Below are 60,024 nucleotides of genomic sequence, written 5' to 3'. Positions count from 1 at the left end.
GCCAAAGTCCAATCTTGCACTCTGGGGCGTGGAGTTAATTACACCCCACGGGGGTGGAGGAGGGGGGGCGGGAATTGCTCTGGCATGGGGGGAGGGGCGGGAATTGCTCCCGCGTTCCCCTCCAGTAACTGAGAAGTGGAACTGGAAGGGGCTGATTCAGAGAGGTGGGGCCAGATCCCCCCCCAGGTGCAAATCAGTATCGTTCCCCTGGATGCAGTGATGGTTTACACCAGCAGAGAATCCGGCCCTGAGGGTCTGCTGTCATTGAAATCCACGGGAATTTCCCCATCAACGGCACTGAGGCTGGAACGGGGCCGTGCGTGCGTGCGTGCGTGTAATGGGTGTGAACCCACTTAGCATGATTTAGGGCCGACTCCACTGGCGTGACATCAGCGGGGGGATCAGGCCCTGAGAGCACACAAATAGATACAGAACAGCTTGTAGCTCACCTGGCGGAAACCTGACCGGCCCTGCTCGAACGCTTCCTGGTGATCGTCACGTGTTCCTTCAAAAGGGCGCCGCACGTGCCTCGCTCCACGCCTGTTCCGCGGGTCTCTGGCACCCTTTCCTCGCCCTGTGCGCCCGTGCAGGGCTGGCCACCAGCAGGCTGTGTGTGTGTGTGTGTGTGTGTGTGCGTGTGTGTGTGTGTGTGATCGTTACCGTCATTTGGGTCCTGGGAAAGCAGCCAACCCTGCCCTCATTAACGACAATGCCACAGTGAATTGTGTTGCTCGTGCGGTTTCACGCCACACACAAACGCTCTGGCTGCGGCAAGCGACCCGTTTGGAGGCGTCACAATACTGCCAGGGCCCGCCGGGGCGAGGAGGTAATTAGTGGGGATTTGAAAGGAAGGTCGGGCGGGCGAGCGAGCGAGCGGCAATTTACCCAGACGATTCCACCCACCAAGCGCGGCCCCAGCTCGGCTCACCTCAGTGTTCTCCGGGCACAGCGGAGGCAAGGTGCTGACCTGCTGGTATCTCTCCATGGGCTGAGAACCCCCGCAGAGGAAGGCACAAGGTGGGGGAAGCAGACGGGGGCTGTTACTGCGCTGGCTGATTTTGTGAGCCATCCCCAGGAGCTGCGCAAACAAATCCGATGTAGATTCCTTGTTTTACTGTATACGTGAGATGAAGGTAGAGAGAGATTTTTCCTTTCCTGTTCTGATAACGGTACAGCGCTGTTTAGTGTGGCATTAGTGGACTCCATCTTGTTAGTTTCTTGAGGTGAACTCTCTCCTGAAACTTGTACTATTGAACCTAAAAATATCTTGATGAATTCTCTGTGTTGAGAGTGAGGATTGTATGTGCAAGGGCACAAAAAGACACCAGCCTAAACTGATCTCGCAACAGAAAGGGGAGGAAAGACAGGGACTGCCATCCTAACCCTGAAGGCCGAAGAATACCTATCAACGACCCTGAAGTGCAAATAAACGACCCTAAAGTACAGAAGGATCCACCCTGGGAACAAACCAAGTACAGAAATAAGAGAATAGTGGAGCTTGCAATTGGCTGGTGGTTAACAACCATACTGAACCTGGAGGCAGCATGACACTGCCGGGCCCATAGACTTACATGAGAGCCAGCAAGTATAAAAGGTGGGGTGGAAACTTTGGGTCTCATTCTGCAATTGTCATCTTGGAGCATCGGATTCACGACCGACAGTGGCCCGGCTCCCTCCTCGTGCCCAGCCTAGTTGGCCACTAGGCTGGCTCGAGCAACTCATAAAAGAAGTGGTAATTATGTCACATCGGCTTGCAGAACTTTGTGACTGTGTGTGTGAATGTGACGGCTTTTTGATATTCTTACATGTACAATAAACACGGCGTATTGCCTTGTCCCCCTGAATAAGATCCTGCTAGTCTTTTCTTTTATGAGTATAATAGTTTGAACCTGAACTTGTGCCAGGGAACAAAACCCACCCATAGCATCCGGCTTTCCGGGCAAATTCTCACCCAGCGAGAGTCAGCGCAGCTCTGCTGGCTCCAGTGGAACGACCCCAATTGATGCCAGCTCGGGATCCGGTCCTAAATGAGAAGTTAGGGAAACGTCTATGTTTTAAATCCTCTAAACAAAAAATAATTGAAATGATTGAAATTAACCCGAGTTTCCTATCTTCCAGAGGCAGCTGACACAGTTCCTGTACCCATCCTTAGGTTGATGGCTTGTTGGCGCAGGTTCTGTCTTTCTGTGCCGGAGTCCTGGTCTGTGACTGCTCGGTGCCTCTGTGACACAGATGAGAAACGCGCTCTATTTTGGACATAACAGGAGGGAATCAGCTAAAGAGAGGCACTGCTTAAAGCTATTGTTATGAGGTGTGTTATTGTAGGACCTAGAAGGCTCGGCTGAGATCGGGGCCCCGTCGTGCCATGCGCTGCCCAGACAGCACGAGAGGCAACCCTTGCCCCAGTGAGCTCACAGTCTAAACAGACACTGCAACAGTTATTCTGCCCATTTTACAGATGGGGAAACTGAGGCACAGGGAGGGGGAAGCGACTTGCCCAAGGTCACACAGGCGGCCTATGGCAGAGATGGGCATTGAACCCAGGTGTCCTGCAGCCCAACCAATGCCTTGCAGCCCTCGCTCCATCTCTTCTTCAAGATCACATGGCTTGGATCCCCTGCAATGGCAGGAAAAGCCTCCCCAAAGAGGAAACCAACCAGACTGGCCTGATTTACTGCTGCCAATCGAGTTCCAATGGCCCAGCCTGGGCCCACGGTGGCTGCGCTGGGGGAAGATGCAAAGACAAAGGGTTGCATGGCAGGGTCTCAAGAGCGGGATGCTGGCTCAGGGGAACAGGGGGGGGCCCAGCTGTGCTCAGCAAACCCTGCCTTGCTTTCTCAAGCGCCACACACCAGCCCAGCAGCTGGCACTAGCGGAGCGGCGGCATTTCCTGCCATTCACGGCGGCCTCCTGGGGAAACACGGGACCAAGCCGCTCGCTTTGTTTGCCCGTCTTCCTTGCGGCACAACGGCGGTCCGAGCCCTGGGCAGCAGCGATTTCCCTCCCCATCACCGCAGACGCTAGCCCAACCTGCAGCGATGGGGCTGAATGTCTCGCAACACGCAGGCCAGCACTAGACTATCTGGAGGGAGCCCATTCCTCTGAGCCCATGGGCCCGTCCTCCCAGCCGTTAGACTGGCACCCCCAATAGATCAGCAGCGTATGTGTTAGCCACACCTAGCTGGCAGCATGGCCCACATCATACAAACACCGGGCCACTGTAAGAGCTGGCCTGGCCTCTGCTGGCTCCACTATCTGGTCCACTCAAGCGCAGCTTCAAAGCAGGGTCACCAACCTTGCATTTTAGTTTTTAACTGACATGAAGATCTGACGTTGATTTTTTTATACTGACACGGCAAACTTTTTACTGACATCACTAAAAATACCGTAAACGATACAATAATGCCACAAAAGCGTGCACTCACTCGCGATGTTCTGCACACAGGACTTACCCAATTGTTTTAGCTGCAGCTAATTGATCCGTCGGGTTCTTTGGGCATGTGCAATAATAGAAAACAGGAAAGCGATAAAGTCATGGTCAGTGTCGTTTCGTGAGTCTGACCAAGGACAATCAGTGTCAAAATACGACGTGTTTGATTTCTACCCACTGTCACGGACGTTTTCATTTCTTGCCGGGTTTACGGACAGTGCTAAAATTGTACATTTTTTACTGACTGTCTGTAAATGTAAGGACGGCTGGCACCCGACAGTGCCCTGCGATGGGACAACTCAGCAGCTGGCAGGCGCAGCAAGGAAACATGTCACACTCAAAACATGATCCCAGTCCGGGCCAGGGAGGCGCCTTCGCGGAGCAACCCCTCACCAGGGCAAAGGGGCAGAACAAGTTCCAGAGCCAGTGCCACCTGCTGGGTTGGATCGTGGCGACGTGGAAAGAGCCCTGCGATTTGTAAATACCCCTGGCTGTAACATGGGGCGTCCCCCTTCAGTGCCAGGGGAATTTCACAGGGCTGCATGAGTTGGCGGCTGGTGACTGGCCCTTTCCTTTCTGTACGATACTCGTTGCATTTCAGCAACACGCCTGCCTGACATTGGTTCTTTGGCCACTTCAACATATTTCAGACCGAGGCAAAGCGCGGTGGAGCTACTGATGCTGCAATCTAGCAACACAAGGCACCGTTCGCCTGCTAGAACCATATCCACATCAGGCAACTACATCAGTACAAAACCTGAGTGATGTATGTGCATCAGCCCTCGCTCAGCTCATCGACAGCTCCCAAAGAGCTTTACCGAGGCTCACCACCCCCATTTCAGAGCTGGGGAAACTGAGGCACAGAGCAGCAGACGCAACATGCCTGCCGGCGCACGACAAACCAGACAATCCTAGGTTTCCGGCGTCTCAGGGCCTGTCTGCACTGCAAGGGATGGTGTGACTGCAGCACGGGGCAGGCGGAACCCTGCTCGCTTTAATCGGGCTAAGAACCAATAGCCACGGAGACGCTCAGCGCAGGCTTCGGCTCTTGTTCCCTGGGCTAGCGCAAGGACAGCCGACCTGTGCTGCAGGCGCCCCCTCCACTTGCAATGGAGACACTCCAGCAATCGACCCACTGGGCCACAATACAGCCTAGTTAAATGACGGCAGGACAGCAGCAGAGAAATGTAGCCCCGATGTCCCAGCAGCCCCTTCCCTCAACCTCCTTCCCCCACTCCTCACACCGCTCCCCATAGCTCATCCCAATCAGCTTAGCCCCCAGCCGGACAGAAGCCCCAGACATACTGAGCCCTGCGGGGGAAAAGCCACTCAGAACTAGCCAACCCACTCCCCTCGCGTGGTGATACCGGCATGGCCTGTCCCTTCCCAACCCCCCATGTGTACGGGGGGGGGGGGGGGGGCTCTGGGATCCCCTAGAAAGAGCTGATGCGCTTCATGGGAGGGGACGGGGCCTGATGATGCAGCTGGGATCCAGAATTCAAGGGATCACACAGACAGTCTGGGCTTCACTGAAGAGGGGAGCATGGGGGTGGGAAACGGCCTACAGGACCCAGCCCCTCTACGGGGAGCCAGCTCCGATCCAGCCCCATGCGGGCCGTATTCGTGAAGCATTCCCCTCCTCAGGGAGGTGAGACTGGTGGGAGTCAGGGCCGTGGGGATTAATTTCCAACCTGAGCCATTACATTCGGATCCTCCCCCTGCTTATTTTCCTCTTTTCCCCTCCTGTCTTGACCCAGGCTCTGCAGGAAGGCAACCCGCGATAAACACCATGGCCCCCTCTGTCTTTAAAGCCTATGAAACCCACTGTGTGGATGTTAACAGCTGTCACATCCCACCCCAGAGGTGGCTGCATTTCAGCGTGGGCTGAAGCAATGGAGCATCCAGCAATGGCTGTAAGGCCCTTTCAGTGGAAAGCCTCCCTTGAATTCCTAGATCATTACTTTTGGGCTCTTTACATCTGGGCTGTAGACTCTGGGGCAGGGGACATGTCTCACTGCAGCAAATCGACCCAGTCTCAGCCCTTCCCAGCTCTGCCCGGGGGAGCTGTGGATTTGCTGGGCAAAGCTGAGCAGCTAGTGTAGACCCAGTCAGTGTAGACTTTTCCCTCCTCTCCCACCAAAGCAGGTTGGGGCTGGAAATGGCCCCGGGCTCCAGGAGGCAGCTGCCGCCTGGCAATTGACTGGAGCGACTCCAAGGGACCGGCTGAGCCAGTCTATTGGCAGCTCTGAGTCCCTGCACTGAAAGGCACCCAGTACACACCAGGCCGCGAGCCTGGCGCAGCAGGGAACCGGCACCAGGAACTGTCCACAGATTTAGCCCAGAAGGGATCCTTCCAATTAGCGGACCGGCCAGACTGGATCAGCGCCGACCTGCTTTCCTGATCCTGCTCAATGCCGGATGCACGAGAAACAGGTGCAAGCCCCCGGCAATGGAGCGGCAGCAGCTCGGCCTGGACACGGCAGAGCCGGGGTGGAGCGCAGACTGGCCTCTCAGCTTGCCCGGTCCCATGCCAGTCTCCTTCCTCCAGCCAGGGGCAGCGCAGGAGGATTTAAGCTTTCCTCCAACTTGCATCTTCCAACCTCATTCTTGGGCGGCTCCAGGCTCGACGTCCTTCAACCTCAGCTCTGGCTAGATCTGGGCACGCCCAGGACGTATACGCAGGGGAATCTCAAGTAGGAGCAGAGAGATGATTTTCCCTCTGTTGTTTGGTCCTGGTGCAGCTGCTGCTGGAGTCCTGGGTCCAGCTCTGGTGCCCACAATTCAAGGGGGCGGCGATACATTGCACGAGGAGGATCAAAGGGTTAGAAAACCTGCCTTCTTGTGACAGACTCCAGGAGCTCAATCGATTTAACTTAACCAAGAGACGGTGAAGGGGTGACTCGGCCCCAGGCTACAAGAACCTCCCCAGGGAACAAATATTTAATACTGGGCTCGTCTCTCCATAAACCTCACTCCCACTGGACTCGGCCCCTCAGTACCTGGCAGGATCTGGGCGCACGCTGAGGACTGCCTCTCACGAGGGTGATTCGGTGCCTAGCACCGTTGAGTTATAGCCAATGCCTCTAGCTGCTAGCCGGGCAAGCCCTGAGCGTTTGGGAAGCCAGAACCAGGCGCTGAGGGCGCAGGCCGGCTCTCAGAGCCCCGGCAGGCAACCTCTTGGGAAGGCCAGGGGGTGACGTCATGTCAAAGGTCCAGGAAGCCGGTTCATGTGTCCGCAGCCCACAGGAAGCAATGAGGCAAAAGCTCGGCTGGCCCAGGAGGGGGGGCCCTGGAAACCGAAAAGAATATCATATAAATCAGCTGGGCCACGCCTGGCACCAGAGCCAGCTGCAGCCGGAGAGCTGGGCTGAGCCAGCAGAGCCGCTTTCCAGCCGGGCCTTAGAGCCACACCGAGACACGCTGCCCCCTCCTGCCCCCGCGTGAAGGGGGTGGGGGAGAGGCGGGAAAGGGCAGAGGTTAAAGCAGGAGGCAGACTTAGGGTCAGGACTCCTGGGCTCTAGCCCGAGTGCTGGGAGGGGAGTCATGTCTAGTGGTCAGAGCAGGGGGCATCATTTAGGCCAGGGTGGAAGGATGGGAGGGCAGCACAAACAGGCAGGGGACCCTGGGTTCTAGCTGTGGCGCTCTAGACCAGTGCCCCCATTCCCACCATATCCGGGCACCTTACGCTCTTTGGTGTATTTAGCCTCACTCCCCTCCCCCACCACAGGAGGTATCACCAGCCCCACTGCACAGGTGTGGAACTGAGGCCCAGCGAGGTGAAGAGACTCACCCCATGTCACCCAGGGAGGTTGCAGGGGAGCCCAGAAGTTGAACCCAGGGGCTCTCACAGCCCATGCTGGCCCCCTAACCCTGAGCCATCCAGCTCCAAGGGGCACTGCCTGGGTGACTTGCCACAAGTCTGGGCCTCAGTTTCCCCTCTAGCTAGATTGTGAGCTCTTTAGGGCCGGGACTCTGTCTCACCGTGTCTGGCCCCACGAGGCCCTGATCTCACCTGGGGGAAAAGGGGCAACGCCCACGCTCTGGTGCAGAGAGAGCCCCATGGCAGCCAGCAGGCCCCCCCCCCCCCACTGATCTCTCCCTGGGGAGGCAGGGCATGTGGTGGCTGGGAGCCTCTGTTCAGACTGGCCGGGGGGGGGGGGGGGGAGGGGCAAGACTGCCTCACAGCCTCAATCAGCAGCAGTCACGGGGAGCCTGGAGGCCAGCGCTGGAAGGACGGATGAGAGATTTCCTGCCTCCTTCCCACTTTGCAAGCCAGCCTGACGGCGGATGCTGGATGCAAACAAGAAGCATGCAGCTCGTGCCCCTCCTTCAAAGACATGGCCTGGCCTGGGTACCTGAGACCTGGAGCAAGGGGGGTAGAAATTGGAGGCTGATTCCTACGTTCCCACTGGGTGAATGTTTCCCAGGTGCATGAAGGATGAGCTGGAGGGGCAGGAAAGCCCTTGGAATGGCTCAGCAGAGGCGCAGCTTGCACTGAATAGAAGCCGTCAGTGTCAGGCTGTAACTGACTGCCTGGGGCTGCAGGGAGCCCGGGCCCATCGCTCTGAAAAAGCAGGGAGCTGCTCTGAGCGTAACCCATGCAGGGCCGGCACCTGAGTGTGCAGAGAGCCTGGGCCAGGTGCCAGGCAGGGAGCTTCAAATGGCAACAGTTTCACGGCTGATCAAAACCTGTAGGGAGGAGCATGTCACCAAGAGCCCCCCCCCCAGTCCCCTGGGAGTAAGCACTCGTCTTGGGGAGGGTGGTAGCAACATGTGGGGCTAAAACTGGGGGAGAATGGGGGGACACAGGAGAGGGGGAGCAGTTGGTTCAGTTTTCCCACAGGGGGCGGAATTCAGCTTTCACATGCGCTCAACAACGCTGCCTTGTGGGCACCTTCCCCTCCGTACCCCTGCCATCAGCCCAAAGCACGCCAGTACCCCGAGGCCACGCAGGGAGCCCTGCACTACCCAGGACACGGCCCCGGCCCAGCCCGCAGCCACTGCTGCACAGGACAAGGAGTGTCTGGCTGGCCACAGCACCCCACGGCAGGGCTCTCCACTGTTCCCACTGCCAGGGCTTGGAAGGTGTTTTCAGGCCTCCATTGCTGCGGGAAGACGGGGGCTGTTGGCCCTTTGCCGCCTCCTTTTCTACTGGGAAGCACGTTACAGAGAAGGGAAACTGGGATGCACCCACCGGCCCTAGATCCCAACCTAAGCCTCTCGGCTCAGCTTTCACAAGCCGCCTAGGTTCTTCGCCGATCCCCAATGGCCAGAGCTGGGCAGCAGCTGAGCTCTTACCTGTAGTCATGATGTGTATTGTCACAGCACCTAGGACCCGGCTCCCAGTGTGCTAGGCGCTGTACATTATTATTGCTATTAGGTGTATTACAGAAGCACCTAGGCGCCCAGTCATGGATCCAGACTCCAGAAGACAAGAGGTGGAGCAAGACAGACAGACAGACAGACAGATGGACAGGAGAGCACAAGGGAACACCATGCTGCATCCCCTAGCTCTTTGCATCCACAGCTCTCAAAGCACTTTCCAAAAGATGAAAAGTCTCATTTTACAGGTGGGGAAACCGAGGAGCAGGGACTTGAAGGTGAAAACAGAATGTGGAGGTCCTGACCGCCAGCCCCCTTTCAGAGCCTCAGCCAGCTCAGTCAAACTGGTGCTAGCAGCTCTGAGAGGGGAAGTCAGGGACTGCTGAAGGCTACGCTGGAAGGAGCAAAAAAGGGAGAGAATCGATTAAAAGAGACAAGGAATTCCAAGTGAAATTCACGAGCATCCCCAAACATCTCACAGGGTAGAAATGTGCAGCGCAGATACCCCAACGGCCTTAACTCTGCCCCTGTAACGCTGCTGCGTCCAACCGTCCCTTCCTAAAGCAGGGAGAATGGATGATGGGCTCGTAACTACATAGCAATGGAGCTAAGTGTAAGGCTGGGTCCTGGGCTAACGCTCATTCCCATGAGACTCAGCTGCAGGAAGAGTCTGCTACAGGGCGGCTGATGGCAGCATCCAGCCCTTCACGCTTTATCTGGGATCTGAGCTGTCAAGGGACAGGCTGGCCCCCCACTGCTCCAAGGGACGCTTCTAGGAGCTGCAGACACCCAACACCTCTCAGGACAGGCCCACGGCCGAAGAGGAAGGTAGCAGTGGGGCAGGCCGGAGCCGCGGGCATACGAGACATGGGTTCTATCCCAGCTGTGAGCAGCTGCAAATCCTGTTCCCGCTTTGTGCCTCAATTTCCCCTCCCACCTCGTCTACTTAGACGAAGCTCGTTGGGGCAGGGATTCTCTCTCACTCGCTGTCCGTGCAGGATAGGCGGCCCCTAGCCTGGTGGGAGGGGTCGTAGCACCTGACACAATGCAGGGCTGCAATCTCGGTCCGGATCTGTGCAGTGCTTGGTGCGATGGGGCCCTTGATCTTGGGTGACCCTTTCAGGTGCTATAGGGAGGGCGGCGGGGCTCCTGGGACATTTGTAGACTCCACTCTTTTCTGTCCCGGCCAGGGGTGCCACAGACGGGTTCCCCCAGCTGCTCAGCTTTCCTACCTGCACGCTGCAGGGCACGGCCGAGAGGACCAGCCACACGCCCTGCACTGATCTGTGGGAACGTGGCAACACTCCCTCCCGCCCTGCTCACGTGGCCGCCTGGCCCGGGCCCCTCCCAGCGCACGAACGGCCAAGCGCTGAGGTCATGTGAACCTGGGGGCTGGCAGCTTTCCCTTGTTCCGCACCCCGGTACATGGAACACGCTTCCTTCCTGCCCCGCAGGCAGGAACAAGGAGGCCCCTGGCACAGGCTTGGGGGGGCATCGCAGCCCTGCGGGCACTGGGACCCACATGCCAGGGTCTCCCTGCCTGCCAGCGTTCAGTTGAAGCCCCCAGCTCATCCAGGTCCCTGGCCACCCACCTGGCAGCACCTCAGCGGCTGGGTAGAGGCTGCTCGAGGGGAAGGTAACAAGCAGGGTCCACTGCCCCGGTGAACATCAAGCTCCAGGCTCCTGCATCCCCACCCCTGCGAGAGGGGCAGGAAAGAAAAAATGGGCGAGTCGTGGCTGGGAGCAGCCAGCCCTCCCCTTGGTAGCTGCTATGGCAAGGGCAAGAAAGCCGCATGGCTCATGGCCCAGGGCACCCCACTGGAGGTCAGCATGCCCAGCTTCTCCTTCTTGGCTGGATGACCGTACCTGCTCCGTGCCTCAGTTTCCCCTCCCGTCCTTTGTCTAGTTACACCGGAAGCTCTTTGGGGAGTGTCTGGGCAGCGCCTGCCCCCAAAGAGCGCATGGACGGGCCGCGGCCCCCGTTGTGCTGGGCAAACTGCAGTCAGAGCAAAACGCCCCGAGCCCCAGCTCGATTTTTAATTAGTCAATTGATTTTCTTTTTGCAGGTCTGTGACCCCCCGTTCACCCCACATGCAGGCGGGGGGGGGGAGGGGCTTGGTCCGTGCCGCCTTAGCACTACCATAAAATCACGTCACATCTACACCGACTCCCAGCGAGCTCTGTGGCCAGAAGCGGGTTCTCTCTTTGGGAGCATCGTAGAGCAGCCGGCCACGGGGCAGCGGCTGAACTGAGCTGAGTGAACTGCATCCCCCTAGCCTGCTCCTGTCGGTCTGGGCACAAGGGTTTAGAAAGCAGTTTCAGGCCGTGAGAGGCTGGGTGCCAGCTCGGGCTGCAGCGCCACAATCGGTATCAACAGGGGCTTGGCGGGAAAGGCAGCGACTCGTAGGGAAGCGAATCCTGTCCTCAGAGCGGGCAGCCCCGTATCCTCCCAGCTTCTCCTGCACAGCAGCCTAACGCTGACTGTTCCCTGAGTCAGCGCCGACTCCGGTGCTAGGGGGGCGCTGGGCTCAGTAGGAGGCACCCTCATCGTGGTCAGTGCTCACCCCAATACACCAGCACAGGGTTAGAGGGCGCTGGGGAGCTCTCAGCAAAAATAATCTCCTTGGTTAAGATTCAATAACCTGCTCCTGTCACCAAGGCTGGAGAAAGATCTCGCCCATCTCTCAGTCATCCAAGGAGTCCTCCGGCAAAACCCAAATCAGCCAATTGGGTGCTTCTAATCCCTCCCCATGGACCCAACTCAACACAGTTTTAACTGGGATCTCTCAGAGGGACCAAAGAGGTGAATTGTCATGGGATCTGGGCACCTCCACACCCAAAGGCCGGTTGGAAAATCCCAGCCTCATTCTACCAGGGCAGCAGAGACTGCCAGGGCTTTGAACGCAGGGAGCCATTCCTTCGCCGTCCCCCTGGCTGGGATGTAGAAGAGATCAACTGATTGCAAGAGCTGAGCGGTGGAACAACAAAACTTTCCTCCCTCTATCGCAGACACACGCATCTGCTTCCTCCTTCCACCCTGGAGAAGGGGGAGAATAAAAAACAACAAACAAACAAACAGCCCAAACTTGTTCAGTGCAGCCCCGGAGGTGGCTTTTCTAAATATGGCACCTCCGAGCTGCAGGATCCAGGCAGAATTACAGCCCTGTGTCCTGTTTATGTTCAAAACAACTCAGCTGCTTACCCCTCCCCACAAAAAAAATCTCTCCCCACCAGCCCCTGCCAAGGCAGGATGACTTGTTCCGCCCGCCTGTCTATTTGTTCTGGTGGCTGGAGGCAAGTGTGGGAAAGATGTGGGCTCAGTTCCTGACGGGAAGTGCCTTTTATTTCTTATTATTTCTATGAAGAATGAGGAAACAAAAAATGGCAAGGGGAGATTGCTGACTGAATGAACTAACCCTCGCCAGCTGAGTCACCGGGGCGAGGACGCCCGGGGGACTGTGTTAATAGGGCCCCGGGGGCGGGGGGCGAAGCCTGGAGGGAGGGATGGGTCTTCACAGCTGACACACGGCCCTGGGCTGAGCAGTGGCAACAAGAGATGAACATTGCATTCAAAACCTAACGTTAACAAACTGGACGGGACAAAGCCGGGAGGCGAGGAAATTATTTTGACGGGCCAATAAGATATCCATCGGTTTTCCAGCTGCACGGGCAGGTGGTGTAAGCGGGCTGGTAAATTCCAACCTGTCGCAGTGCCGAGATCTAACCTGAGCTTGCTGAAAGGCACCCACGTTACCTTCCAGGCGTACGGGTGAAACCAGCGTAGCAATGCCAGCGTGGGCCCCACTGTAATCTGAGCTCTAGCTGGCAGAGCCTGCCTGAACCGGAATCAGAGTGAACCAATCGCACCAGATTGGGATGAGCAGAGACAGCATTTCCTTAATCTGTTTACTTTCCTGTTTACATCCATCCTTGGGCTTGAGATAGAAACTAGGACCCGTTTTCCTGAATCAAAACCGGAACGCTCCCTCTTCCAGCAGCTTCCACCCACATCTCCTCCCACCCCACACCCAGGGATCCACCACTGGGAATGTCCTTCCCCATCTGTTTCCTTTCAAACATCATACAAGTCTCCATCCCAAGCAATGGGAGAGTCCAAACACAGAGGCTGTCAGTCACTTCCGCTCATTTCCTTCCCACTCCAGAAAGGGATAATAATAAAACCAAGGATCTCACTTCAAAATTCACACACACGCTTTCTTGGCTCCAAATCTACGGTGAGTTTATTGTCATTAGAGGCCCTTGTCATTTCTACTTTACAATGATGCTTCGGACAAAGAAACTAGGCTGCTCCAGCCTCACAATCGTACACCTTGCTTAAAGGGCCTACTGGTGTCCCCCCCCATGCACCAAGATGCAGATTGAAGCCACTTGATTTGAACAGGGAGCAGGCAACCCTGGCACGTTCTGGGGAAATGGACGTCAGATGACAAGAGCTGGCTACCTAACCTCTCCCCTCGCGAGGCAGGCTGCAGGGCTTGGGAAACAGAAGAGGATCTGAGGAATTCTCTGCTCACTGGTGTACGTAGGCGACTGCTCCAACAGTGGGCAGAAGGCCTCAGAGACTGAGTCACTAGTCCGAGATCTTGGACAGGCAGGGGTCACATTTAGCCCTGAAATGGGAGGGCCAGAGGGCTAGAGTTGGAGGTGCATTTTGTTGTATAGGTTCACTGCCATTTACCACTCTTGTTTCTATGTTCTCCCACTGCATGTGGCCAGACACCCCTGCCCACCCTGTCTGGCAGGGAGCAAATCATCGGGACCGCTTGTTCCCCTTCCGCTGAGGGACCAGACAGGGCAGTTTGTGCATGATCTACCTCCGGCCACCTTTCCAAAATAAGAGTTTGTAGCAAGTTGGCTCCTGGCCCCAGCTACACCAGTCCTTGGCAAAACTGGTGGGCTGAGACAGCTGCACCCCCGTAGTGACCAAATGGATCAGTTGCCCCACAGACACAGGGAAGCAGTGGCTTTAGACACCGTCTCCTACCCTCATTCACAACTAAGTGGGGAGAGCAAAGCAGGGTCGCGTCAGTGGGAGCCAGCTGTAGACAGGTGACCCTTTATTTGAGTGTGCGTAACCCCGTTTCCAATCGCCAGCAGGAGCAGCACTGTCCTCTCTCCTCGGAGGGAAACACGATATGGGGTGTGTACGCGCTAGAAGCTAATTAGGAACGGACACCCCTCCCCTCTTTTGTTTGTACTGAGATAATTCCATTTCCCACAGAAACACAGAGCCCACCAGGCCACGGTAGAGCTGGTGCATGGGAATCTCCGCCGGCCGGCTCCCCACTCCCCAGCGGGGGTCTGGAAAGGGCTAAGTCTGATGGCAGTTCTGCAGGCCTTGGAGATGGGATGCCATTGCTGGAACCCGCCCAAGACCATGCTGCGCTGACAGCTCTCCCCCCGCCGGAGCCTGCGCCCCCTCCTTAAGAAAGTTTCCAGGCAGCGGGACCGGAGGGGTCAGATGGTCCGTGAGCAGGAGGGGCTGCACCGGAGAGAGTCACTGCTGCTTGGACCGAGGCCATAGGCGGCTTGCCAGGGAGCCCAGGAAAAGTTGCTGCTTCTTGCTCTTGGACAGGTCGGTGAGCCGCTGCTGTTCCTCCTGCACGGACAGAGAAGGACAGAAAGCCCACGTTACTGGGAAGCTATTAGCCACCGTGGACAGCGACGGGGGTGACTCCAGCCGGGGAGGTGAAGTGATCGGCCAAGTTCCCACAAGGAGTTGGTGGCAGCGGTGGGAACAGACTCAAGGTCTGATTGCCACCCCCATGCTTTCCCCAAGTCCATCCTTCCTACCCAGCCTTCAACAGATGACGCATGAGCAATAACCACTGTGCCAGAATTCAACGGGAGGCGCTGGCCTATCAGCCTGGCTGGACGTGTGCTGGGGAGTGCAGCACACACCAGTTACGCACATGTGTGCGCAGCCCAGGTGGGCCTGTCACTCCTATGCTCAGCATCCCAGTGCGCCTGACAGGTGGAATGCAGCTAAGGGGCTTGTGGGAGCCCTGGCTTCTATTCCCGGCTCTGCCACTGCCCGGCCTTGGGCATGTCACTGCCCCCTTGTGCCTCAGTTTCCCTATCTGTACAATATTGATCGCCTTTATAAAGCCTTTGAGATCTACTGATGAAAAACAAGGGCGTTTTAATTATGATTATTACAAATACATTGGTTCCGACACAGCTACATTAAAGCGCTACAACCCCTAGCATGGATGCAGTTAGGCCAGTAGAAAAGTGCTTATTTCAGGAAGTTTCCAAGTCAACACAGTCACGGCGACGCAATACCTGTGTGCAGAGCGGCCCCCTCTGCCTTCCCAACACCTCCCATGGGAAAGGCTCAGCCAGTGCTCTCACCTGCACCACCCCTCGCGTTGCTGATCCCTCCCACCGGGGTCGACGCAGCTGTCTAGGGTTTTCCATAGTGCTCACGGCTGTGGGATCGGTCACCACGAGCAAGCGGGGGGGCAGGCAAACCAAGAAACGCACATTTCTATTCCACGTGATTAGCGAGCAGGAACCTACCCTGCACCCAGCTCCGCCCTCTGACCCTGGCTGTGTCTTGTCTATTTAGACTAAGTTCTTTGTGACCGGGGCTGTTCTCGCTCTGTCTGCGCAGCGCCGGCACAACAGGGCCCTGATCTCATTACCAGATGCTGCTGTCGTGTAAACAACAACATCCCTCCCTCCAAAACTCCGACACGCTCCACGCTGCCCCCCGCCTTCTGGCGCCACAACCGAGATTGGGGCCGCAAGAGGCCCGAGATCAGCGTCCTTACTTGTTCCAGCTGAGACTGCCTGCGTTTAAAGGCTTCCAGGGGATCGTCCTCCAGGGAGTAGTTTTCCAGCACCGTCCTGACATCCTCGACCCCACTCAAGGCAATAGCTGTCGGGCAACAAGATGCAGGTGAGGAGAGGCTGAGTATCAGCCTGCGAACACGGCAAATGAAGCTGGTTCAGGAGGGCTCTCAAAGGCAGGGATGCTGTGCTGCGTGTGTATACGGCCCCGCTCTGAAACACTGCATGCTCCTGGGAGACACAGCGCTACGCAGGAAGCAGGGAAGAGAGGCCCAGAGGGACCTGCTCTCTGCAGGAACGTAGGGAGCAGCTGTTACACACAGTCCCTTGGCTTTCCTCTAACACCCACCCCGATCACTACTTGGGGGAGGGGAGGGCGGCTGGGGCTATCTCTGGGACTTTCTATATTGAAGCCCAGGGTGGTCAGGCAGTCGCTGACCCACCACCTGCACAGGTGGCAGGAGCTGCCCCTGGAACCGTCCCAGTGGCTCACAGAGCGATGATTCAGCCAGTAAGTACTTCGTGGATTTCAACGCAAAGAGACCCCCACCCAGCCAGCAGCTGCCCCTGGCAGAGGGACAGCCCCCGCTTACTCTTCAGGAAGGCGGCGAGGTCAAAGAGCGCCCTGTCTTCGGAGCTGCCGTCCCATTTCTTCAGCGCCATGCCGTTGAAGGGCTGCAGGCGGAATGCCTCCTTCTTACAGTCCACGACCACCACCTTGGCGGGGTCTCTGTTCAGGCAGGAAATATCCTAGATGCAGGGACACGAGACGGAAGCTGAAATTTGCACTCCCCAGCAGCCCAGAGCCCAACACAGCTCGCACCATGTGGGACGGCCTGGGAGATAGATCTCCCCCACCCAACCCTAGGCTGTGCCTCCAACCCCTCCCCCACTGCAACCCCTCTTCTGAGCAGTAACATGCAGGTGTTTTTGGCATCAGACAACAGAGCAGTTTGAAAGTCAGGGGTTCCTCCAGACCAGCAGTCTCAGAGTTTCTGCTGCGGCTGGGATGCGGCAGGGAAAATACTAGCAGACACAGCCCCAGGAGATGGGCATGGCTCACGTGGGAAGTAACGCACGTGGACAAGTCCATCAGGCACAGCGCTGGAGGACCGGGGGGTCCAGCTACGGGTGGGACAGAGCAGCGTCAGGCCCAGGGGAGGGGGAAATCTTAGGTCTTGTCTCATCAGGGACGGTGGAGTTTGCAAGTTGATCCAACAGCATTTCTGGTCACCCTCCTCTCTCTAAGGAGGCGGTTCCTCTGTCTACACAGCCCTTGTTCTGCCGTCCGGGGATAAACAAGGAGGGCAGCCTGCCACTGACTCGGCCCAACTTTCAGGGCTCACAATGGGGCAAAACTGTTCAAGGAAGCCATCAACAACACAACCCATCAAACTGCCCCACACCTGCTCTGCCAGAAGGGTCACGACGCTGCGGGGTGTCTCCCCCAGAATGCGGATCCCTAGCACTGCGGGAAAAGTGCAGTCATTACGGCTTCAGGTCAGAGTCATATTTCACTGTCCCAGGACGACCTGGCTAGCCCTAAAAAGCCAGGGCTGAGGGACAAAGGATGCCATTCTGCTCTGCGGGATGGCTCAGAGCAAATACTACACTACAGGGAGCTCTTTTGCCTGTGTTTGGAGTGGGGGGGAAGAGGCGCTGCCAACACTGCTGGAATGATGCATCCCTGCTTGTTAGATCTACCCCTCCCCCCCTACCGGTCTGCCTGTCACAGTCACATCACATCTCCCTGGGGTACACATTTTTGCTGCTTCTCCAACTGAAGATTTCCCCTCTGCACATTTCAGGCCACTTCTGGGCTACCCTGCAGCCTTCCCATCAGATGAGAAAAGCAGCCTGGGACTCAGAGCCAGGAACTCCTGAGCCCTGTTCCTGACTTCCCACCACTGACTCACTTCTCATAGCTACGTTCACCACAAAAGGATCCCAAAGCATGCTCACTGCACCACTGAAATGCAGCCGCCCCTGGGGGCAGGGTGACAGGCAGCCGTACACAACACACTGCACGTTCCAACTCTAAGGATAGTGAAGCACTGGGGCAGGTTCCCAAGGGAGGTTGCGGGATCCCCGTCATTGGAGGTTGTTAAGAGCGGGTTGGACAAACCTCTGTCAGGGACAGGCTAGGTTTACCTGGTCCGGCCTCAGTGCAGGGGCAGGACGAGGTGACCTCTCAAGGTCCCTTCCAGCCTGACACGTCTACGAACGTAGGTGGGAGACGTTCATCCAAGGATACCAGGGTAAAACCTGCTCTTGAGCAGCTGATGGGATTTTAAGCGTTCGTGCTGAACAGCGGCTGAAAGAGCTCATCTCTAACCCCCCGAGCTCACTCTGTGCTACTCCAACCATTCATAGAGTTTAAGGCCAGAAGGGACTATTGGATCTAGTCTGACCTCCTGTGTAGCCCAGCCCATTACACACCCCTGTATTGATCAAAGCGTCTTCCAGAAAGGTCCTGCCCCTGGGAAGGATGAAAAGCTGAGTCCGCCTTGCTGGGGTTTGAACCTGAGACTCTGGGTGATTGGCAAAAATCCAAGTGCCTGAGCAGCACAGGAAGGACATTTCACCCGACTCTCCAGCCCCTCAGCCACACTCGCCACCTCTCCCTGCAACGGACAAGGCACAACACTCCCATAGCCCAGCTTAGCCACGCCAGGGAGAGACTGACTTTGCCAGGTCAGTGGGACGTGGTGTGTAGTAGAAAGTGAGTCTGAGACATGAGACCTAACGTAACAGGCCAGGTATAAGGACTGAGGCCTAGTAAGGTGGGCCTGACACTGAAGTCTGAACCGAAGTCTAATACGGCTAAGAAGCAAAGTAACGAAGGCACCCAGTCAGGTTTATTGCAGTGCAGCACAATGAGAAGTGACCTCTATCTTACAAGTACACTTAACATATAAACGCTTTGAAGTCTGACTTCGCTTCTTAGCAGTATTAGACTTTGGTTCAAGCCTATTTTACTAGACCTTATACCTGGCCTGTTACGTTAGGTCTCATGTCTCAGACTCTCACTTTCTACTACAGCACGTTTAAGGCCTGTTTCAAGCACCGACGCGGAAATCCCACTGGCATCAATGGCAGCTCCACCAGCCCAAGAGCCGTGGCGTTAAAACCAACAGGTAACGACTGAGCCTGCCCGCATGCGTCTGGTTCTCCTCCCCTTCACCTGTCCCAGGCCAGCGAACACCTGCCTGCATAGAGCAGGATCCATAAGCTTGAAGGGCAAAACGGAAGATAGTCAGACCTGCTTTTCCATCCCATAATGAGAATGAGGGGTGAATGCAGAAAGGCCAGGGAATCCAAGAGCAGCAGCTAACTCTTATCTAGCACTTTTCATCCATAGATCTTAAAGTGCTTCGCCAAGGAGACTGGGATCCTTATCCTCATTTCACAGATGGGGAAACTGAGGCACAAAGCAGGGAAGTGACTTGCCCAAGTTCAGCCAGCAGCCCAGCCAGAGCCAGGCACTGAACCCAGGTCTCAAGTCCCAACCCAGCACACTATCCACTAGGCTGCACTGTCTCCCCAATACTGTGCCTGGATGATCGGGTGCTGCTCAGATAGAGTGTGGAAGAGACTAATGCATTGGAAGGGGCTGGGGTCAGGGTTATGTGATTGCTGCAGGGTTCTGAAGAGCATTCCCCACTAGAGCCCTTAGGGGGAAAGGGATGGATATTCACCGTGTTTTGCAGCATCAGATCTCTGCACTTGGAGCTGGTAACAGCACAGAAGTCACAACGGCACAACTGATTTAAGAGCTGAGTTAACCAAGGGTTTAATTTCTGTAATACCAGCGGTAAACAGGGCTATGGTACTCGCCAAGAGTTCCTGCTACGCAGCCTCCAGATTGGATTTACACTCGTCGCCCTGTCCCCTCCCCAGTGATATTCCAGTTGTAAACAAAAACATCCCGCTGGGAAATCAACCCCGGTTACGGTACCAGCAAGCTCTTTCTAAAGCATGGACGCTTAGACTGAACAGCAGGGCTGTCCCTTGTAAAGCACCCCGCCCCCTCCAAAATCCACAACAATCAAAACACAGAGAGCTGCCCTGAGAGAAAAGGATGCCCTGCCCACCCTGGGACAGCAGATGGGAGGTGAGAGGGAGGGAGGGCGTGAGGGGGAGAGAGACAGAAGGTCCATAGCAAAGCAAAACATCCATGCTCTTTTGTGGAGCGTGGACAGAGGTGCTCGAATTACAGAGCATGAGGGCGAGGGCTGGGGAAAGAGGGCAGCTTTCCGAGGGCAGAGCGCTGCTTAGATGCAAAGTTGATGTGGAACTATTTCATGGATGCGGGGCATGGCATCAAATGGGGACACATGGCCAACACTACGGCAGCCTCCTTGGGTTCTTGATGCTCAGAGGGAGAGAGGTACAGAGCAGCGATGCCTTTCGAGCTGCCTACATCCCCAAATGGGTCTAACCTGCCTGGGAGAGTTTTAATGTCCAGCCAGGCAGCTCGGCCTTTGTGTCTAGAAGTCACAGAGAACCAGGCCTTCTGCCGTATTCAGAGAGCATGAGTGACACACAGGAATTCAAGGTCGGATAGACAAGGCTGTCAGCGATCATCTCTATATTCGCATTCTGCCACTGTGGCAGCGAGGCAGCAGGCAGATGCTGTGCGTATCAGCACTCTCTGGAGGACAGAGCAAAGTGTAGGAGCCAAGACAACCCCCGCCTCGCTAAGACAAACTGAAATTAACATACAGGGCAGCATGTTTCTGGATGGCCGACAGCTGAGGGGGGCCTCTTATTAAACACAACCAGTGCATCAAGTCAATCAAGGGAAAGCTCTCTGAGGTTTGGGAATAATCTAGTACAATCTTTGCCATGCCGAAGCAGCACAGCTCAGAACAGCTGCCTTTATTTTAAAGATGACCCGGAGAAGGGAAGGAATCGCGTTTCCCCCCATTTTTATCCTTTACAACATAGATGAGGCCCAACCTCTGTCCCCATCCCCCACAATTTTGCTCATTTTTAAAGTTGGGAATGTTAAGGCTGATCTTCCCCTGCTTGTGGTGGATGATGAAGAAAGGTGCATGAGAAGCTTTTTCAGCTGGAAAGACGGGGGCTGGGGAGGTGGGGGTTCTGAACCAAGATCAGTTCTCTCTCAAGTGTTTATTAGGCACTAAATCAAACCAAGTTTTAAACATCTGAAATAAAAGTCACTTTCACCTCTGAATCTGGTTTTGTTTCTTTGGTGTCTGTGATGTCATCAATTTGCCAGTTCTCTCTAGGCTCTTGAAGAGCAGACAAAGCTGGAGTTTGTCTACATCAGGACATCCAGGGAAATTAATCCAAATTAACTTTTAATGGGATTAGTTAAACTGCATTACACCCATGTGGACAGAATTAAAGTGACTTTAATTCATTTTATTTCAATTCACTTCCAAATTAAATTAAGACAAACCAATTTAAGGCCACTAATTCTGAATGAGAGTGTCCACACAGGGATGTAATGCAGTTTAACTAAAGGTGTGAATGTGAAGTGGATTCTTTCATCTGATTAATTTTCCTGAGGCTATGGGTTTGTCTACACCGTGCTGCAGTGCAGACCATGGGTGGGTGTGAACTGCAGAGTGCACCGAAGTATCGTGCTCTCGCTGCCCCACGTGGATGCTGTTTGGCACAACCTAAAAGGTACTTAGTTCAGGTTAATGCAGAGGACTACGTTAGCGCAAACTAGGTACCTTTTAGTTCCCACCAGCAGCGTCAGCACAACACCTTGGTGTGCTCTGCAATTCACATCCCCAGAGTCTGCACTGCAGCCAAGTGTAGACAACCCCATGTCAAGAAGTCCTAGTGTGTGAAAACGAATAGAAAACCAAGACCCCTTGAGGCCTTCCTCATGTATCAAAGGGCACAAACTCAGTATGTTCCCCCTGCTACAGGTCACCTTTAAAAGTAAGATTACAGCCAGAAAGAGTTGCTGCCACAGTCTTACTGCAGGCTCCCCACAGACTGCGGCTCTGTTTGCTGATGGTATTAGCTATTGGCCGCTGACACAATCTATAACCAGGGATCTGCCCAGGCAGCTGCCTCCGGTGGTGATAGTCACATTCTCGGATAGAGGCACACTAGAATTTGTGTTGGCAAAATCAGCAGATGCGCCCCAAAGCGATTAAGCAGAGCTGGAGAGTGAGACGGGGTCACGTCTATATGAAGCTGGGGTTACTCAATGAAGGAGACTCCATTTCCCTTCCAACCACTTCCCTCAGCAAATGCCAGAGGCAATGGAAGACCCTTGAGGATGAGGATTTCTCCTTCATCCCAGCTCAGCAGTGTACACCTTTCTCAAGTGACGACTATAAAGAGTTTATTGGTATATGCTTCTACAAGAATGAATCAGCTGGCGCAGAGGCTTAAATGCACACACTGTTGAGGCTCACAACATAAAACCCACTACATAAGCTGGCAACACTCAGCACCGTTGACGAATCCAAGTTTGGAGCATCACGGGGAGGTGGCAGGACAGGACTGAGGGGCATCAGCAGAGCTGAAGGATGAGGTGACATCAGGATACGGAGGCAAAAGCAGCAAGTTAACCAAAACACACATGAAGCTTTCAGACATGGTCAGTTTCCGACTTACTCAAGCACAGATGTGTTATGAGATTATTTTGAGATCTCCCACACTAGGAAGCACTGATACTATTCAAGCCAGAACCCCTGGTAAAGATACCTTGACATGGTGTCCATCCATGTAACGGGTGGCATCTCGGAAAAGCCGATAAGAGGTGAATCCATGAGGGTCCACACTGTCAATGAGGGGGAATGCCGTCTGGAAGAGAAAGAAGAGGAGTGATCCAAGGCCTGGACCAGACAACCCTGCAGGTTCAAATGTATCTGAAGCTCTTCACTCCGAGACACCTTGAAACACATTTGGGGTCAGCAACAGGGCTTATGAGGAGCAGCGTGCAGGTATGCGAAGCTGAAGAAAACCAGACATAGGTTTCATAAGTCAGGGACAACCTAACGCATACAGGTGGCTGGCAAATGGAAATATCTTCCTGTGAAAAATAATGATTTTGGGGGAAAAAAACCCCAACTCATCCCAAATCAGGACAAAAAGTCAAAACTTCTGGTGCATTTTTCCCAGGAAGGAATTTCCAGAAAAAAAGTCCATTTTAGGAGAGCTGAAACAAAATTTTTCAACTTGCTGACTGCCTAGAGGCAGAATGTGAAACTGACAAGAGGCGAGCAGTTGGGGAGACATGATTCTGATTTTTCCAATAGAAAGGAATCTTTTTTTTTTTTTTTTGGTAAAATAGAAATTTACCCAAAGAAAATTTCCATTTTGCAAAATGGGCATTTTCTGTTGGAAAATTAGTCAGATGGAAAATTCCTGACCAGCTATACTTCCAGAATGTACACAAAGAAGTGAAAGTGCTTTCTGGTCATCCCACTACACCCCCCAAATCCATCATGCACCTTGATGTCACAGGCAAAGTTTGGAAGTTGTAACACAAGAAACACACGCACTGGGGAGTGAGCTGGAAAGGGCATCGGTAATGGATGCTGAGAGGAACAAGGCAAAGTTAGTTAAAGGTTAGTAATTACCAAGGTCTCCAACACACCCCATAAAATTTGGCAACCTCCCCACCCAGCCCAATTTATACCAATATCTTGGGCAACATTGAATGGGGCATTTAATCATTCTGGAGGCAGTGGCTGTGCACAGCTGAGTTCACAGGTGTCCCAGTGTACACAGACTGTGTTCAGACAGTTCTCATGAAGCTGGTGCGTTCCACTGGGGCAGCCCCCCCCGTTTACCCAAGGGAAAGCTATGCCAGATCTCAGCATGGGCCAGCCATTCCCTTGATACGCTTTGAGGGCAGCAGGGCTGACCAGACTCATGCTGTTCCCTCAGCAGGCTCCAACAAGGACAGGGTTTTTTGGCCTATGGACTCAAAGCTCATCTTGACCACACACAACCTTCTCATGGACAGTCCCACCCAATTAGCACTGCAATAGCCCCAATCCAACAGGGTGAATGGAGAAGATGGGGTCCATACATATTCAAATGAGCAGTGGCATGTTCCAAAGGCTGCCATGCAAGCTATTTACTGAAGGCAAGAGCCTGGAAAACTCACGGGAAAGACTTTGCCTAGCAAGAGGGACACACTCTGGGTATAAACAATCAACACCCCTGAACTGAGCTGAAACCAACCCCCCGCCTCCCAGCTGGAGGTTCTCGAGCTGCAGAACAGGGTGCAAGCTCAACTGCTGGAGTCTCTAACGAGAGAAGCTCAGCCTGTCCCCATAGGTACGCTGCACACTCTGCCCCTTCCCGCTCTGTCAGAGCCTGCAGGAGAAGCTCTCCGTCTCCCCCACCCCCGATTTTATCCAAGGCATGCCAGCTGCACCTGTCTGAGGAGAAATCACCGATAACGCCCAGCAGGGCCCCACAGTACTCACCATGCCCGTCTCAGATGTAAAGATGACTATTTCATAGTGCGGTGCCAGCTGCTGAAACAGACTGTCAATGCCCGGTCTCTTCTTAAAGCGCCAGCCGGTTACTAGCTGAGGACAAAGGGAGTGAGAGAAAGAAAAGCCATAAAATGACAACTCGCTACGGCAGGACAGTAGCTGATTTTCACAAAGAGGCTGATATCGGAAGCCTGGCTGGCTTTGCAGTCAAGCCACACAGCATGGAGAGAGCTCAGGGGAAATAAGGTGCAGGGACGTCTGGTAAAGTAACCAGCGGTTCTTCATAAGAGACCCCTCATATATCATCATAGCACCTAGGAACCCCAGGCCTGACTTATCCGGTATTTTCGTAGCACCTAGGACCAGGACCCCATTGCGCCCGGCACTGTACAACCCAGACCACAAAGACAATCCCTGCCCCGAAGGGCTGACCGTCTGAGGAGAAGGCAAGAGACAAGACACACAGACAGAGGGGGGTGTACAAGGGAACAATGAGACAACACTGCTCAGCATAACAGCAAGTGATCTCAGCACACCAACGGCCTGTGGAAAGGGAGTTTGAAGGAGGGGTCTGAGGGAAGCTACTTGGGTCGCTTTGCAGCTGTTTGTGGAGAGCTCCTCCCCAGCAGGAAGGGCAGCATGGAAGAGAGGCCAAAGGTGCGTGTTTGAGAATTTAGCAAGTGGGCGGCTGACACCATGGGCTGATGGCAGGCGGGAGTCAACATCTTGATAGCGAACCACAGATGATAGCTAGGGCAGTGTTTCTCAACCTTTTAAGTAGCAAGTACCCCCTAACTTCTGAACATTTTAATAAGTACCCCAACACTCCATTTTCCACTCTGAGAAATAATCTTTTTCCCCTTTACTGCTGGACGACTGTATTTCTCGTAAAGCAGGAGAGTTCTGAGTTCTGCAGTCCTCTGTGGCTATGGCAGATCACAAAACCCCCTGCTGTTTCTCCCCTCCTTCCTCCATATAGGAGCAAAGGTCAACACCAGCCAATCACTATGGCCTGATGGCAGGGTCACATGGTGTTCTCCTCACACAGGCACTAGCAGCCCACCAGAGTGGATAGCAGCGCTCCCCAAGGCCGTCCCCAGGGGGGTGCGGGCCTGGGGCAAATTACACTGTGTGGGCCCCTCAAGATTTTTATACTGGTAAAATCTGGGGCTGTCATAGTTGTCAATTTCTCTGCTCAGCTAGAACAGTGAAATTGACAAGTAAACCTGTGGGTAGAGCCCGGCTTTGCCTAGGGTGCCATTTATGGTCTGACCATTGTGTCAACCTGTAAAGTGGTCCTGGACAGGGAAGGGTCAGGTGCCATACTGGTACTACAAATCTAAATTTCACTTATGATCTATCAGGATCTCAGCTAATGCAATAACCCACTGCCAGACCTCATGTATCTGTCACAAAAGCACTTGAAACAACATACAAAGAATCTGAGGGAAGGAGCACTCCTCTCTCTAAATCTCTCTCCAGAAAGGGGAACAGCAAAGGAGAGAGAGACTGACTTACCGACCACTCGGGATGGAGCAAAACGCCTGTAAGCTCAATGACCAGGGTGTAGGGAGGCTGGTAGTAAGGTTCTTTCAGGGGGTCTGGAAGCAGCTTCAGGCTGGTGGGCTCGATAATCATCTGCAGGGAAGAGACCCAGGAAAACAGATGAAAGGAGTTACAGGTGCACGAGGAAGCCAGACAAGGAGGTGCCTGGAGCAGTGAGGAAGAAGGGCATAACTATCTGGAACACTACATTACCGTGCATGTGACACAGTCGTACATTACATATCTGCATTACGTATGTCGTTCATTTAATTTCTATGGTGAGCCCCACGCTTCTCACCAGCACTCCCATGATCTGTACAAAAAGGCCCCGCCACCGGCACTACCTCCATCGAAAGGCTTTAGCTCCCAAGATGTTATTCTCATGCCACTGAATCCCTGAGTGTTACTGACAGGTGGCAGAGGAAGGGGCAGCTTCAATCCAAAACTAAACATCTGCTCCTCTCTTTCTGCCGCTGCTCTTCCCGATCCTCCCCCTCCGCCCCTCTGACCTTGTAACCTATCGGCTTTGGAGAAATGTGTGCAACTCCTGTTGTTGTACCAGGCTTCTGTTTAATCAGAGTAAACAGCAAGAGCTGAAGAACACTGTTTAACACCTTGTTACAACTTGCCTCAAAAACGAACGTATGGGAGATTTCAGATAAAATAGGGCTCCCCCCTCAACCTTGTACAATCTGTGCTAGCCACAACCCACTTCTGAAACCAAGACAGTGTCTTCTGCATGTGTGAAGCTGCAGCTGCTAAAGGGATGAGGTCTAAAATGGTCCTCTACTATGCATTTGGGCTTGGCAACGGCCTCTCCACCTTCATGGCCAAGACGCTCAAGCAGCTGGGAGTGTTAACAGGAACCTGAGCTTCTGATCAGAGCAAAGCTGTTGGTGTAAACAGATTTTTGCTGCCAAGGTGTAAGGGACAGGCCACAGTTCAGGCCTGAGGGTTTCTACCTGGAATAGTTGATCTCAACATGAAGACATTAAGGGTGGCATCAATTGTTGTACGGGGAAGAATACAGAAGCCTGAACTCTGATCTTGGCAAGATGAAGAGAAAACTTTTTTTTGAAGCTAGACCAATTTAGACTGGAAATAAGGTGTACCTTTTTAACAGGGAGGGTAATTAACCACTGGAACAATTTACCAAGGGTGGTGGCAAATTCTCCAGCACTGGCAATGTTTAAATCCAGATTAGATTTTTTTTTTTTTTTTTTTTTTTTAAAAAGCTCTAGTTGAAAAGGAATAATTGGAGAGAAGTGCTACACAGCTCAGACGAGATGATCACAGGGGCTCTCCTGGCCTTGGAATCTATGAACTTTCAATATGAGACCAGTCAGCCTGAATGTATTTCACTAACGGTTTGGATCTTTCTTAGGGGATGTCTACACAGCAAAAGCTGTGCAGGACTAGCCGTGCCTGGGCTAGCTCCAATCAGCTCGAGTGGGTGACAACAGCCGTGAAGACAGTGCAGCCTGGGTAGTACAAGCCAGACATGGACCCTGGGTACATACTCTGCTCACTAGCCTTTTCTGTTGCACTATCTTCAGCCCTATCGTTACCTGTACCAGCTGGACTAAAACTAGCGTGGGCTTCCCCTTTGGTAGGGAAGTATCAGCCCTTTATTTATTTATTTTTAAACAGGTGGGAAACTGAGGCACAGAGGTGCTGAATGACATGCCCGAGGTCACACCAAAGTCTGTGGCGAAGCAGGGAATGGACCTAGATGCCTGAAGACCTAGGCTAGTGCCCTATCCACTGGACCATCCTTCCTCTCAAGTCAAACTTTGAATGCCACACACAGGCCCAACTTTGGGGGTCGGGTTAAATCCATAACAGCAAGAGAGGAAGTTTTACAAATTACAGGCAGCATGCTGTCAATGTAAGCCCTTTAGAGCTGGGACAGTCTTTCATCATATGTTTGCATAGGGCCTACCACAACAGGGCCCTCTAGGTGCTATCAGAATACAAATGATAACTAACTGCACGAGACATACCAGAACCATCAGGATAGGGGCCCAGGTTCCCTATTCATAAGAGTTACACTTGGCTCAAACCTGTGAAATTTACACTGGAGTTTTTACTGGACTAGAGAGGACAGGATCAGCCCTTTAATGAGCTGTTTGAGGCCTGCTGGAGGGTTTGTGCAGCTACTCACCTGCCTATAGTCTTTGAAGTATTTATATGTCCTTCGGAGCTGCTGAATCACCACTGGATCTGCAAAACAAGAGGAAGAGTCGCATGTAGAAGCAGCATCTAGAGCGGGAAAAATCTTCACGCCAAACACTGCAGCTAGCAGGAAAATGAAACCCTGTGTCCTGAGGGATTCTGGAAGGACCATATGCACATGGGCTTGGCGAGAGGAAAGGTGCTTTGATGCTTGGGGCACCAGAGCTGGGGTCAATTTCCAGCTCCCCACTGATTTCCTGAGGGACCCTGCCCAAGTCACATGACCAGCATGCCTCAGTTTCCTACATGCAAGACATGGTTAGCATTCCTTTCTCTCACAAACATGCTTTACTCATTCATGACCATAGAACGCCAGGCGATGGCAATGGCAACATATAAAGTACCTAGGGCGGCAGATACAAGATAGAATTTATCATTTCATTAGCCCTGCATCCTTTTAGGGGCACAAACTCCTTCAATTACACTTGCACCAAGGAGACTCTGCACAAGAAAACCAAACCAAAAACTGGAGATGCTGTAAGAATTTGCTTCAGCAAAGGGTCTGATTAGTTAAGTACCAGCATCCTCCTGTAGCATCCTATTCATGTAAGTCAGCCTTGCAAAAGTCTATGCATCCTCTTCCCCAGGCCAACCAGCACAAGAGGCAGCATGTTCTATGGGACAGTGCTGCAGATGGGGAGTCAGGCTGTCTGGGTTCTTTTCCCAGCTCTAATACCAACCTGCTCTCTCACCATGGACACGTCCCTTTCCCTCTCTATGCCTCTGTTTTCCAGTCCACCCCTTGTGTAGACTGTACATTCTTTGGGGCAGGGTCTGTCTCTTATTCTGTGCCTGTGCAGTGGCCACCATGGGGGCACCCTGATCGCTGGTCTGTGCGGCACCTGGCAAAAAGCATGTGCCAAGCAGCAATTTTTTTGAGGCATAGGATAATTTTCCATGATCACCAGAAACGGGAGAGGTAATTCAGTGTGGGGAGGTGGGTGACAGCAAGCAGAACTTGAAACTAGTCTGGCAAAATTGCTGTGGCAATTTGTGTGTTAAAATAGACTGGCCCTTTCAAACTTAATTTCCTTTATTTACGTGTCATTGTGTTGCATCAGTGAAAGGTGGGGGCAAAGTGGGGGGAAGGAAGGCAGGTGCACATCAGTATAAGAACACGTTCTCTAGCTGCTAATCAGGGCCAAACTACTCAAGTGTCTCGAGATTTTGGGGGGCCCAAACTTGAGACACTAAAGGTGATTCTCAGAAAACAAGGAGCAGTTCTCCCTTTGAAAATTAGGCCCCTTCCCTTTAAAGGGTGAAGCTGGATAATCAAAAATTTGAGGCACCCAAAATCACAAGCCACTGTTGAAAATCTTGGTCCATAGCTTTAAAAGGGAAGGAGGGCTGCCCTGAAAGAGGCGCTATAGACAGCATTTCTTTTGGGGACACTGCTGCTGTGTCTCGATTAGAAAGCAGACGTCTAGGGGGAAAAAACACTCAGTAGCGCAAGCAACAAAAACATAAAACTGTATATCTTCCACTCAGCAGCCACGCTAGCAGATGATGTGTGGACTGCTGGCTGGCAACCCTAACCATCTCATGCAGCTCTCTCGCACATGCAGAAGCATCCCAACACACACAACGAATGGATTCTTCAATTACTGGCCTCCTGTCTCATCAGATGTTCCCATGAGCAGGGGTCAGGCTGCAGAGAGCGTGTGACAGAGCACAGTCCCCACAGCATCGCTGTTAACTATCCCTCTGAGATTACAGCTTTACCATCTTAGCGGCCAGGGTTATTCAAACAGAAACTGTAAGTTAATCAATCAAAGGCAGAGGCACTGAATGGGACATAATTTGGGGGCAATTGTTATGATAATGCGGGCTGAGCAGCTGGGGCGGATGACGATGGGGTTGTTGAGCGCAGGATTCAGGTGTCAATCGCAGGCCCATACAGGGGAATCTGATCACTGACAAGGCTGTGTTTGACTCTGTCTGTCAGATGCAACACTTAAAGAAAGAAAGACGACAATCCTGGAAAAGTTAAACCGAGGGGAAAAAAAATCGATATTGTTTTAAACCCAAGTTTCATTTGCAACCAAGTTTACTATTTACTGGACTGGGATCAAATATTAAACTTGGATTCTGCGTCCAATTGTCCCCTTCCCTCCACGCAGAATACTAGATCTACAAACACAGCAATTACTATTTTTGACGCAAATGCCACTCTTTTGAAAATTCCAGCAGACAGGGGAGGCAGCTGGGACATAAGAGACCTGGGTTCTATTTCCAACTCTGAAATGGACCAGCTGTGTGATCATGGGCAACACACACCACACTGCTCTATGCCTCAGTTTCCCCTTTGTAACACAGAGGACAATAGTTATACCCTGCTTTGTGACCAACAGATGAAAAGCACCACATAAGAGTGAAGTATTTAATACGACCCCAGGAAAACCGAGAACACATCCTAGCTCTGTGGAGAGGGAGCTCAGCTCTATAGTGGAAAGTTATCTGCAGCATGTTTGCAAGGGTGTAGATACACATCATTTAAAACGCACACACAGGGGGAGTGAAGAAAGGGTCTGCAGTGTCTTGACAGATTATTCTAGGTCACATGGTGGCTGGCACACAGTGGTTAAACAATTATGTTAACCCCAACCCGTACATCTTTAAATCTAAAGGAAAGAGCTTGGAGAATTAGCCAGAGATTTGGAGCGAGGAAAAGGAGGCGGGAGAGTTTTCTATTGTGTCTGACAATGGGCCACTGACTGAAAAATGGCTTTTAATCTAGACAGAGCATATGCCAGGCCTGCTGAACAGAGCAGGTGAAAAGCGCTTCCTATCCCAGGCTAAAACCTCCCAGCTCTCTCTCTCTCAGGGGTCCATGGGCAGACAAAGCCCTTGCCTTGCCTCCTCTGTGTGTTTCTGTACATATTTTATCTGAAGTGTTCCGCTCGCTGGACTTTCTGCCTTTGAAAGTGGTCAGCAAAGTTCCATCTGCCTCTCTGTTTTACAGGCCTTCAGGGAGGGGCAAAAGTAATATACAAAGGTCTAATTTGCTGAGCACACCCCAGTTCAAGTCAGTGGGAGCTCAGCACCTCTGACAAAGTCAGGCCATGAACTGACAGTACTATGAGATGGCAAAGATCTATGGACCTAAATGATGTGAAATGAATGGACAAGATGGATGAGGTAGTATGTTTTATTTTCAACCCTTTTTTGTTTGCAGACCCCTAAAAACTTTCAAATGGAGGTGCAAACTTGGAAATCCTAGTCTGCGGACCCCAGATGTCCACAGACCGAAAACCACTGTTTTATTGGACTCACTTCTGTTGGTGAAAGACACAAGCTTTCAAGTTTACACAGAGCTTTCTGTCCCCCTCACCAACAGAAGTGGGTTCAATAAAAGATATTAACCTTGCCCACCTTGTCTCCCTAATATCCTAGGACCAACACAGCTACAGCAACACTGCCAATGTCAAATGAAGAGCCAGCCTGTATGTTTAAGAGGTGTGCTCTTCAACAGAAACCACCAGAATACATCTACCCACTGGCTTTGCTATGATGCAGGTATTCAGAATATTCAATGTACTGCAGGAAGAAAATCCAGACACACGTCAGCTTTATCAGGGAAGCATGGAAAGTTTTGTTTAATAGGAAACATGGGCTCTCGAGTAGGGAGCTAGGGCCTGGGTGAATTTGGGAGTCAAAGCCTGGCGGAGGGGGAGCTGATGGCTCCTTTGGCATGCCAATCCAGGAAACAGATGAGCGAGCAGCTGTAGAACGAGCTTAAGCTAGCGAAGGCACACTGGACAGGGCGAAGGTATGAGACACCGCACTGCAACAGGATGCCGTCGGAGCCTGACCTTTCCCCCCTGCTCCGCTCTGACCCCCTTGGGGCTCGCTCTCCTGAAATCTGCCCCTGCTCTTCACTCATCAAGTGGAACAGGCTGAGAAGGGGGGCATCTGGAAAGTCTATAGCTCCCATTCCTTGGGGACAGACAAACTACAGCGTCTCATCCCTCTCCCCTTCATTCAATGTCACAGCCGTCTCCCTACTCTGCTCCTCCCCTCCCCCCCACCTATGCCTAGGGAGGGGTAGGGAAGGGAGTATTGTTAACTCTCCCCCCCCAGCACAAGTCCTGCCTGACCTTCTGCCCTTGACAAGAGACTCACACACGCTGTTTATGCACTGGTACAGCTGCTCTGGAGAGGCCGCTCAGACACCAGCCCTTTCACTCATCTGATTAGAATTGTAAAGTAACTTTATTTCGTGATTTTTTTTTTCCCCCTAGGGGGAGCTGAGCATGTTACGCTTATTACCGCTCACTCACTATCCAGCATAAACGCATTAAAGAATTAACATATTTATAATCTGGCTTTCCATTTACTGAGCTCCTCTCCTCCCAGATTTCTCCGCTACCTAAATCCAAAAGTTGGTAAAGACATTTGTGCTTCCAGCTGGCCAAATTTAAATCTTCGGTCAGGCTGGGATTTTACCAGATGGGTCTCCAACAACAGCACAGTGAAGTAATTCCATAGCTTGTATAACCAAGGGGTTGGGGGGGGGCGGGTATGTAAACTGTCCTAAATATGGCTTTGGTTGTTGGGAAGGAGTAGCAAAGCACAGACCCAATGTGGGGGGATATCTGTAAACCTGATCAGAGAGGTAACTTTCCCTCTGACTGGCCAAGGTTTGAACAGAGTTCTGCGATTGTGTTGCCAAAGCGACCAAAACTCGCCCTCCGCTCACCGTGAGTCCTCTTCTGTGGTTCCAAAACTTACACCCCCTTTCAACAGTTTGATAGGTTGGGAGAAAGATAGGGTGAGATTACAGGTGAATGATTGTGGGGCCCATATAGTTTCATCAAGTTTAAGGCCAGAAGGGACCAACAGATCATCTAGTCTGATCTCACATATAGCACAGGACATTAATTTTCACGCAGGTGCTCCTATATTAAGTCAATGACAATTTCCACCAACGAATTTCTGTCCTCAGGAAACTAAATTGTGAACCACAGGGAGAACAGGAGAGCCTGAGGTGCCACCCATTGCTGGAGGCTTCTGCACTGGCAGGGAATTGATGAGGCAAGACAGGCTTAGATGATCCCAGCAGGAGATCCACACCCCATGCTGCAGAAGAATCAATAACCCCAAAGTCCCTGCCAATCTGACCAGGGGGAAATTCCTTCCTGGCCCTGAATCTTGCAAACCATTTGACCTTGATCTTGAGAGCGAGACAGGCAGCTATGAGAGGATTCTCTGCATGAATGCAGAGCACTGGTCCACCCCATCCCATGGCCCATCCCAGCAACAGCCAGTCTGGGATGCTTCAGAGGAAGGCAAAAAATTCCCTCCACATCTAAGGATACAAACTGCACACCGGTGAAAAAATTCCTTGCTGACTCTGGCTGCAGGTAAGCAGCTGAAGCTCTGGGGCACGAGATTTGATTATAGTCACTATCTTAATGCAGAGCTGCAGCTGCTGTGAGCAAGTCAAGGGCAATCCAGTTTTCCCCATGCCCATGAAGGAAAGGGATGAACAAGAGGACACAGATTACCAGGCCAGAATTTCTGACACTGCAACGTCTCCCAGCCCAGCCCTCTTCCAGGGTTTCACAACTTACTCCCATTGCCACAATCTGAATGGTGGAAGAGAAGACTGGGTGAGATTTCAAATGGCTGATTCTGGGGCCCATATAATTATTTGGCTTAGAGATCACTCTTCACAACAGGGAGCACGCTTCCCCTTTGGGTCTGGAAAGCTCCTGGCATACTCTGGGCACTATCGAAAACAAACAGCACCTTGATTGCTTGATTTTGGGGGTGATTCTATTAAATTTGTAGATATTAAAAGAAAAAGATGAATGCTGAACATGTCTCTACTGAGGATTTTTTGTCCCATGACGATGTACCTAATAAGCTTCATAAAAAGCACTGGCTGGTATTTTTGAGAATTTAATTTGTGGGGGTTCAAGTGGTCAAACCATTCATTCTTTGGCAGGTGGGAAATTATAGATCACCTTATAGCTCTGAGATTAGCAGAGAGTTCAGGTGTGAGTTTCACGTGATCTTTGCTAGTGAATTTCAGATTAAAAATGCCAAGAGCTTTACTGATAGATGTCATTATCATTCTGGCCATCTAGGCTCCTGAGCCGCCTTGGATGATCACACAATGTGGAACTGATTGCAGCTGGCCGCAGAGCAGGCCCCTCTGCAATGGAAACCTGAGTGAATATCAAGCTAATCTTCTACCGTCAGGAGCGCTCCTGGCTCCTTCTCAGCTGCGGCTTTTAGTGTTGGTTCATTACCAATTCATCTTGTTTTAATTACAGTATTAACCCTGGGCTAATTAATATGGAAACGGACAGGATTTCAGATACAAATGGAACAGCGATTATACAGCAGGCCACATTCTGCAACCTCAATAGGTCGCTTGGTCAAGACTGCAGCCCTTCCTTTCCTTTCCCAGAACCCCCATGCCATATACCAGGCTGGGAATTGCAGGCAACCCTGGAAAGTGGGAACAAACACCCTTATCTTCCATGGTGAAAAACAAGTGTCGATATCCAGGGGGAAAACTAAAAAGAAAACCATACAGCAGCGGTTCCCAACCTTTTCGAGTGTGCGGACCTTTTCAACCTCTAAATATTTTGTGGACCACCACATGCTACTAGTTTTATTTGAAATTGTACATTTCCTTGGTGAGGATGTTTTTTTTCTTTTCCGCAGACCCCCTGAAGTAGCCTCGCGGACCACCAGGGGTCTGCAGACCACAGGTTGGGAACCGCTGCCATACAGGAATCCAAGTCAAAGCAGGGCTAGTGAATTCAGAGCCTACACTCACCTGATTGTTAGGCCAGGTCTACACTACAGAGCGTATGCCGGCTTAGCCCCCCCAGTGTAAACTCGGCATATGCCAACATAAGGAGTTTGGCAGTGTAGTAACACCACCTCCCGAAATGACATTAGCCAGCCTGACAAGCGCTTTCTGGCATCACAGGGACATCAATCCTGGGGGTTTTGGAGGCATAGCTTTGTCGTTAACAGGGGTGAAGTTTTCCACACTCTTAGCTGACCTAGCTATGTTGGTGTATGTTTTAAGTGTAAACTAGGCCTCCGAGAGAAGATATTGTCCAGTTTCCATAGAATCTCCCTAAGCAAAGGACATAGTCGCGTGAAGGGACAGGATGTGCTCTGCACAGTCACAGTCTAAGCATGTCTCTTACTAAGGCCATTTGTATTAAGTGACCAGTGATTTTGGGGTCCCCAAACTGAGACATCATAAAAGGGTCTGATGTCAGAGGACAGGTGCTCAATACTTGCTGAAAGTCAGGCCCTTTAAAGCAGTGGTCCCCAAACTTTTGGGGTCACGCCACTCCTCTTATCTGGACTGGACTCCCCCCAGGAGCCATGAGGCCTGGGTTGAAAAACGGGGCTGGGAGCCAGGGCCAGGAACGGGGCCGCAAAGTCCAAGGCTGCAGCCGGGGCGGAGATGAGGGCACAGCGGGACTGCGTGACACTTCCTCTCTGTCCCCATGGAGGCTGGCTCAAGCCCTACGGTGGCACCCCTCTCCAAAGTTTCCTCAAGGGGGTACGCCCCACAGTTTGGGGACCTCTGCTTTAAAGGTTCCTGAAACTGGGTGCCATAGAACTGAAGCCCCCAAAAGTGCTAACTGCTTCTGAAAACCTCAATCTACAGTGCAGCAGGAAAGGCATTTTCCACCCAATTCTTGCTTCCCAAACACCTTTTCTTCTGCCTAGCACTATCTGTTACCAGTAGGACAACGGGAGGGTGATGGATTGGAGTTTTTAACTGGAAAGGGCAGAGAAGGAGACACTCACATGATATCTATGTGAAGAGAGGAAATGGTTTATCAAACAGTCATGATGAGATGAAAAAAATCAAATTCAAACAGTCTCTCACAGGCTCAGTGTCAGGATTCTTCCTTGACCTACGTTTGCTCGTGTTCTGTCCTAAGGCCTAAACAACAGAGCAGCCGCACCTTCCCACGGAGAGACTGTTCCAAAGCTTGAGTTCTCAGTCTCAGGAAGCATTTCCCACTATTCAGCTTCAGGGCGGGATTTTCAAACACACCGTAAAAGCGCAAATCAACAGGACATGTGCTCTTAAGTCACTTAGGTGCTTTTGAAATTCCACCCTGAGCTGTCCTTTCTCAGTTTCACACCAGAACTCTTACCCATCTGCTACGATACTTATCTGGCCACCATGACCATAGTATCAGAGCTCATCACACTCCAATGTATTTCTCCTCACATCCCCTGTGAGGCAGGGAAATACTACCATCTCCATTTTACAGGACTGAGGCACAGAAAGGCTAGGTGATTTGCCCAAGGTCACACAGGGCAGAGCAGGGAATTAACCCTGTTCTCCTGAGTCCAAGGCTGGCACCCTAACCACTGGACCATGCTCCCATGAACCACACTCAGTTTCTCTCCTTCCTTGCTTTTGACACCTTTCAAATATTCACAGGCTCCCCCAATTTAGTCATGCCAAGATCCAGCTTTCTCTGGAGCTCAGCTACTGGAGCTTCCTTGATTGTTGCTCTTCTCCAAAATCTCTCCTATCTGAGAGGGTCAGAACAGCAAGGAAGCCACAGTTTGCAGCAGCAGCTGGAAGATGAAAATGCAGCTGATGGTTTCTTACAGGAGTCAAAGGGCTTCTGCCCCATTTCTGACCAATGAGGGCTAGCTGGAAACCCTCCTGCAGTGATATGCAGGTGGCAAGAGCTGCTGTTTCACCCAGGTGAGAGTTTGGAGGCTCAGGAGAGGATGGGAGCATTTCAGACAGACGCTGACTCCTTGTCTGTAAGACTGAACTGAGCATGTTAACACTGGTATGGGCTGCCAAATCTTCCCTCTGGCGTGTGAACATACTCATTTGTGGTCAAACCTCTTGGGACCAGACCCTTCCATTGAAAAACAACCCCATAATCCTTCACAAGGAAATGGTTTCCATAAAAAATCCACGTGCAAATGATAGAAGTAGCTCCTAGGAAACAGTTTTGCCTCCCAACTGACAAAAGCAGCTATCATAAATTGTTTGTGCCCTTTGCTACCCATCACCTCGCTCTGAAGGCTCTAGCTGGAGTTCTCGGTTTCCATCACCACTGCTGGCAGTGTGGGCTAGTGGCTAGAGCAGGGGAGTAGGAAGTAAGACTGCTGCTACACACTGAATCAGTGTCAGGCTTGGGCAAGGCACGTAACCTCTCTGTGGTTTGGTTTATCCATCCATAAAATGGAAACAACTACACATCTTCCAGGGGATTAATGAGGAATCACTGTATACCCTCACGAACAGACCACAATAGAAGATGGCATCATGTTTGCAGGGAGGGGGGGGGGGGGGAAGAGATGGGGAAACTGCAGCTCAGAAGCAGGGTCTTCTTTTGAATGGGAGGCTTTGGGAAGGCAGGTAGAGCAGCCAAGTCTGAGAAATCTCCTTGAGGGCAGCTACTTTGTCCTGCCAAAGGGGCATAAGTGTCTCTGTCCTTGCACCTGCCAGCACTCTCCTCTCCTAGCTCAGTGTTTCTGGCTTTTAAAACTCGCCATCTCTCTGTTCCGCCTCACTCCGACTTCCCAATGATCAGTGAGTTTCCCTGCTTATCGAGAGAGCCATCTGTGTTACCAAGGTCACATCTGAGGAGCGACAAGTCTATTCCCCCACTCCACCAGCCTCTCCCCCATATCTGCCTGCCAAGGGCTTATGGGGAGGAAGCAGCCCAAAGCACTGAGCCAACTTAGAAGCAGATTTGGGGCTTTACTCACCATTATCAAATTCGTCTGGAATCTGTAGGGAAAGAAAAGAGATGGCTGGTTATTCTTCTTTTTTTGACTCCACTACATTACCCAGCATGGCTGGAGACATGCTCACAGCTATTTGCCTAATTAAGAGAAAGATTAATCTCTAAACATATGAATATTCAGATACATCTGTTGGCTGGGGCACAGCTGCCACCACCACCCTCTCTCTTACCAAATGCACACCCGTTAACATTGCCAGCATGTTAAGCTCTGAGGTCTTGTACCGAAGGCAGGCACAGCACTCCAGCAAGGCCAACTGGGCTTGCTCCCCCAGGAGGAGAGAGGGGATGAAAACTCCTGATGCCAGTTAATTACATCAGCTCTTTGTGTAACACAAGAGGACCAGGCTGAGATGCCCGACAATCAAGAGGGCCTTAAATGTTGCACATTTCATATATAAGCAGCACATCTATTGCAACAGATGATTCAATGCAACATATCACAATGAAGGAAGGAATATTTTAGGTCCCATGGACCCTTTGCTGAGAACAGCTGAAACCATAACAGGCAAGGACAGAAAACTGAATATCTGATGACAGAGAAATACAGGGACAAATTCTGTGCTTATTTACACCCTGACCAACGCCACTGAAACTGACGTGCCTGGACCGCATCATGCACCAGTGGCTCAGGGAAACTGACTTTGAACTCCACTGAGATAGAGAAAAAGCAGTCTTCGTGTGAGCGATGCAGGACACTGGGGTTCAAATCCTGGCTCTGCCACAGACTTTGGGTATGTCACAACCTCTCTGCACCTCAAATCCCACATCTGTTAAATTAGGAATATAACCCCTCCCCCGCCTTCATCCAGTTCAATCGGAAGCTCTTTGGAACAGTGACTGTAACTGTGTGTCTATTCAGCGCCCAGCACAACAGGGTTCAGGTCTCAATTGTGGCCTTTAGGCACTACCATAAAACAAATAATAAATGTCGCTTTGCTAAAGGAAAACCCCACGGCAATGTCAAAGCTGTTTGAACCCCCACGTTTCTTTTACAAAGAAGGGCAAATCTTTATGAGGAAAAATTAGCTAAAATACAGTTATATAAAAAATCCTTATCTGGTGATGTACCCAAGACACAGGAAAAGCAGCTCATCACTGGAATTCATTAGGAAGGCTGGCGGACTTTCACAGTTGCTCTAACGAGCTCTTTTGTTGTAGTAATACAACAAAAATCTGGAGAGTGAATTCAGGGGGGAAGGGGCATTTCCTTGAGGTACCTTCATTTACTGCCCAGCAGGAAGGCCATTCTGACGACATCTCCCACTGGTGAGCATTGTTTATCTTGGTAGAGAGATTTGAAAAGTTTGCCACACTTCTATTTAATCAATATTTGTTTGCACTAATCACTGTAACCATTCTGTTTTCACATCCTACAATTTGGTCCAATTCCTGGGATGGTCAGGCTAGGTTTGAGGAGATGCAAATGAGTTCAGAGACACTGTCACATTTGAACCCTGGCTCCCTATAGAGAATACAGAGGTTGTGAGCTAAATAAATCAATGTACTTCGATTGCAGTGTCTTTTGGGTGGCAGGGACAATCTTTCTTATGTCTGTACAGCACCTTGCACAAAGTGGTCTTGGTCATTGATGGGGGAGGGGGCACCTCTAGACACTACTGCAACAAAGAATAAGAATGCACCTGGATGAATGAGAGGTGCTTGGTATTACAAAGAAAGAGACAGGTTGCAACTTTAGTGATCAGATTTACAAAGTGCATAGATCGCGCAACGGTTCCAGCCCAACCACTTGCCTGGAGAGGATCCTTGCATATAAAGTTCTAAGGACTCTAGGCCTGTCTTTAACTGTCTGTTCCTCACTGAGGCTAATGTGACATCCACCAGGCTAGCTGCCTATGCCTGCACTGAGCAACTGGACCCTCCACCCCCATAGGTAAGCTTGCCCTTTGGCAGAATTTCTTGTAACTTCCAGGAGCTAGAAGTGAAACAACCTGGCTGTACATTCGACTGCATGGCCCTGTAATTGTGTTTATAGGATGCAAGCCCGACCCCCAGGCCAATCAGGCATGGGTGTGCTAGCCAAATGACCTAGCCAGTGTCCAGGGTCCAACTGCCAAGAAGGGGAAGAGGCATGCAAGTGCCTGCAAAGCTGCTCCAGCCTCAAGATTGAAGTGAATCACCCTCCCTTGCCCCCGAATCTGTTGCCTGAATCAGATAATGAGCTCTTTGGGGCAGGGACTGTGCCACGGTGGGTATTTTGTAGAATGCTGAGTATATTTTACAGCACTGTGCAAACAGCTCCTCACTCCAGAAAGTCCCAAGAAGCTCCAATCATTCTCAAGCTGTTTCCCTGCTGCCTTTTGTGGGCCAGACACTCAGCTGTTCTGCTTCTAACCCTTGTCACATCACACCAATGGATTTCTAGTAACTGACAATATATTTACTTTTCTGAGCAGTGGCAAGCGGTCACCGGCAATTCAGTCGCCATAACAGAACCCAGACGGCGTAGACAGACTTCGTACTACATACAGCTTCCTTCCTCTGCCAATGCTCTCCATTTCAACAGCACACACACAGGCGGTTTTCCAAAAGGATCCGCTGCTCAAAAATAAAGTCTGCTGCCTCCTTGTCTGTGGCTGGGCTGTTTGTTTTTAGTTGTAGTTTATCACAATCATCTCCCAGAGCCTCACAAATACTAATGAATGGAAGGATTGTTTGAAATGCCCATACTTAACCCTTTCGTGCCTTTTCTCCTGAAGAAGAAATGAGGCATCTGCATGTCCACCCTGTGCTCTTTCTGAATCTGTGCCATCTCCTCAACTGCACAAACCTATACAGCCAACTATTGCTAGGGCCAGTTTTGGGATTTGCTGATCACCAAGTTGTCAGGATGAAAGAAATGGCTGTTGGGTTGTGAACTCCATCTCCCCCACCCCATGGTCCTACAACTACAATGATTTGGTGTCAAGTTTCCTGCCATTACCAGAGAGGAAAGTCAGCTGGGGCACCCAGATAAGCATGCTGACGGTGCCCGTAACAGTGAGATGTGGGAAACCTATATAGCAAACACAGGGTACATTCCCCACTGGGCAGACAATCCCAGGGCAGGATGTTAAAACACAGGAAAGCAAGAGGTTTCTTTTTTGATTACTCCTGCTGAGTGCTACTAATGCATCTCTAGGCTACTCAGGAATCAATCAGCAGGATAGTTACCCTATGCACTTCCACTTATAAATGGCATCTCACGCTGCACTGTAAGGCCCCAGATAACTGTGTTGCTCTTTAAAAATAGAGCGCACGCGCGTGCGTGTATGTAATGAGTTTGCTGCTCATGAAAGAGGAGGAGCATGAGGTCCACTGGCCAGGCTTTTAGGAGGAGGCTGTGTGAACATCTTTCAGTTCAGAAAAAGTACCTCTGTCACGAGTATCTGGAAAACCATTTCAGGATATGGGAAGCATATGCAAAGACCTAACAGTCAGTTTAATCCCCCTTTGAAACTGTCCAAGACTGCAAGAGAATGGAGAGGGTACCTAGCTCAACCTGTAGCAGAGGACATTTCCGAAGCAAGATCAGTGAATTATTTTAAGTGCAGACCCAGCTGGTGTGAGCCTGGTGTTGACTCCACAGTGCCACCTAATGAGGAAACTAGCCTGAGAAAGCAGCAACCTCAGAAAGTAACCCAACTGGTTTAGAAAGCAGCAATTTCAGAAAGTAACCCAACAGCTGAGAACTGGGTGGTGGAAGGAAGCAAACCTGGCACCCTTCTTTAAACTGGGAGCTTTTCCTTCCAGACTGCAATTCCACCAGTGGTGCTGGAAGCCTGGTTACACATCACTATAACCTGCAAACCAACCCCCTCCGTGTCACAGAAGGTATTGATCGAGTACTCAACCTGTATTGTATAACACCATCATTTTATAAACATTTGGCTCTCAAAACACACATTTCTGAGGTCTTTTTCTGTGGACCGCGCAGAGCTGACTACAGAGAATGGAAGAGGTCAGGGGAAGAAGGGCAGAGCAGACAGACGAAGGGAAGGAAGCAAGAACAAAACAAAAACAGGTTGTTTGACACTGCTTTAGGAAGCCAAATGCTTGGACATGTCAGGAGTCAGAGCCTGTTTTGAAAACCCCAATGATTATTGGAGAGCAAGTTGGCAAAGACGGCATGGTGCCCATAAGTCACAGCCCCTGGCCTATGGGAAGAGAAGATGCATGTTTGTGGTGGCATGCCCTGGACTTCCAACACTCCACTCCTGGGAGAACCAGGGGCATAAGGTAATTTTGGCCAGCTGTCTTCGGCGGGCCTCACGACAGTCAGGAAAGAGCAAATCCAATCAGACGTTTTTATTTAGGCTCCAATTGAGGAGGTCAAACAGTAACAGGATTTATACAACTGCTTAAGTGAGACAACAATCCCTCAAGGTGCAATTCCCCTGGTGTGAATGTGAGCACTACGTCAGCCATGCCACTGAAAGGAAAACTAAGTCCTGCTCATCCGAACCCCTCTCCCTATTTAATGTACCTCCATGTGAGGAGGATGAAAAGGGCGCACAGTTGACCCTAAAGAGCCATGGAAGTGAATGGCCCCCACAACAGCTGTCAGGAGAAAACACACAATGTTCACTTCCCAGAGAGCTTTGCAGCACGTCACCTAAATCACAGATATAATGAGGTTTAAATTACTGTATCAATTGTTAAAGTGAGGCGAAAACAGTGTTGGCAGTAACTGGAAGTCACCTAGAATCACAAAATACTCTTGAGCATTAGTAGATAAAGCCCAAGATTAGCAGGATTATGGTCTACTGGGAGACAGAGGTGGTTTAAACCTGAATAAATGGAAAAATCTAATAGTGTATGTGTCAAACTGTGTGCTGCCTGCATGTAACTGATGTCAGAAAAACCCCTCAAGAAGGAAATTCCACCCAGGTTGACACGTGTGACCAAAGAGCCTTGTAAGGGATGAGTGAAACATGCAGCCAGATGAGCTCTTTACCGGTGGCCAAACATAAAAGCCACCTGCCGTGTAGCACCAAAATTGTGCCTTTCCAACTCCCGGTGCCAGACGGCAAAGATGAAGATTTGCCAAAATCACCCTCATCGATTGTATCTGCAGCAGCTGGTCAGAATTCAGAAGTCAGGGTGGGGAAGCCTTGACATCTGTAAAACAAGAGTTACGATGAGGCAGGTGTTTTCCTGCAGCACACTGCGTTCTCTGCTGTGAATTCATTTGCAATGTGAAAACCTGTTCACTAGAAACAGGATTAGGATTCATCAACTCATTTCATTTTGCAGGGATTAGACCTCAGCTGGAGTATTGTGTCCAATTCTGGGCATCACATTTCAGGACAGATGTAGATAAATTAGAGAAAGTCCAGAGAAGAGCAACACAAATGTTTAAAGGTCTGGAAAATATGACCTATGAGGGAAGTTTGAAAAAAATGGGTTTGTTTAGTCTGGAGAAGAGAAGAGGGGACATGACAACAGTTTTCAAGTCCATAAAAGGTTATTACAAGGAGGAGGGAGAAAAATTGTTCTTCTTAACCTCTGAGGACAGGACAAGAAGCAATGGGCTTAAACTGCAGCAAGGGAGATTTAGGTTGCACATTAGGAAAAACTTCCTAATTGCCAGGGTGGTTAAGCACTGGTATAAATTTCCTAGGGAGGTTGTGGAATCTCCATCATTGGAGACTTATAAAAGCAGGTTAGACAAACACCAGTCAGGGATGGTCTAGAAGATAATACTTAGTCCTGCCATGAGGGCAGGGGACTGGACTAGTTGACCTCTTGAGGTCCCTTCCATTCCTACGATTCTGTGACAACAGGAGCACCAATGAAAGGTCAAACGGTAGTGGGCAGGACATGAACCAACAACCCTTAAGTGAAAGGCACAGCATCCAATAATCACCGCTCCTGAAGGCCTCCTCGTATCAGATCCTTGATAAGATTACAGATGTATCCGGTCAGGATTTCAATAATGAACAGGCAAGCCCATTCAGACCATGAAGTGTTCCCAGCCTTAGAGAAAATAACTGTCTGAATTTGTTCTGCTGTGAACTCATGCTACTCCTTCTCACATATTGTCTGCAGGAGAGCTTTATGCCTTCGCTGGAGCAGAACTATATGTAGTGATGACTGAAGGCTGCAGTGTAAGTTCAATAAAAGGAAAAGAAACTGGAAACACATGGTGGAAGGAAAAGCGCTAAGGAATTTATTCTGTATTATCAGGAAGTACTTTTGGCACCAGTCAACCAGGAATCCTGCAGATCCCTTGTTTAGCAGTCTATGGGCCTCCCTTCAGCCACACATAACTTGCCTTAATAGCAAAAATAAATATTTTAAAATAAATTTCAGAATATTAATTCCTAAACTTTAAATCTGGAACTGCATTTGCTCCATCTGTTCTATTCTGCATAGGTTCTTATCCCACATTCATTACTGTAGCATCTGAATGCCTTCTAGTCATACATTAAACAACTTGACTAGAGCAGGGTAGACAATGGATTTTTTGGTTTTCTTGGCAATCTGAAAAATCTGGGGAAAAAATAATTTCACATCGAACTGTAAGGCAACGTTTTCAAAGTTTTTGGTGAATCAAAAATATAAAGAATAGTTTTGGGGTGGATAAAACTTTTAGTCATTTTGATTGAGCAATTTTTAAGCATTGAATTAAAAAAATAAAATTAAAGTTTCCGAACAAAAAGTTGGTCAGCAAAATCACCACAAGTTCACAAAATGTTCTGGAGTCACCATGTCTGCATTTTTTTGCTGGGAAAAGTTTCAGTCAAAAAAATTTCACCCAGCTCTAGATGACTCACATCTGTACAAGCTTAACACAACATATGGCCCACCTACACTAAAAAGAATAAAGAAAATGTAATGGTTAAAACCTAGAACCATATAGCTACCATCTAGACTAACACCTTTAGTTTTGTGGAGGATGACAAACTGTGGTCAAAGCAACCAGGCTATATAGCCGAGGTACCCTGAGCTACCTTGGCAAGTAGCCTTTTTTAAAAAAAAATTCTTCTTCTAAGAGCGTTTCACCCTACCTCCATGATTCCATAACCACTACTGGACTACAATTAGATTTTTAAAATGTGGTTAAAATCTTGTTTAAAGTCAGCATAACTGAGGTTTTTCAAAGGTTGGGGTGGTGGAGGCCTGGGACAGGGGGTTGTGATTTCATTCTGATGTATGATCCTAAAATAAAATGTATCTAAAGCATATATGCGTCTTTGGGGCAGAGAGATAGATGAAGTAAGGCACAGCAAAGGAGTTTAGTCTTCAGATCTGCATGTCCAGAAGCTCTTTTTGCTATCACGTATCTAAGGTGTTTATACAGCCCTCATCTCTGTAGTATCTGAGCAGTACAGAGTATTTAATGTATTTATCCTCACAACCCCTGTGGGCAGGGCTGTTATTTTCATTTTGCAGATGGGGAACCAAAGCACTGAGAGACTAAGGGACTTGCCCAAGGTCACACAGGAAGTCTGTGGGACCCAGGGACTTGAAGCCAGATCTCAGTCCCAGGCAAGCACCTTAACCACAGGGCCATCCTTCCTCTCACTCAGCTCTGCTTGTCCACTTGCAGTACTCCAATGAGGAATTAACAAGCTCTTGGAAAGGTGGACTCCCTTCTAGATTTCACTTAAGTTCACTCTGATTATAATTACAATACAGCTCACCACTGACCCCCTGCCCCCATACATAATTCTTCCTGTGGCCAGCTTCACCGGGAAAGAAAACTGTACTGATGGCTACAACATGAACCAAAGTCTACTTCCAACCCAAGCTCCACTAACCACATGGCCATTATCTCTTACATGCAAGCAGAAAAAGGTGACTAGAGAAAGAACATCCTTTCAATACCAAGAACGACTGCCTACTTTTTTTTTTTTTTTTTTAAATAAAAGATCTATAATAATGGACCAGCTGTTTAAGCACTATAGAATCCACAACACCAAACACAAAGGAACTGAACTAGTCAAAGAACAAGCCTCAGTCACACACATAGAGACAAGGGAGAAGGGCGAGTTTCATTGTGTTCTGACACAGGTGCAGGACCAGAGTGGCTGTTCAACAGAACAAGTGACATTCTTTGGTGAAAAGTTCTCTTGAATTCAAGGGCTGCTGGATCAACTTGCTGCAAAAAGAAATCTGACCCTCAGCTGCTCCTCCCCCGCATGTGAAAATCTCCCTAAGGCTCTAGGCTTGTGTAAAGAGACCCAAAATCTAGGACGACTCTGCGGAAACTGCTACAGAACTCGAGTCTGCAGAGAGCGGATGCAGGGTTGAGGCTGAGATGCTTGCTGATCAAGAGTTTATTTTTAACAGCTCATAGGAGGAACTAGCAGCATATGGTAACTGGCTGATCATTTAAAAGCAAGGAAGTATATGAATCACTGCTGCATTTTGCAGAGTTTGGGGTTATATAAAAAAAACTGGAGTGAAACAAGGATAAGAGACCCTAGACACTGAGAATTAATCCCTAACACCCTTTGTTTCAGAGCTGAAGACAACAATTTAGCATGGAGGGATTTTTTTTTTTTTTAATTATGAATTAAAAACAGGAGAAGCCACAGGAGAAGCAGCTGTCAGACCTCATTTTAACTGTAATGTCAATTATAAATTAAAAACAAAAATTGTTATCAAATTAGACCAACAGAGCATGTAACTACTAGTACATCCAGGTGTTCCAGTACTGATCAATTAATCAAAGAAATCCTGATTTGGATCTGCATCTCCCCAGGAAGCAATATTGTGTCATTTGCTGATTTCTTAAATATATTAATATGAAACTCAGCCAGAGTGCCCATGTTTGGGAAGATGCTAGGGATACAAGAATATACACCAAGAATTGAAATGTCATATAATCCTGGCACAGCTCAAGCTTTCATATGGGTTTTCTAGCACAAACCATTCCTAAATGAATTGTGTTTAGTCAGTCAGGAGAACTACATTTTGCAGTCAGGTTTCTCCTGGTTGCCACCGAACGTGAACACAATTCACAGTAACATTTCCACACAAACAAATCCACAAAAAGGCACCAAAAGAAAGGAGAAGGGAACCAAAGCCAGGGACAATCTAATCATTTGCCTACTCCACTCTTGTGAGAGTTGCTGAACAGCTGCCAATTGCAAGACCAAACCCATCAGATGTGCATGCGGCATGGTACTTCTGTGGCCACTCTTTCCTCCTTGACACCACTCAATTTTCCATGGGGGCCAGCGGCTTGAATGAAGTCATGTCTCTTATACCAAGTTGGGTGTGTATCTAACAACTGTACAGCAATTTCAAACTCAGCACTAACTTACTTCTCCAGATCGCTAAATATGCCAGATTTTAGAATGAAGGCATCACCAGAAGGCCACATACTCAGGATAGGAACCCAGCATTGCAGCTTCCTCTACTCATATACCCTGTTTGCCAGGATTGTTTCTAACATGCATGGGAGAGGTATAAATCCTGTTAGTGAGGGGAAGGGGTAATTCATTCATTCATGATTCATTTCACCTTCTAAATCCAGAGTTTGATGGCAAGAAGGCCAACATTTATTCTGAACAGGTTAGGAAAAAATGACCGAGACACAACACTGCCCTCCTTCTCCTATCCCGTGCTACGTGGCTTCGAACCAACAGCTGCAACTGACAGAGCAGCCTGGGCATTTTTAAACAAAAGCAAGATTCAACAAGCAGCTTCAACAGAGCAGTTTAACTTGAAGGTGGGGACTGGCCCCACACTCAACCAATTCCCATTGGTTCAATGAGATTTTAAAGCTCAACGGTGCCATCTAGACAGAAAAGCTGGCAAGACAACTGAAAATCCATGCTCCTGACCTTAGTTTGGAGAGAGAGTACAAAGCCCATTCAGAGGGTGGCAGGAAAGGGGGTTAAACCCTCTCCCTGTGGCTAGAGAGAGGACCCCAGTTACCTACCCTGAATGCATGGTGCTGTCCTGGCTAGCTGGGTTGAGCCAGTTGCAGGGAATTAATTCTCCCCTCCTGCAGAACCAAAGGGTGCAAAGGGATTACACATTACCTTCCCTAGGACTTGGCTGAAGTGAGCCAAGACCTTTGCTATGGACTTCATCTGAAGGAAGCCTGTGTGTCTGGCTCTTAAAGGAGCAGCACATTCGCTACACGTCCTTTTGTTGATGAAGGACTCCACAAAGCTAGTTTCGCTCCTCTTAGACGTACAGAATCCTTTCCGGCTCCAGCAGGCCTGGTGACTCCTGGCAGCAAAAGGAGTGTTCAGCATTTCATTTTTTTGTTTTTGTTTTGTTTTTCCAGTAGCTTCCTGGACTTTGAGGACACCTAAAAAGGATATTGGCTATACTGGTGGGAGGGGGGAAGGATCTCACAAGGCCAGGTGAGATCGAAAAAATTTCTGCCATCCTAGACCCTGATTGTCCTCATACAACACAGCACAATTTTTACTGGAGACAATGGAGGGAGAACAGGGCCACTGAATGTAATATGAAGTGGGACTGGAGCAGCTTTGTGCATTAAGGGGTGACACCACACACTTCTCTCTAATGTCTGAAAAACACTATGTAAATACTGTTACTCCTGGGTTCGACGGTTCCTTTACTGAACCGAGTCCTCAGCAGATGTCATCCCCAGTCAATGGTCATGAGCGTGTTTACCTAAAAGAAAAGGGTTCTTAAAGTGGGAGCTACTGCCTTTCGCTATCCTGCATTCACTGTCTTGATGGCTGAACCGTAAAGAAAAGGGGAAACGGGGAAAGTTTGAGGCTTTCAAAAAAAATCTGGCCAGGTCTTTCGTATCTGTATTATCATAGCACTTAGGAGCCCTAGTCATGAAGCAGGACGCCATTGTACTAGGCGCTGTATGTTTTTAATGCTATTAGGTGCATTACAGCAGTGATTCTCAACTAGGGGTACACGTACTTCTGGGGGTATGCAGGGGTCTTCCAGTGGGTACATCAACTCATCTAGATATTTGCCTAGTTTTACAACAGGCTACATAAAAAGCACTAGCGAAGTCAGTACAAACTAAAATTTAATACAAACAATGATTTGCTCATATTGCTCTATAGACTATACATTGAAACATAAGTACAATATTTATATTCCTATTGATTTATTTATAATTATATGGTAAAAATGAGAAAGTCAACCATTTGTCAGTAATCGTGCGCTGTGACACGTCAGTATTTTTATGTCTGATTTTGTAAGCAAGTAGTTTTTAAGTGAGGTGAAACTTGGGGTACGCAAGACGAATCAAGACTCCTGAAAGGGGTACAGTAGTCTGGAAAGGTTGCGAGTTACTGCATTATAGTAGAATCTAGGAGACCTAGTTATGGAGGGCCCATGGTGCTAGCCGTGTACAAAACACAGAACAACAAGACTGCCCCTGTCCCAAAGAACTGACAATCTAAATAACCACTTTCCACAATCAAGAGCCATCCTTAACCACAGTGGCTGTGTGTAAGACTTTCACGGGGAGCAGCTCTGGAACAGCTAGTTTAATAGCATCAAGAATAGCTTTTTGTAACTATCTCTAACAGCAGCTTCAAGACTGTACTGTTTTTGCACAATGTCTAGCAAAATGAGCTTGATCTTGGCTGGCTCATTGGCAATACAGTAAGAAACATGGTTAATAATAATATTTTGCATGCAGTTGCTGCCTAGATATTTATGCTCACGCAAGAGTCAACATCCTGGGAACAGGAACAGGCCATTGAATTCTTTGGATGCCTTTTCCCTGTCTTCCTCATTTGCACCTCCGAGTCACATCTCATCTACCCAACACGTCACATCCCTTTATTCCACAAGGACATCTCATGACATCTGCTGAAAAGATTTGGTCCCAATTCCTTTCCTTTGCTCCAGACTTACACCCCATCTTCAGTTTTGTTCTTTGCGGGAATGAACCAGCTTTTTAATGAAGCCACCAGCAGCTGGGTGTTTTTAAACACACATATATTATGTTTTAAAGTTCCAGTGAAAGAGGAAGCTCTTCTCTGGACTGTAACAAACAGATCCAGTCACAAGTTAGAAGCCAAAAATGGGAGCATGGACAGAGCTGTGTGGGAAAAAGACAGATCAAAAGCTCCCCCATTTTACAGCCAGTCAACAGAGAGGTGACCAGACAAGTCAGATACAATTACGTGATGCCATGCGACTCTCATGGAGATGGGAAGTGTGCCAAGGCCTCCCTACCAGGCACATTTGCTCTGCTGCTACAAGCCAGACACCTCATTATGGCAAGTCGCATGAATATGACATTTAAGAAGATAGGATCATTAAGAAAGCCAAAGGGGTTTTTACTGCCACAGAGGAAAGCAGCGAGGTAACTACATCACAAAGTACTTATGAGAAACACGGGTCTGCAACTACATCAAAGAACAGCCGACAATCAGTAGCTGGGTGACAGCCTCCCTGGCCTCTCTGCCATATAACCTAGATAGAGCTAGCACCTGCGGGCAGAGGGAGAACACTCACTATTGCTCTCTGTGCGCTCTTCTTCCCCCCAAGAACAAGCGTCTATTGGCACGCACAGATTCCTGAAGCCAACAGGCAGATCAGCAGAGGAATAACCCTAGGAGCGCCGCTCACCTACAGCTCATCTGAAACCCTGTGCAAGCCCTCCCATTGCCTGAGAGGTATTCATAGCCAGCAGCAGTCTCACAATCGGCCCTGCAGAGCTCTTATTGTCATGCACAGACAGCACTTCTGTGCCGCACTGTGTAAGCCCAGGAGCTGATCTCCCCAGATGAAGGAGGGGGTAGGAAAAGGAATGGAACAATCTTATCACAATTACCATCAGATTGCTAACTCCTTGTAATTCAGGGATGATTTTCAACAGCCCATGGCTCTAAGAAGAGCCCAGTTGTACCGGAAAAGACTTGTTAGCATGGCTGGTTCTCACACCGGCAGATGGCATGTGCTGACAGCAATGAGACCTGCTGCCTACCCAAGGTGAGAAGGGATGTTTGCGGGGACATGAGAGAAGTGTGTTGTCAGCACACAGGCCCAACTTCCCATCCAGGGCAGTGAAATCATTTACCTGAGGATATCAGGGAAGTGTGCCGCCCTCAGCTGCAACAGAGGGGGATATTACGAGGCACTTCCCCCCAGGACAATTAGCTGCTATTCACAACAAGGTGAGGAATTGGAGCTTTGCCCAAACATCAAACAAGACCTGAATTTAAAGGGCAGCCAGGAAGCCAAGTGGCACTTCAAAAAAGAAAGCTACTCTCTCCCATACAGAACACGGTGGGGATATGCTATGCGTAACCACTACAGCAATTCACACCTTAGCTCCCCAACTGGGCTCATGGCTCGTGCTGCATATCAAAAAACAACCTGAATGAGCCCTCCTGTAGCACAGGACAGAAGAGGACGGATCTAAAAAAGGGGAGATTTACACATAGGCAATGGGGAAAGCACCCAGTCAGGAGCCAGACACACCAGAGACCAGCAATCTACTGCACTCTGCAAGGTAAACTTCAAGAGGCTCCTTGGTACATGCATAAAAATTGCCAGAGGGGATATTAAAGGAGAGATTCCTTAGAGCAGCACTCCGTTTCCATTAAAAAAGCCTGCCAAGGGCTCTCATCTTCCTACAAATCCTGTATCTATTTTGACCAAAGATATGCTTAATGGGAAATAAAAATGGGCAGCAAGGGCTAGAGCTAATTGCAGCCTCATTAATAGGCTGCTTTGAGACACTGTTTCCAGTCACTTTACGATCAAAGGCAGGACAACGGTAAAACAGAACGCTGGGCATGCCAGAGAAAGCATACAGAGAACCTGTTTAAAGAAAGCTCAGTCTGGATACAAGATCCAGTAAACATGGGTTCAAGCAGAGCGAATACATAGGAACACATGAAAACAACATTTTTCTTCAATGGTTAAAAATGCCAGGGGCAGGGGAGAACCCCTTAGAGTCACCAGTTAACCCAGTGCACCCCTTTAACAGCTGCCCCAACCAGCATCAAAGGGAGGAAATGAGAGGTGCAGATAGATACACATGCTACAAGAACCACTCACTCAAAGACTCTGCCATTCCCAGTCCTTCAAAGAACAGCAGGGTGTTGAAGGTAACAGGTAGGTTGTGGAAGAGACTGCAGTTAGGCAAGTTCCCACAATCCCATAAGCAAGGCCCATTCACATGTCCATGGCAGCATGTGCTGGTTGTAATATAGATCGTAATGCATCTGTGGGAACTTTTGCTCAGACATTCTCCCAGCTTCAGTCTCAGGACACAAACACGCAGGCATCAAACAGGAACATCCTCAAAGATAAGAGGTGGCAAGCACTGGGTCAGAGAGACAAAAGAAGGAGTTTCAAAGTAGCAACAGTTCTAACCATGCACATTATCCTTGCCTAGCCAGGAACTCCCTCAGCCTCTTCCTTGTGTAAAATAGAAAATTCAGCACTCCATCTTCAGAAAGGACAGAAAACTCTGGCTGATTTGTTCCAGGTGCTCCTGCTCTCAGAGAGGAAGGGAGCAGTCTTTCCACCCATTGCTCCCTTTGGGATAAGGGCCACTTAGCTATACTCCCCTGAAAAGACCACTTCTCTGACAGAAAGCAATGTAAGCCATTCAACATTTGCTCTGGCCTTTGCAAAGCCCTCTGCTCAAGGCCAGTTTTTCCCTGTTGCAATGGACTCTTCTCTTCCAATGCAAGTTTCCCAGAGCATGAGATAGGGGAAAGCGACATCTCTGGAGGAAATTTCATCTGTCTCAGAATGCAGCCCCCTTCTTTCAGAACACCTCAAGACTCATTAGCTCCTATAAACGAGTTTCAGCCCCACAGGAAGAGAGGCAGCAAGGTGGAATAGAGGACAAAGGGGTTAGTTATCAGTAACTGTAGTGCAAAGGTTGCCTCTACATAATCATGCTTACTGGATTCTGGGGCCCAGCAGCACAGATGTCACTGCAGGGCAGAGGCCTAAAATCCCCAGTAGGGGCAACAATCAGAGGCACCCCAAAAAGGAGAAACACTCCTTATATTAAGTGACCAATATTCAAACTGCTAGGGGCTCTACAGTCACCAGAACCAGCACTGAAAAGGCTCCATTTTAGAGATGAACGCGAGCTATAAAACGACTTCGCTTCAGCAGTACAGAACCTCAGTCATTTTGCTGAAGATCAAGCACTGACATTAGCTTAAAAGATCCGCAGTGTATTACTAGTGCAGTGTTAGCTTAATATAGAGCACTAAATCCTGTCTGGGTGCAGAGACAGGGGCTGGACTCACTATAACAGAGCTTTTCCCTCTCTTAATTACTGCACCATTGGCCTGGTTTTCAGAGGGGCTGCATAACCACACATCCCAGTTAAAATCAATGGGAGCTGTATGAGCTTAGCAGCTTAGAAAAAAAATCAGTCCAAAAGCCTAATATGCTGTTACCCTGGACACAATACACTAGATGGCAGTGTTATACAGGAAAAATCAATGACCTCCAAACAAACCACATTAACGCTTTCACTGGAAGATAATGGACAACTGTTTTCAGCCTCCCAACACAATCCATTGGGCCCCTAGCAGATCTGCTCAAGGAGAAGCTTCTCTGGACATCCATTAACAAACTAAAGATGGAGCCCTACGGTTTAGGAATACGGACAGCAGCTCTTCTACACAAGGCAGCCCCCTTCTTCCATTAACACTTTGAGACTCATTTGCTCCTATTATATGAGTTGAGGAAAGGTCCCAAGAATGACAGGATGGCTCAGAGGAGCAGTAATAGGTTGCAAGAACTTTTCACTTCCAGGTCACTGGTTCAAATTCAGCCCAGGCTAGTAGAGAAAGGAGATTACCACCAGCTGTTTGATGGCCCCATTGTGAAGTCAATCAGGGGACCTCACCACAGTTTTTAGGAGACTGGTGACTATATCACCAAAAAATACAATCAAGGCAACAGACTTTAATGGCTTTCTGGTGCAGCATCTGCCATGTACTGAAAAGATCATGGAGATGCAACTCCTAGAAGAGTTTCTCCCTCACCACTCCAACTCCAACTCAGGGCTTAGGCACATCAATATTGGGTGCTATGAAGACAGCTTGCACTAGCACTGCATGGGAAGTCCCTTCCCAAGCAAATAAAGAGAGGACTTATTTATCCAGGACTGTCCATTACCAGCACAAAAGGGGTGTCAACCATGTCATCACAGCAAAGGTGGCCAGGGACTCTGAAAAGGAGGCACAAAGCATCATTGGAAGGTGCTTCATTGAAACATCCAGGGCACTACTGAGCTATTCATCCTCTGTGACAGTATGATGCATATCTAAGGACTGATGTATGGAGAGACCCACTGAGTGTGGAGGGCTTCCCTGGAGAACGTGATCCACAATGCCACCAACCATGAATGTGTCAAGAGGAAGATGGTGAAAGCCATGGACATGCTCTATGTTCTGAAACACCAGAGCCAAACTTACTACTAACATGGTGGCTGAACCTTCACATTAAGACCAAAACATTACCCCCAACTAATCAAAATCCAAAGAGAAGATCTCAGCCTCAGGGAAGGTGTAACAGAGAACTCTACCCCAAAAGGGAGTGGGATGAGACCTGCAACAGGCTGTTCAATTGAAGACTCCAGCACGGGTACCCTGAGGCAGCATGTGAGAGTCGTCAACAAACAGCACAAGAGTCCCAAAAACTCTATTTGTAATGAGGAGATGGACTGTTCGGCAGAAGAATTCAACGACACATGGAGCACATCAGTTTCATGCACGGAACTGATGTCTGCAGTCATACCACTAGTTGTCAGCACAGAGAAAGAGACGAACCTCAAATTCCCTGCAACTACCTTTGTAAGATCCACTCAAGACTGAGCAACAGTTGCAGTCTGCAAAGAACTGACACAGCCAATTGGCAGCTGCAAAAGAAGAGGGGCATGGTCCCATGAAAAACTGAGCAAGACCTATTGAAGCTGGGGAACACTCTCTCCCGTATCGTGTTCAACAATCTAACAGAATTAGCGCTGTGTGAATCTGTGAGAATGTGAAAAGCAGAGAAGGAAAGTTTGCTGAGCTATTTGATCCCTGACCACCCTCCCCGCTGGGACATCATGGAATCTGAATGTCACTCCCAAACTCAGAGTCCCTAGAGGATATTTCAAAGCTTTTTCCCCAACACCAAGAAACCCAGCCTTTACCTAGCACATAATGCCTTCCCACAGTGCATAGCCCCAAAAAACTACCGCACATCAATTTTTTTCTGATTCTTTCCCAGTGGAAATTGAAATTAAGGACACTGATGGAGACCCCAAAGCTCCCTCAATATCCATCATGCCCATCTGGGACGAAGACACTAGCATCAGGACACTGCCCTGAAAGACTGGGAATTAAAGGGTGTGCTGGGCGCTACTAGACAACGCTCTGAAGGCGCTTTACAGAACCCCAGAAGACAGCACTGCAGAGCACATACACACACACACAACCCACATTGTAATTAGGCTTGTTCTACTGAAGAAGTCCACACAACCAGGTGCAAGCAACCTCTATAGCACCAAATGGATGTCCTATGGCTCAACTAGAACTGGGTCAATCCAATCACAAGCTGTGCATAGAAGGGTTCTTGTTTTGCTCCTCTTCGTTGGTCACTGGGTCTGTCTATTTTAAAACTGGACTCTCTGGCTTAGACTGAGAACCGCTCCTCTCTCCATCTCTGAACTTGGTAAGGAGGAAGTAATCCAAGTCACAGTCTGTGAGCAAAGTTCATCTAGCCAGTTACTAAAACAGCTGTGATAATGGTCATAGTAACTGGCTAATTTAACTGATACCCTCCCACCCATAAACCTAATATTATACCATTAATACAGGCAAGATTGTTATTGATTCCTGCTGCAGACATAACCAGCATTGCCCATGTTCAAACAGGAACAGTGCCCTCTTGTGGGATTCACCAAGTAAACAGCACTGCAGTTCTACAAACAACTGCAGTTCTACAGACAATCCCCCCGTATCATGAGGAGCAAAATCCAAAGAGCACAGAAAGTACCTTACCTTAACCCCTTGCTCGTCCACTGAATTACTACCTGCCAGCAAAACAGAAGAGGAAGAAGACGTCAGTCGCTTTATAGTGTCAGCCAACAGTGTGCAACATGAACACTGTAACAAACAGGTATCAGATGCATGTGTACACCCGGGCATGTTACAAATTTGAAGGCCTCAGCACAACAAACCGATTTCTGCAAACAGCAGAGAAATTCCCTCTCACTTTCCCAGCCCCAGAAGTTGAGGCACAAGATGTCCTTGCCTCAACGCTTTGTTCAGATCAAAAAGCATCCAACACAAATCAGTGAGGCACTCATTCCATCCAATTCTGTAAGACTTTGTGCAATAAGCAGAGCACGAGGCAATGCGAGAAGCCTTCAGTATTAAGTCAATTAAGCGCTCAGGAAGGGTGCCATGTTGACAGCACTGGTCATTGAAGCTTACATTATAACTAGACTGCAATACTGTATACTGTCTCACTAACGGGCCTCAGGTCTGTGCCAGAAGCATCAATTCTAAGCTTCCCGAAAAGATTTTTTAAATTGCCATTAAAATACGAGCAGTCCTTAAAAAAACCCCAGCATTCCTGGTACTATGTTAGGATATCTACAATCCCCCTTGTGGGCTAATCTGACTGGACAGACACCTTTCGCACGCAGGTCAGATACCACAGTGATGGGAGTCACGTAAATATCTAGACAGATCAGGGAAGGGTGGTCTAATGGATTAGACTGCAAGCTCTTTGGACTAAGGACCATATCTACTCATGTTTGTACAGCACCTAGCACAATGATGCCTAGCTCTTACTTAGGGCTTTTAGATCTCAAAGTGCTTTATGTACGGGAATGTCATGACATGTTCCTTCAAGGGCTGAATATCTGCTGACAGTCTGGGAGCGTACCATTTACAAAGGAGATCAGTATCATTATCCCTTCTTCTACAGACAGGGCCCTGATACTGACTGGGGTCTCTGAACACTACTGTAACATAAATATTAAATTAAAATGGAGGGAACAGAACTCTTGGGTTCTATTCCTGACCCTGCTACTGCCTTATTGTGTAGCAAGTCACCAGCATGCAGCGTAAGCAACTATAAAAAGGCAATAATTATCCTTCACAGCTTTACAGTGGGGTTGTGAGGTTTAGTTTTTGTAAAAAACTTGAGATCCTTGGAAGAAAGGTAATAAAGTAGTACAAAATACAGCCTGTTATTGGGCAGAGGAAACCAGCTGTTAGATAATAATTAGAAGAGCACTGAGAAGAATGCATTTGCTGGCATTTCTATATAATTTTAAATATATTTTTATCCCAAATGGATTGGAATAGCTTACCAAAAATATAGATAACTGCTATCCCACTACCAGCTCCCATTAGCCCTGCTATCCGGAGCACCATTTTCTTGGCATAGGCTGTATTTTCCTTCTGTTTCTTCTCCTGCTGCTCATCAGAACTGGAGTCTTTCCCATCTCCTCCCTTTGTTGACTACCAGTGTGGGGTGGAAAAGAGAAAAGAATTAAATTAATGACATGAAGGACAGCAAGGGAAGTCCCAGTGCCAAGGGGGAAAATAAAGTTAAGGAGACTAAGAATTCTCTCCCATCCTAGATTTCCTGGGATTATTCCAATTTACATAACCTGCTTGTGGGATGTTTTGGGGTCCTGGAGTTAGTTCTGGAGCCTGAGAGGCATTGTGTTGTAACTGTAACAGGACAAAGCTGACTCTGCCAGGCCTTTCAAACAATATTTCAGCAGCGCCACCTTGTGACAGAAGTGAGGAGCCATGGCATGATGCTGCCAGGTCAAGGGCCTGATGACCTTTCTGCTGAGGTCACACCTACCACTCAATGCCCAGTGGTGGCCATTTCTGACAGTATGCCACACAGTGTCGTCCCATCCCAATGACAACTCCCTTCTCCCTACCTCTGACCCCCACACACCCCTGCTCCATCATACCCTATCAAACCCCTGCCTTTCAATTCCCCACACGCCATCCTCCCAACCAACAAACTCCCTCTCTGCTTTCCTTCTCCACCTCTTCCCAGTCCCCCTCCCCCCTGGGCAACCCCCAACCTTCCCCTTCCCAGTCCTCATCCCTCCTCAAACACCATCCTCCTTCTACCCACTGATAACCATCCACCCTAATCCCCCTCATACTCGTTTCTGGTCCTGCCCTTTAACAACCCATCTCAAGTCACACCATCCTTCCCCATTCCCCCACTCACTACTGATAACCAAGGATTGTAGTTTCCCTGTGATAAAAAACAAAATTCTCCAATTAAAAAAAAATTATTAAAAAATCCATGTTTTTCCATGATGAAAATGGAATGCTGAACTTGAGTTTCCCTGGCCACAATGGATCAATATCAGTTGAACACAATGTTTTATTGATATACAGTAGAACCCCCTTTACCTGAGCCTCTATTGTCCAGCTCTCCCTGTTAACCGAACCAGCAGCCATCTCAGGGCAGAGCGGCTCATGGTTCAGGCGATGTCAGCCCTGTGCACCAGGTGGTTTGGTTAACACAGAGAGCCAGATAATGAAGGCTTAGATAAACAGGTTCTACTGTATGTAAATTTAAAGCACATTCATAAATCAATCACAAGAGGGGAAGGTTATATGCACTGAATAAGTGACACTGGTACTTTCAGTAAAATTTAGTTAACATATGTTTTTAGCAAAATGTAAAAACCAAATATTCTCTGTAAAAACACAAATACCACATTTTCCTGTGGCAAATGGATTTCTGGAATCCCTGTGGATTCCCGTCCTTCTCTCCATCCCCACACCCCCAAAACCCTACCTCATGCTCCCTTCCTTCCCACTGACGAGACTCTAAGCCACTCTCTAGTCCCCCCTCCACATATTACAACAGAAGGTGGAGAGTAACTCAGCAAACAGATTTACCCAAAGAGTGAGTGTATCTGCAAAAAGTGAGGGTAAATTCATAAGATGCCACAATAACTTGTAACAACAAATGCTGATGGGAAAAGGTCTGGAAGGGAGACAGAAACACTCAATTAGTCCAAACAAAAAGGCCAATTGATATAACTCAAGGTCTATGTTAAGATAATGCCTGGTAAACAAGGCAAGTGTAGAACCAGAAATCAGTGAACCAAAACTGGTGTGTTGGAAACTAGGCCTAATTGATGGATAAAGTAATGAAGGGATGGGCTATTCCAACCATCGTTCTCTTTGTGGGTCCTTAGAGAAAGACTTTTGGGAGAAAAACTGGCTACTTGAATGAGCTGCCATCCCGTCCACACCTGTCTCCTGGGACCCGGGGCTTTCATCCTCCTGAGTCTAAGAGATGTCCTGATCAGACAGGGCCAGAGAGGGGGACTCAGATGCCATCATCGCCTCTATAGGCTCCAGTGATTGGGTTGTGTTAACACCTTAGGCCCACGTATTCCATCTAAAATAATACAAGTCCCTCCTGCATTGACAACTGCCTCTTCTCCCATCTCCTGGCAACTAACACCCCATCCCCCTCCAGCAATGAGAGATCAACACCTGGTCCCTCCTCAACTCCATCCACCCTCCCTCCACAATCCACACAATCCCTCCCCTGTCCATTCCCCCTCCACCCACTACCTTACCTGCCTTCCATGCCCCATTTCTTCCCCGATTCCCCTCCCAACCGCTCACTGGTATCCCCACACACATCCCATAACTTCCCTCCATTCACAACCTCCTTCCTTCTGCCTGCCTGCCTGTCCTTCCACCCAACACACCATACTCCTCCTCACTCCCCCAAGTGCCCCTCACTGACAATCCTTCACATCCCCGACTCCTCGTCACACCATCCTCCCCACAAGCCCCATCCTCCTCCACAACCACGCCCCTCATCTCCCCCACAATCAACCCCATGCCGCCCCCCGCCATCCTCCTCCCTCTTCACCCCCTCCCCCAATGAAGTCACCCTGCCCTTCACTCATCCTCCCTCCACCCATGACAACCCCCCCACTACCCAGCCTCCCCTCCATACCCCCCAGCCCCACGCCCCCCACAACCCCGCCCCGCTCACTCACCTGCTGATGCTGGCGCAGCTTGTCTTGCAGCAGCGCCTCGCTCGGCCCCGGCTCCCCGCCCTGCTGCGGGGTCCCCGCGCTCAGGGCCCGGCTCGGGACCACCCGAGGCCGCCGGCAGCAGCCGCCCCTCAGCGCGCGGACCCCGCATGCCGCCACCAGCGCTACCGCGCGAGCAGCCGCCATCTTCCTCCCCCTCGGCTCAGCGCGCAGGTGCCGGCAGATCCCTGCCTCCCGCCCAATCAGAGAGCGCCGCGGCCAGAGCGCAGCCAATGAGAATGGAGAGTACCTGGCAAGGCCAGCCAATCAGAGAAAAATAAGTGAAGAGAACACTTGCATCGCGGAGATTGGCCAATCAGACATCGGAACCGCGCTGGCTTCTCCCACCTTGGCTGAGCAGACCAATCGAGAGCGACAGGAGTCCGGGGCGGGCCTTGAGGAAGGCAGACGGGCCAATGGCAAACTCGAGGAGGCGGAGCGAAGAGAGCGGACCCAACC

General features: G+C 49.9%; 1 protein-coding gene across 1 annotated transcript; it reads right to left on the bottom strand.

Moving 5' to 3' along the window:
• Positions 1–12,829: 12,829 nt before the first annotated feature.
• Positions 12,830–59,758, bottom strand: TIMM50 (translocase of inner mitochondrial membrane 50). Its single transcript, XM_067556762.1, has 11 exons — positions 59,530–59,758; positions 56,833–56,983; positions 55,511–55,542; positions 37,531–37,552; positions 27,725–27,783; positions 25,534–25,653; positions 24,004–24,108; positions 22,268–22,366; positions 16,162–16,318; positions 15,550–15,656; positions 12,830–14,372 (listed from the first exon to the last, which is right to left on the bottom strand). The coding sequence occupies exons 1-11, from the start codon at positions 59,710–59,712 to the stop codon at positions 14,271–14,273; spliced, it is 1,137 nt and encodes a 378-aa protein (XP_067412863.1). The 5' UTR covers positions 59,713–59,758; the 3' UTR covers positions 12,830–14,270.
• Between the last annotated feature and the right edge of the window lie 266 nt (positions 59,759–60,024).

This window comes from Emydura macquarii, unplaced genomic scaffold (genome assembly GCF_026122565.2).
Source record: "Emydura macquarii macquarii isolate MOO-44397 ecotype Brisbane River unplaced genomic scaffold, CSIRO-AGI_Emac_v2 contig_1790, whole genome shotgun sequence".
NCBI lineage: Eukaryota > Metazoa > Chordata > Testudines > Chelidae > Emydura > Emydura macquarii.
The sequence above is the reverse complement of the archived record's forward strand: the minus strand, read 5'-3'. Positions and strand labels throughout refer to the sequence as shown.

Coding starts and splice junctions, on each gene's coding strand:
- TIMM50 (XM_067556762.1), bottom strand. CDS start 59,712: ATGGCGGCTGCTCGCGCGGTAGCGCTGGTGGCGGCATGCGGGGTCCGC. Junction 25,654..27,724: donor ACTTCAAAGACTATAGGCAG/GTGAGTAGCTGC, acceptor TCTTCCCTGCAG/ATGATTATCGAGCCCACCAG. Junction 24,109..25,533: donor TGCTCCATCCCGAGTGGTCG/GTAAGTCAGTCT, acceptor CTTTGTCCTCAG/CTAGTAACCGGCTGGCGCTT.